The sequence below is a fragment of the Lepidochelys kempii genome, chromosome 23 (genome assembly GCF_965140285.1).
Source record: "Lepidochelys kempii isolate rLepKem1 chromosome 23, rLepKem1.hap1, whole genome shotgun sequence".
NCBI lineage: Eukaryota > Metazoa > Chordata > Testudines > Cheloniidae > Lepidochelys > Lepidochelys kempii.
In genome coordinates this window covers 12,184,147-12,256,235 of record NC_136402.1, presented here as the reverse complement: position 1 = coordinate 12,256,235, position 72,089 = coordinate 12,184,147, and the positions used below count along the sequence as shown (strand labels likewise).

The following is a 72,089-nucleotide window of genomic DNA, read 5'->3' as shown; positions in this document are numbered from 1 at the left end:
CAACATCTTCTCTCAGTAGCACAGACATCGTTCCAAAACCTGTAGGTGTTTCAGAGACTGACCCTTCTTCTATTGGTGAAACAAACACCATTCCAGAACATGAGGACGTGTCAGAGACTGTAACTGATCATCCTACTCCTGGTGGTAAAACAGACATTGTTCTAGAAGGTGTAGATGTGTCAGACTGAACCTGATCATGCTGTAAATAATAGAAGAAAAGATCCTGGTATGTGGGTTGATTTCAGTGCCGATGATGTAGCTTAATGGATAGATCGTGGACCAAATGACTGTGAACACCACACTGGGCCATTTGAGAAATCACATCAGACTTTTACCAATGGCAAACAAGCAAGATATTGTCCACAAAAAATATTTTTCGGCATGAAAGTGAATGGTGAGAAATAAACTCGAGAATGGCTACTGTATTCACCATCAACAGGGCCTGTGTACTGTTTTGTTTGCAAACTTTTTACATATAAACCTTCAACATCCCGGTTCGCTGCAGATGGATTTAGTGACTGGCAGAATACTGTTTTAATTGAACAACAAGAAAATAGCACTACTTACAGAGATTCAATGTTGACATATTTAAATCGAAGACAGGGCTTTGGATTGACACAAAAATTGGAAGAACACATTAAAGGGGAGCATGAATACTGGCAACATGTTTTACAGCGTGTTATAGCTGTTATTCAAACATTAGCTGAACGTGGTCTGCCTTTCTGAGGATCAAATGACACATTTGGATCATTGCAAGAATGGAAATTTCTTGGGATTGTTGGAGCTTGTGGCTCAGTTTGACCCATTTTTAGCAGGCCATATCTCAAAATATGGGAATGCTGGCAAAGGTGTGAATGCAAGACAAGATGTGATGAACTCATTGTTCTAATGAGTGACAAAGTTCGTTCAGCTATTGTGGATGAAATAAGTACTGCCGGGTACTTCAGTTTATCTGTCGACTCTACACCTGATCTTTCACATATTGTTCAATTGAGTACTAAGATATGTGTCTCCCACAGATAGAAAACCAGTTGAACAATTTATAACATTCCTCAATTTGAAAAGCCACACTGGTGAAGAAATTGCAAATCAAGTACTGCATTATCTGTGCCAAGTTTGCAAAATAGATGTCTCCAAGTGCAGAGGTCAATCTTATGACAACACTGCCAACATGTCAGGGCGTTATCAAGGAATGCAGAAGAAGCTTTTAGAACAGAACAAATATGCCATATTCATACCATATTCATTCATGCACACTCTCTCAATCTTGTTGGCCGTAGTGTTGTTGATTGTTGTCTGGTGGCAGTAAGTTTTTTCTCAACAGTCCAGTTACTTTATACATTTTTCTCTACCTCAACACACCGATGGGCAGTTCTTAAAACATATTTGGGCAATGATCGTGTGTTAAAATCTCTTTCTAATACTCGCTGTGAGGCACATGCAATGGCAACAAGTGCAATTCTGGAGTCCTACTCAAAGATTGTGGATGCATTAGAAAGTATAGCTGAAGACCAATCACAAAAGGGAAAAACTATGCGAGAGACAGAAAACATTGCAAACAAGATGCAAGAACTAGAGTTTATATTCATGTTGACCATGTGGAATGAAATTTTACAACACTTTTACCACACACGTCAAGCTCTCCAAGAAAAAGTATTGGATTTGAAAACATGTGCAGACCTCTGTCAATCATTAGCAGACCACTTACACACTTTGAGGAATGATTTCGAAAGATTTGAAGACATATCAAAAGATATCTTGCCTGATACTAACTACAAAGAAGCCCAGTCCCGCAAGCGAATCAGGAAAAAACAAGCAAATGATAGCAGTGCAACAGAAACAGCATTGAATCCTAGAGACAAATTTCTCGTTTCTACTTACTACGCTATAACTGATACACTTGAAGCTCATATGAAGAGGAGAGGTGAAGTGTACAAAGAAGTATCAAGTAGATTTTCTTTTCTAAACAATATGGACTTATCTGACTGTCAAGGTTCCTTCCCCACTCTGAACTCTAGGGTACAGATGTGGGGACCTGCATGAAAACCTCCTAAGCTTACTTTTACCAGCTTAGGTTAAAACTTCCCCAAGATACAAACTATTTTACCTTTTGCCCTTGGACTTTCGCTGCCACCACCAAACGTCTAACTGGTATTATTAGGAAAGAGTCTGTTTGGAAATGTCTTTCCGCCCAAAATCGTCCCAAACGTTACACCCCCTTTTCCTGGGGAAGGCTTGATAAAAATCCTCACCAATTTGCATAGGTGACCACAGACCCAAACCCTTGGATCTTAAGAACAATGAAAAAGCATTCAGTTTCTTAAAAGAAGAATTTAAGAGAAGAAAAGGTAAAAAGAATCACCACTGTAAAATCAGGATGGTAAATACCTTACAGGGTAATTAGATTCAAAACATAGAGAATCCCTCTAGGCAAAACCTTAAGTTACAAAAAGACACAAAAACAGGAATATCCATTCCATTCAGCACAGCTTATTTTACTCAGCCATTTAAAGAAGTCAGAATCTAACGCATATCTAGCTAGATTACTTACTAAGTTCTAAGATTCCATTCCTGTCCTGTCCCTGGGAAAAGCATCACACAGATACAGAGAGAGAGGCTTTGTTTCTTCCTCCTCCCAGCTTTTGAAAGTATCTTGTCTCCTCATTGGTCATTTTGGTCAGGTGCTAGCGAAGTTATCCTAGCTTCTTAACCCTTTACAGGTGAAAGGGTTTTTCCTCTGGCCAGGAGGAATTTTAAAGGTGTTTACCCTTCCCTTTATATTTATGACACTGACGAACAATATTCACAAGGTTCCCAAAAGCTAGTTGACTCATACCCTGTTTACTTGAACATGAATCTCTGTGGAGAAGTACAGCAGTTCCACTGTTATATGCGCGCAAAGTTTAATGAAAGAGGAAAAATGAAATTCAGTCACATTGATCTTCATGACACAATATTGAAAGATGGAATACAATGTGTATTTCCAAATGTAGAGATTGCACTATGTATTTTTCTAACATTGATGATTACTAACTGCTCTGCAAAATGCTCTTTTTCTCAGCTGAAAAGAATAAAAAACCCTCAGAGAACAACAATGTGTCAGGGCAGACTTGATTCACTTTCCCTATTGTGTATGGAAGCGGACATGCTTCGTCAAGTCAGCTTCGATGAACTTATCCAGAATTTTGCAATCAGAAAATCTAGAAAGAAGCTATTTTAATTTCAGCATACATGTAAGTTTTGTGTCATTTCGAAAAATAAATTTTTTTTTACGGTATAGTATTTTTTTTATATTGAATTACATATGAGGGGGGACACCATAATCTTTTCAGTACTTAGGGCCTATAAAGGTCTTAATCCAGCCCTGATCTGACTCATATGGAAATATTCCTAACACCTTATGTTATATCACATCATAAATATATTTACTTTCTTTCATTGTTTCCTTTTCATTTACTGCAAACACAGGGAATCACATTTCAACATTAAGAAAAGGAGTACTTGTGGCACCTTAGAGACTAACAAATTTATTTGAGCATAAGCTTTCATGAGCTACAGCTCACTTCATCAGATGCATTCAGTGGAACATACAGTGGGGAGATTTATATACACAGAGAACATGAAACAAAGGGTGTCACCATACACACTGTAAGGAGAGTTATCAGGTAAGCTGAGCTATTACCAGCAAGGGGGGAGGGGGACTTTTGTAGTGATAATCAAGGTGGGCCATTTCCAGCAGTTGACAAGAACGTCTGAGGAACAGTGGGGGGCGGGGAGGGGACAAGTACGCCTTTTCTTTTTGCGGATACAGACTAACATGGCTGCTACTCTGAAACCTGTCATTTCAACATTAATTGCTCTTATAAGTTTCCCAAAGCCTTATTTCAGCAAAAAAACAGGTTTAAAAATTTGGTCAGATTCTCTCCGTGTAGGATAAACTTGCCTTAGAAGACAGGAAACAGATAGTTTTACTTGCAAATTATCTCCTCATTCATTCTTTCCGCCAATTCTCTGATTATGCAGAGAATCTGACCACATAAAGCAGCAGATGGCCCGTCACCTGTGAAATGTCAGGATGCTTTTGGAGGCCCCTTGCCTCTGCACATCAACCCCACACATATCACCTGACTTAGCAGGACAGCTTCTGAGTGAGTCAGACAAAACCATGAGTGAACAGGAACAGATACTAACTGGCAGAATGATTGGGGTGGGAAAAGAGGGCCATCAAACTGAAGTTTAGGGAGAGCTGACAAATAAAGAAAGGGGTCCAGAACAATTAAGTGTAGATGAACTGAAATAAATGGGACTGATCATGAGACCTAAAATCTGCTGAAGAAGACTGAAGTGAAGCTTTAATTGAGGAAGAAGATTTTTTACCAGAGAAATATTTTGAGTTGCTGAAATTTCTAGGAGGTCCCATGAATACACCCAAGGGAAATGAGTGATCAGAGGACTGAGATTCTCACCCGGCTTATTGAGAAATTCCAGGTCTTGCCCTAGTTCTGAATGAACCTTGTGGACCAAGAGCAAATCCATTATGACCAAACATAATTCCCAAGCAGACAACCAGCAGGAGTCAATTACTCCTGTTTTCTGTGCCTGTGTTATAAAAGGCCTTGCATTTTATCCTTTACCCAGTGCATATTGGGAAATGTAAGTGATTTCTCCATGTACATGAGCAACCCCATTTTAAAACTGTTAATGATTCTGGAACAATGTCAAGGGATGCCCATAGAGTAATGTAGGGCAGAATGCTAGCCTGCATATTATGTATTTTGATGACAAGATCTGTTTATGACAGAAGGAAACAAACTTTTCTGATGAGCCAGCAATAGCAATAGTCACTGTTGGTCAATACCCCAAAATAAATCCTAATTCCCTTTATATCACCTGGATGCCTACTGCAAACTTAAAAGCACACAGCCATAACATAACATAAGCACAGAACAAACTCACCCATCTCCTGTAATTTTTAAGCAGCTTCTCAAATCAGCACAGCAACTGCTATGTTAAACTTTTCTTCCAAAATGATAGAATCATAGAAATGTACGGCTGAAAGGGACTTCGAGAGGTCATCAAGTCCCAGCACCTGCACAGGGGCAGGATCAAGTAATCCTAGACCATCCCTGACAGGGTTTTGTCCAACCTGTTCTAAAAAAACCTCCAGCGATGGGGATTTTCACAGGCTTCCTGGGACTGTGTCAAAATCAAGATATAGAATATGTTCATATAAATTTCCTTTCACTTGCCCAGTCACTTACTCAAGCGAGATGTTGTGTCATTATTATCTGAAAAAAAGTAAAATGCTTTTTGAAAATGAGACACTTTCATCTTAGAATAATTTTGATGGAAACAGTCACTGGCATGAATGCTAAATCTGGAATCCTGAACCATTCATTGGTGTCTGTTTTGGCCTTGAATATATTTAAATGTGAGGAACTTACAAATTCTCTTGTCAGAACAAGGGACCTGTCTGGTAAGCAAATATAATTTACAGACCCTTATATTTCATTTTCTGAATGTGGCCATATTACTACGTACTACGTAAACCTAGACCATCCCTGACAGGGTTTTGTCCAACCTGTTCTAATTTCAGTTTTTGTTTCTTTTTATTATAATTAAAGACTTCCATATCATGTTTTAACATTTTCACCTAAATACATAAAAAGAAAAGGAGTACTTGTGGCACCTTAGAGACTAACCAATTTATTTGAGCATAAGCTTTCGTGAGCTACAGCTCACTTCATCGGATGCATACTGTGGAAACTGCAGAAGACATTATATACACAGAGACCATGAAACAATACCTCCTTCCACCCCACTCTCCTGCTGGTAATAGCTTATCTAAAGTGATCACTCTCCTTACAATGTGTATGATAATCAAGTTGGGCCATTTCCAGGACAAATCCAGGTTTTCTCACCCTCCGCTCCCCCCCCCCCCCCACACAAACTCACTCTCCTGCTGGTAATAGCCCATCCAAAGTGACCACTCTCTTTACAATGTGTATGATAATCAAGTTGGGCCATTTCCAGCACAAATCCAGGTTTTCTCACCTCCCCCCCCCTTGTTTTTTTTCCAAAAAACCACACACACAAACTCACTCTCCTGCTGGTAATAGCTTATCCAAAGTGACCACTCTCCTTACAATGTGTATGAAAATCAAGGTGGGCCATTTCCAGCACAAATCCAGGTTTTCTCACCCCCCCTCCCCAAAAACACACACACACAAACTCACTCTCCTGCTGGTAATAGCTTATCCAAAGTGACCACTCTCCCTACAATGTGCGTGATAATCAAGGTGGGCCATTTCCAGCACAAATCCAGGTTTTCTCACCCCCACCCCCACACAAACTCACTCTCCTGCTGGTAATAGCTCATCCAAACTGACCACTCTCCTTACAATGTGTATGATAATCAAGGTGGGCCAATTTATAAGGTACAGCAGCAAGAAGGGCTATGCTAAGAAATAAAATGACCAGTAAAGCAGCCATCCAAGGGGAGGCAGTCAGGAAGAAAACATCTGAAAAATATGTGAAAATGTCAGTAACGTTCCCCTAATTCTTAAGAAACATCTTGAAAATTATAAGGCCAACCAAATGGAGTTACTCAGGTTAATTTATATGCGTCATTTATATGTATGTACTGACATTAATTAACCCTTTCAACAACCATATGAAGTTGATGGGATAAGTATTATTACCCCCCCCCCCACTTGAGGTATGGAAAATGAGAGAAGTTGAGTAAATTCTCGGAGGTGATAATGGAAGTCAGTAGCAGGGCTTGAACTCAATACAGAATCCCTGTGCTCAACAGATATAAACAGGACAACTCACCTGGGTGAGGACTATAAAGCATGAGTAAGGGCTGTAAAATCTGCCCAATAACCACTAAATAACAAGGAAAAGTTAAAGGAATGTTAATGTTGGAAAATTAAGCACACAAGAATCAGGAAAGGCCAAAATGAAAGTTATATATAGCACCTTAACTCTGCCCTTTTCCCAGAATGCATTAGTGCATTGAATGAGACAGAATTTTCCATATCTTTAGTAAGATTGAAAATGCCATGCAACTTTGTTACATATTCATGTGCAATGAAAGCCATTAGAACCTGGGATCATTGTGCAGAAAGAAAATTCTTAATAATCTACTTGTGCAAATTATGATTTTTTAAAAAGTTTTAACACGGCTTTATCAAAATGGGTTTTGCTGGAAACTGACAGGCAAATATTTAAAAGAAGATAACTACTAGTTCATATAGCAGGCATTTCAATGGTAGATCTCAAAATATTTTACAAAGGAGGTCAGTATCATTATCCCCATTTGTGGGAAAACTGAGGCACAGAACAGGGAATGAATATGTCCAGCGTCACTGAACAGGTGAACAGCACATTGAGGAATAGAACTCAGGCTTCCTAAATCCTCACCTAGTACTCCATCTGCTAGGTCGGACAACATGGGTATTTATTTCTTACCAGAAAGGAGAGAGAAAAACAGGACCCATCTCATTAACCAAGCAGCCTCTTTATTCCTCCTTACAATCACTTACCCCAAATCTGCACTCACCTGAAATCAGGACTCTGGACTCGCTCTCTGTCTTTAGCATGCTGTTGATTATTTTGCAGGAAATTTCATTGTCTGATCCTGGTTCTATGTTAATGGAACTTTCAATAGTGTAGGTTCCAGCAGGTGTCTTTGTGCTTATGGTGGTTGGCTTTTCTGTTCGGTTTTGTCCTTTACTGTCTAGCCAGAGCACTTGGGGCTCAGGGAACCATCCCTCTGACCTGCAGGTGAGGACGATCCCCTGACCCGCATAATCATCCAGGAAAATGGAAGACTCACCACCCCTAGCTACAAAAAAAGAGTTTTTTTTTTAAAAAAAACTTGTCATGCCTTGCGCAAACAGAGCAGAGTCAGGGGAATTCCCCCACAGATGGCACCTTGTGTACAAAAGCCGCTTTTAAGGTCCATCACAATTTGGGAGCTGATCTTTTCATTAGAGGGAAATTCCCAGCCTCTCTTTCCCACTGAGCTTTGGTACGGGTTTCTCCCCTCATGTAAATCTGAAGCACTTTCATCATCATCAAGTTCATACAAAGATGTTGTGCCTCAATGTTCACTGCAGTCAGTAGTATCTTATTTTCCTTGATATCATTTCAGAATCTATAAGAAGAGTGAAATCCTGTGTGGACAAACTCTCTCTCTCTTATTCACTTGTGGCTAAGAGGTTAAGAGAGCCAAGTTGCTAGTGAGTTGGTTCATTCGACCATCTTGCTAATAAGCATTTGAGGCCAAGTCTATAGTTTTTAAGGCTAGAATGGACCATTCTTTTACAATGCAGGACATAGATTTAACCTGATTGTTTCTGGGTTGAGACCAGTGGCTTGTGGTGGTATCTTTTGGAAAGATATCCAATCTTGATGTAAAAGGGATGGAGAATTGACCAAATACTTTTGTAGTCTGTTCCAAAGGTTAATTACCCTTATTTAAAAGAAATTGAACCATATTTCCAATTTGAACTTTGCTGACCTTAAATTTAAGGCACTGGATCTTGTTTTTGCCTTTGTCTGTGTGATGAAAAAGCCTTCTAATATCTGAAATCTCTTCCCCATGAAAGTAATTATAAACTGTAATCAAACCACCTCTTAAACACCTTTTTGTTAAACTAAAAGGATTGAGCTTCTTTAGTCTCTCACCGTGAGGCCGGCTTTCTAGGGCTTCAATATTTTTGTGTCTGTTTTCTGAAACCACAAATCATTCTCACAGCTCTTCTCATTTGTGGTGTAATTCTGGACACGAAAAAAGAGGTGCAGAAAGGCTTAATTGAGCTCCTTCTCTCTTTCTTTCAATAACAAAATATCTGGTAATAAATGATTCAATATTACCTTCACTTACCTGTCATATCCAGTTCAATCACCACCTCATCATACCAGTTCTCAGAAACCACTCAGCACATGTAATTCCCTGTATCAGAAGCCTGGACATTCTTCAGCTTTAGAGACATGTTCCCTGTGTTCATTTCATGTTGAAAGAACTCCATTCAACCCTGGTATCTCTGATCCTGTTTTTCTTCTTTGTTTCCTCTGTTATAAGAACTCACATCTATATTTTCCTGGGGTCAAACAAGTCTCCAGTGGAGAGTGATGTCCCCAGGGATACTCGTGGCTATCACCTGGCAAGGGAGGGTAACGTCTTCTCTGAGGAATCCAATACAGGCGATTCAGGGTGAGTGATTTTATATTCACCTGTAGATAGATACAGATAGACATTTTCTCTGTTTCAGATCATTAATCAGTGAATGAACTTTATGATGTAGAAGCAGCCTCAGATGAAATGAGATAATGATAAAGTTCCTGCACTGAATTTTACAGTTGTATTTTCAGTTTTTAAATGTTGAATGGGATAATGAAATTGGTGCTTCAGGCTGTGATTTTAGGCACTATGTGGACTCTAATTATCCCTGCGAAGTTCACTAAAGTCCCGAGGAGCTTTACACAGTTCAGCTGGATCAGCTACAGTTCTGCCCAGCGCCCATGATCCCATATTCCCATATGCAGGAATGGGCAGGAGTCAGCAATCCTTGCAAAGTGCCCCAGAGACAGTGCCCCAGAAACAGCCTCTTCAGGCACTCCTAGGGTGATGCACATTCCTAGCCATGTGAGTTGCCGACAAGGCCCCTAAAGCACTCCTGTGGCTGAGAGCTTCCTAAGGGCACTGTTAGGAGTGCTGGTGCTAGTGTAGGATCCTGGCCTGTATTTTGGCCTGTATTTTGAGTTTTGCTTGCCTGTTTGGTTTTTTGATACACGGACATTCTTACTAATATGTGTGAACAAAGGACAAAGACACAGTGTATGTTGCTCAGGGACTCCCTTAGTCACTAAGGGAGTCAAGACTGCCTAGCCAGATGGGTTTGTTAGTATAATGGGAACAGATAAGAGAAGTTAAAGTGTTACTGGGCATGGTGGGAGTATGATATATGAGCGCACATTTGAAGACTGCCTCAACTCCTGTCTCAAGGCAAGGTCAAGTAACCGGTCGGGAGGGGTAAGGGGAGATGCAGGGGGAGGGAGAACACTAAAAGGCCAGAGAAATGCCTGCCCCTGATCGTAGCACAACCTCACTCCTTACCCCTCCCATGGGGTACAAAAAAGGTGGGACAAAGACCCCAGGTCCATGACCTCCCCAAATGGAACATGACCATAAGTTGCAAGGGGTGGGACCGTGGGCATGCATTTCAGGTATAATGATGACTGCATAGGAGCGGGGAGTCAGGACACTAGGAAACAAGGCTCTGTGGCATCAGAGTTATGATAAACATGCTTGCTGGAAATTAACACCAATAAACATTGCATTGCCTGCACTTCGGACTGCTGGTCTTCTGCTTTCTGTCTGTGTGGCAGGAACCAGGGGAGAGGGTAAAGGGAAAGCCCTCTAACAGGCACATCTACGCTGCAGTTAGACAACTGTGGCTGGTCTGTACCAGCTGACTCGGGCTTGCAGGGCACAGGCTAAGGGGCGGTTTAATTGCAGTGTAGATGTTTGGGCTCAGCTGCATTTTCTCAGGTACAAAAGCTTTAGAAAGCTGAGTTAATATTAGTACCCCAATTGTACAGCTAAGGAATCCAAGGCAGAGAAAGATGAAGAGACCTGCCCAAAGTCACAAAGGGAGTCAATGGGCAAGTCAAGAATAGAACCCAGGTCTTCTAACACTCAATATTGTGCCCTAACTAATAAACCAGATTAATCAGAAATGGGACTTACAGCCTTCTGAAATAACCTCTGAAATAATTTCTCATTGTTCGGTGAACAGATGTTTCACCACAAAACTCATGTGGACCAGTGTATGATAGATAGAGATGAATCTTACATTTTTATTGGTTTCAGAGTAACAGCCGTGTTAGTCTGTATTCGCAAAAAGGAAAGGAGTACTTGTGGCACCTTAGAGACTAACCAATTTATTTGAGCATAAGCTTTCGTGAGCTACAGCTCACTTCATCTTATGCTCAAATAAGTGAGCTGTAGCTCATGAAAGCTTATGCTCAAATAAATTGGTTAGTCTCTAAGGTGCCACAAGTACTCCTTTTCTTTTTACATTTTTACTGGGCTGCCTGGTGCTTGTCTGATGGCATATAAAATTATTTGCCTCTGAATAGACTTAGGAGTTTCATAGTGTGATGAGGGATTTGAAGCCTCCCATGAATGACGTTCAGTGAATATTCTGTGTCGGTATTGCATATGGCATTAGAGTTAAGCCATTTCTCTGCACATTGGGGTGAACAAAGAAGTGAACTGCATTGCACTGACAAATGAAAATGTTAGACACTATTAAAAATAAGGAAACCTTAGATTGTTGGTGCATATGATTTTTTTCCTCACCCTGGCAATGATTAATTACTTCATTAAAATAAATTCAACAAATAACTTTGTTTACCTCTTATCAAGTAGGGTATCTGTAGAAATGTCAGTATCTGAATAGCTGTTATCCATGGGAATAAGGAATCCATTGCTGGGCAGACATTCAAATTACCAATACATCAACAAACTTCTCAAAAGGCAACATGCTGGGGCAGGTATAATAAGGTACTCCCAGGCCCTTGAAAGGCAAGCACAATACATTTCAGTGTTATTGCTGTACAAGAAAGAGCAATACATTAGCGAGCAATGCTGCAATCCTTATTGCTATTGACTGACTTTTCTGATCGTTGCTCAAAAAACACATCCAAATCAAGTTTGTTACAGAGGTTCAGAGTTCTCCCCAGGTGCTGAACTAAGCAAAAAAATAGTTAAGAAAATGTAGTAATGTTACATGGGTCAGATCCTTAACTTGGATCAATGGGGTTACATCAGTTTACAACAACTGAGGATCTGGCCTCAAATTGTAAAGAAGGTAGAACATCTCTGTCTCATCCTTCAAATCCACTTCCCCAAAAGGATAGAGAGGCTGGATGTTTGAGCATCAAAATCACAATTAAATTATTAAGCCCATTCCATTAAGTGTAAAAGATTATCAAAATCTCCCTTGTCTGAAACAAATTTCTTCTAACCACCCTGCTTAAAGATCTCTAGTAGAGAGGAATGTCTTAAATTCTGTGGCGTGTAAACCTAAAACATTCAAAAATACCTGAAAATGGTAGTCAATTATCCTCCATGTTCTTTCAGATCAAGAATCTGACTGTAATTTCCCAATTAAATTAGGTGGCTAGACTTGCAATTATCTATCTATGATCATTTTTTGCTAAACTGATTGCTTACTTGCATAGCAGGGTCCTATGTACTGCCACATGCTCTACATGAACTGTGGCTTTGAGGAATTTTTCAGTCTTCACGGATATTTTTCCTTACAGTTGAAGTTTGCACTTTCAGTTTACACATTTATGTAGTTATTTATTAACCAAATACAATCGGAAAAACGAAAGCAATTTTCCTTCAGAAAGAAGCAGGCAGCCAAGCTCGAACGTGATCCGAGTGTGTGAGCCCTGACTGCACAAAAAAAAGTTAGTTGCCTAAATCCCTATTTTAGACCTATAGGCCCTGGTATCAGCACCACTGTGATGTACTGTGCCCCTTTCCCTCCCCACCACGACATCATGCAGGTGCCTAAACTCACTCGGCTCTTAAGTTTCAACAGGAAAAGTTCCCTCTACATCTATGTTCCTTCCTCTGGGCATGTGCACTGTAGCTTCCCTCTAGGCCTCCAGGTGCTGATCTCTGGCATAAGCCTGAGAGCGATCACAAACCTGGGGAAGATAGGCAGCTGACCATCTGTGTTGTGTGCAGGGCCCAACTGAGTAGGTGTGCTCAGAGGCTGCCTATTAGATCGGGCCACTCACACGAAATAGGCGCTGTGATAGAAGGAGGACAACCCTCATAACTTTTATCCCAGTGGTTCGGGGACCCAGCTGGGTTATAGGAAACCACTGGTTGAGGACCCCATTCACCTGCAGGGCAGAAGGGATTTGAGCTGGGATCTGCCATCTCTCAAGTAAGTGCTGTACCCAATGTGGTATGAGACAATCTGGTGTAAGACTCCCTCAGTCTCTCCTTTTGAAGCTGTTCCACTGATGCTGAGTAACTATAGAGTAATTGGAGCAGGGAGGCTGGATCCTGCATCTCTCACAGATCACATGAGCTACAGAGTCATTCTTATGTTAAACACCGAGCTACAGAGTCATTCTTATGCTTGCTCTTTGTCTCTCTCTATGGCCCAAAAGGCTCTTTAAGACTGAATGATGGAGAGCGAGAAAAAGAAAGCATGGAAGATTGATAGTAACTCGATAGTCTGCTGGTTAGCTCACGCTGGCAGGATGTAGAGACCCAGGAACCAGCTCTCCTGCTCCAGTGACTCGTTATTTATCTACAGTGGAACAGTTTCAACAGGGGAGCTTGACTATCCTGGAGCCCAATGATTAGAGCACTCCCTGAAAGGTAGTAGAGCACTATTCAAATAATTTCTTTGTCTTAGAAGTAGGGGGACCTAAACCTGGCTCATCAGTTTAACTGAATCTCAGTTTAAGGCTCCTATCACTCTTCATTCAGTGTACAGGAGATTAGGTGCTGAGCTCCAAGTCTGTGTATCACAGTGATTTTCCAGGGTGCCTACAAGTTAGGTGTTGTGATGCTGAACATCACATCACCTAACTCCTTTTGTGCATTCAGGCCTCACTCACTGGATGTTTAAGCAGCAAATACAGAAACTGGGATCCACTTCTTAGTGAAAATGTGGCTCTCAGTGCTAGAGACTGTTCATTATTAGCAGCAATAGGTCCCTTTTTCAACTGCTCTGACTGATTTGTAAAACTCCACTTTTGGAGGCCCCTCCTGACATCCCCTCGGCTTCTTCACTTTTCCCTATGATAACACAGCTCAGGGAGCAGCTCTCCATCTATGCACCTTCCTCCTGAAACTCAGCCACACAGAGAGTCATTCCACTGAGTAGAAAGAGAAAACCTCCTGTTTGTTCACACATCTTGGGAATCTTAAAAACCCTTCTGCAAACCCCAGTATTAAGGGTCGGTGATTTGAGCTGGCTGGGAATTTATGGACAAAATGTTTTTTGTGCTTGTTGAAAAAATGCTATTTTCTGAAAAATGAAACTGTGTATAGGACAGACTGGATTGTGATTAAACTTTTGCTGGGTAGGTTGCTGAAGTCCTGGACGTAATTTCTGTTAAAAACGAATGAATGATAAATACCCATCACAGATTAGGTACTAGCCCCATGTCACGCTCTCTGGAGCGGCTCAAAACTGTGAGTGCCGATCTCAGGGCAGACAGTCAGAAAACAAAGGCACATACTGCAAACTGATGCACATACCCCAAACTGATGGTAGGTTCTATAATTAGTTTTCAACAATCCATTAACAAATGTGAACTCCTGGATCACTGAACCAGTCTTACAAAGGAGACACAGATTGTCCCATTAGCGTCTCCAGTCTATCTTGCCACCCAGACAAACTGAAGTTTGTGATAAAAGAAAAGGAGTACTTGTGGCACCTTACTTGTGCCACAAGTACTCCTTTTCTTTTTGCGAATACAGACTAACACGGCTGCTACTCTGAAATTTGTGATAAAATGTTACTTAAACCTAAAATCACACCACATCAGATTTTGCTCAGTCCCAAGAGACCAATGCCAGACCAACTGGTACTCTGGCTCTTACACCAAGGACAATGCTGGTAGCCAATTCTATAGTAAACTAACTAACATTGTATTAGATAAAAAAAGGAAGTGAGAGTTATTGAGAGGTTAAAGCAGATCAAATATAATAACAGGTGAGTCACAGTCTATAATTCCAGTTCGAAGGAGAGATGTAGTAATCTGACAGTTTCCCAAAAGTCTTTTCACAGTACCCAGATTGTCTCTGTGGATCTCTGCTTTGCATCTGGTACACTTCCCTGTAAGTGTCCAAAGAGTCCAGAGATAAAGGATGTTTCTTTGATTCCATATTTATAGAAGACAAGCTGACAGTCTGTCTACCCACCTGGGTTTTTCCTTTGATAATGTTACGAATTACACCTGATAGGACACGCACACAAGTGCTACGAATTACACCCGGTAGGACACGCACACAAGTGCTACGAATTACACCTGGTAGGACACGCACACAAGTGCTACGAATTACACCTGGTAGGACACACACACAAGTGCTACGAATTACACCTGATGGGACACACACACAAATGCTGCGAATTATACCTGATAGGACACGCACACCAGTGCTGCGAATTATACCTGATAGGTCACGCACAGTTCGAATCTAGGCTGAGGCACAGAAACAAAGTCCACAACTGCAGAGTTCCCAAAAGACACTAAGTTTATTACGCTCGAGCGTGGTGCCCCCTTGCTAGCCAGGAGGGGACCCTGAATGCAAATTATACAAAGGTTATATACCTTTTAGCAAAGCATGTTGCCCTCGTGCATCGGAAACCTTAGCCAATAAACAAACCCTTGTCTTACCTACCACCTATCCCTGCTTGGTGCATTCCTCGTGCTATACCAGTATGTTAATTACACAGCATGGTCCTAAAGCTATGCATCAGTAACTTTTATTATCAGGATGGGAGGCCTCACATCAAGGCCAAGAGACAGGGAGTTAGAGACTGACAAAAACCAGATACTGGGAGTCAAGGCAGGCTGGAGGCAAGGAGGAGGATTTTCACAGGGATTTGATATCTAAGGATTACTCCTCCTGGTGTATGATGTGCTGGCATTTAAACAATGGTGGGCCCCAAACCAAAATGGAGTCACATGTGCTAACTTTTCCTTAACAGTCCTCCCTTTTTTTTTTTACGTCAGTAAGCTATATCGGGGCTGAGTAACCGCACTGCAGGGTTAGCAACTGCCGACAGCACATACTGCAGCATTGTAGGCATACAAAAAATAACGCAAAAACAATAACAATCAAAAAAAGTAAATACAAAATACGCCGTCCCCAAGTCCCAACATCCGGTAGCCATGAGGTGAGCCAGTCCCAGACCTCCCAGTGATGATTTAACTGGGAATTGGTCCTGCTTTGAGCAGGGGGTTGGACTAGATGACCTTCTGGGGTCCCTTCCAACCCTGATATTCTATGATTCTATGATTCTATGATTCTCCTGGAATCCGGCGCTGGTAGTGTTAAGGCTGATGTGGTGGAATAGGGCTGCCTGTTGCTTGAGGATGTGGATGTCAGTTTCCACCCTATGATGCTGATTTACAAATACGCAACAGCTTGAATTGACCAGAGCACAAACCCCACCCTGATTTGCAAGGAGATAATCCAGGGCTAGGCGGTTTTGCAATGTAGTTTGGGATAGCTGGGTGACTTCAATTTGAAGGGCAGAGAGAGCATCTGCAGTAGCATTTGCCATTAGTTCCAAAGCAGCTGAAATGTTAACTATAGCTTTTTCCAGCTCGCTTACTCCCAACCATGGCAAAAACCAACGCACAAAGGAGTGAAAGCCTTTGGGCCGATAAGAAAGGGGGTTTAAAGGAATACTTCGTCGGTCCCTCCATACTAGATTGCGGATCTCTCCCCGGGTCAGGTTCTGGTGTACTGTCACGGCGGGTACTATAGCCCCTAAGGTACATGTACCACACCATCCTGCTGGGAGAACCTTATAGGCTGTGTGATTGCATAACCAATACCAGCCAGACCCCTCGGGGACTGGCCACGGGGTTCTGGAGTAGGTAGAGGGGCCTCCCGCACCAGAGCTGATTTGGGTGGTGTCCTTGCACCCTACAAAATTCCCTACAAAAACTGTATTTTCTATGCCCTTACGTCGTGACACACATAAAGCATAATTACCCTGGGCCACCATATCAATAGACCATATTTGGATTGTAACATTCCAATTAAATGTAGTGTTTGCCCATAGCTTGGTTTGGAGCGTTCGATTAAGGGGGATAGGTACCCCTACCAACGGGACTCCCTGACCTAAATATGTGGGGGTATGAATGCAAATCCAACACTGCGTTCGATTTACACCCTGTTTGATAGCACGGGTTAAATTTAAAAAGCTATTGCCCTCCCATCCTTGTACTGGACTTGGGAATAGGGAGAGGATCCCCCAGGCAAACCATACCAATGTCGACATCCTCCCCTGTACCATACAAAAAACACTACCCCCAATGTAAGTCCAATAAACAGGAACACAAAAAGTCTTGGTGGGCTATGAAGGTCCCAGTAGCTGGAAAGCTCAGTCCATGGGTTGGTTGTAGTGTTCATTCGTGAAGTGGCTCGTCTGCTGGCTCGCCAGGGTCAGGTGGGGGTTCTGTTGCCAACTTGACGTAGCTATGGTGAATCCAGGAACCTTTACCTGCAACTTTTAAAGCAGAATAAGTACATAACAGAACCTGGTACGGCCCCTCCCACCGGGGTTCCAGGGGGTCGGTGCGGGGGATCTTTTTTACCATTACCCAATCCCCTGGCTTAAAGGAATGAACTTGTAACCCTAAGGGTGCGGTTTGAAACAACTGAGCTTCAGACTGGTTGTCAGTCAGCTCCTTTTGCAGTCTAGCAACATATCTGGCCAAAGTTTCATCTCCATCCAAGAGGCTAGCATGTGCAGGAACATAAGTTCCCGGGACCAAAGCTGGTCTCCCAAACAGTACCTCAAATGGGGACAGGCCTAGGGGCATGCGTGGCGTTCGTCTTATATGCCATAAAACTATAGGCAAGGCCTCTGGCCACTTAAGTCCAGTTTCCTTACAAAACTTTGCTACCATTGTCTTTATTGTTCGGTTCATGCGCTCCACCTGACCTGCAGACTGGGGGTGGTACGGGGTGTGTAATTGTCGAATAATCCCCAAGCACCGGTACAGTTCCTCCAAAATCTTTGCAGTAAAGTGTGAGCCCCGATCTGAATCAATGACTTCAGGGACACCAAACCTGGGTACAATGTCTTTCATTAAGAACTTGACCACAGATCTTGCATCTGCCTTTCTGGTTGGTATTGCTTCAGGCCATCCGGAAAGTTGGTCCACTATAACAAGGAGGTGGTGAAACCCTGAGCATTTGGGCATTTCTGCGTAGTCCATCTGCAAGCGCTGAAACGGGAAGTTTGCCCAGGGTCTCCCCCCTTTTGAGTTGGCATCGAGCCGAGTCTTAGCAGAGAAGGCCAGGCAAGTAGGGCAGGAGCCAAGAACTCGCTTTACCGCGGGATAAACATGCGGTGCTGCCCAGAACTTTAGTATGGCAGCCACCGTGCCCTGAATACCAGCGTGACCCAGGGAATGAAAATAATGAGCAGCTGTGAGTAGATAACGACGGGGGAGAATAGGTTTGTTCCCGATCCGCCAAACCTTATCGGAGCCCTTAGATCCCTCCCAGCGTTTCCAGTCATGCAGCTCCTCCAAGGATACGTCAGCATACAGCAGTGTCCAGTCAGCAGGTGGGAAGGACACATCCAGGGGGAGGGAAGCCGAAACCAGAAGGGGCTGTAGAGCTGCAGCCTTTGCGGCTGAATCAGCTAATGCATTGCCCTGAGATACAACACTGTTAGACTGCCTGTGCGCATAACAATGAACCACCGCCACCTGACGAGGGGCCTGAATAGCTTCCAAAAGGGCAGAGATTAGAGGGCCATTAGCGATTTTTGTGCCTGAGGAGGTTAAAAATCCTCGTTGCTTCCAGAGCTGGCCTGTAGCATGACAAACCCCAAAAGCATACTTAGAGTCTGTATAAATGGTAACAGTTTTTCCTGAAGACAATAAGCAAGCCCTGGTAAGCGCGTGTAACTCTGCACCCTGGGCGCTGAAGGAAGGTGGTAGGGGGGCAGCCTCGATAATGTCTGCCTGAGAGGTAACCGAATAGCCCGAGACCCGGTGGCCATTTAAATGGTACGAGGACCCATCTGTGAAAAGAAGTAAATCGGGCTCTACTAAAGGGGAGTCCGCTAAATCCGGGCGGGGCTTACCATTCTGCGCGACGACATCCATGCATACATGGTGAGGGGTACCGTCCTCTGGGAGGGGTAGCATTGTGGCTGGATTGAGGATGTTACAGCGGCGTAAAGTAACGTTGTCAGCGGCCAACAGGATTAGCTCATATTTATGAGCCCGCTGTGGAGACAATGCCTGTGTAGAATGCTGTTTTAAAAGAATTTCAACCTCATGAGGGACCCAGACAGTTAGAGGGTGCCCCAGAACAATAGGTCGTGACCGTTCAACCATGACAGCAGCAGCAGCAACAGACCGTACACAGGAGACAGAGCCCTGAATAACGGGGTCCAGTTGTACTGAATAATAGGCTACGGGGCGTGGGCGACCCCCCAGGTATTGCAAAAGGACGCCGCTAGCCACTCCCTGCTGTTCATGAGTGAAAAGAGAAAATGGTTTACCGTAATCCGGGAATCCCAAGGCGGGCGCAGAGATCAGAGCCTTTTTGACGGATTTAAAAGCATTTTCCATTTCCGGGGTCCAGGAGACAGGATCGAGGGTCAGTGTTGTAGTAGCTTGAACTAACGGTTTTACCAATTCTCCGAAAGCCACAACCCAGGGTCGACAGAACCCTGCAGCCCCCAGGAAAGCCCGTAACTGCTTTTTTGTAGTCGGACGTGGGTCATCCTGGATTGCCCGCACCCTATCAGGGGATAGTAAGCGCTCCCCAGGTCTAATTACAAAACCCAAATAAATTACCTGATCTAGGCACAGCTGCAACTTGGATGGGGAAGCACGATGACCCTTATTAGCTAATGCAGTAAGCAAAACAACAGAGTCAATTAAACATGCGTTATAATCTGAGGCAGCGATTAGCAAATCATCCACATACTGAACCAGGACAGACGAACTAGGCAAAACAATGTCTTTTAAATCCTCGGTGAGAATTCGGGAAAAAATAGTAGGGGATCCTGAGAACCCCTGGGGAAGACGCGTCCATGTTAGCTGCTGACCCTTCCAGGTAAATGCGAATAAATATTGAGAATCAGGGTGCAAAGGAATACTGAAAAATGCTGCACACAAATCTATGACAGTAAAGCAAGTGGCTGACTGAGGAATTAGCGTTAGAATAGTGCTCGGATCAGGGACAACTGGATGGGGGGCTATAACATAACCATTTATAGCCCGAAGATCCTGAACAAATCGATAGACTGGACGCCCATCTGGTCCCGGTTTAGGCTTCCTTACTGGAAGAATGGGAGTATTACAGGGCGAACTGCAAGGGACTAAAACCCCCTGAGTTAAATAACTGTCAATAAGGAGTGAGATGCCTTCTTCCGCCTCCCTCGGCAAGGGGTATTGTTTTACGGACGGAGGCGGTCCGCCCCCTGTTTTCAGACTCACTGGAACTGCTGATTTAAGAAGACCCACATCAGTAGGATTTGTGCTCCACAAAGTGTGGGGAACACTGGACAATTCAGAGGGGACACCAGGAATAGGTGTAACCGATGTCATAAGAGAAGCAACCGCCGAGTCCGGGACGGACATGCGGAGCCCCTCGGGGGCGCAATATATATGTGCCCCCAATTTGCCCAGCACATCCCGCCCGAGGAGGTTTGCGGGGCCCTCCGGCATTACAACAAATCTATGTGATAGCTTTAAAGAACCAAGCTCGATAGGGACAGGGTAGGATAAAGGGGCCGGGCAGGGATTACCTTCTATACCCTGCACCCAAACCTTGGTATCGGACAGAGAGCCCGGAACAAAAGTTAAAGTGGAGAGAGTGGCCCCAGTATCTACTAGAAAAGGCACAAGGTGTTCCCCCACCTTTAAATAAATTTGTGACTGTAATCCCAAGTCCCATTCCAACTCTCCCAAAGTCCCCAAAACCTCCGCCTCTAGTCACTGGGGGTTAACAAGGTTCTGGGGGGCGTTAGGGGGAAAAGAAGGATTAGCCTCTACCTGGCTCTTCCAAGGAGCCCCTCGGGGAAGCAGGGGACACTCCCTCCTCCAGTGCCCTGGTTGTTTACAATAATTACAATTCCCCTCCCTCATTCTATCCCAACCTCCCCCTCCTCCTGTCCCCCGTCCATGCCCCCTTCCCCTCATCTCTTCGCGCCCTCGCCAATGCTGGTTTCCCAAAGGAGCCTGCAAGGCAGCAGCTAACATACTTACTTCCTCCTTCTTCTGTTTACGTTTTTCCCGTGCTTTTTCCTCGTCCCTGCCGTTAAACACAAAGGTGGCCAGGCGGACAACCTCCTGGAGGGGTTTTCCTGGCCAATCGGGCACATGCTCAGAAAAATATTTTTTTATATCTGATGCTGCCTGATCAACATAAAAGGAGACCATCATAGGACGGTTTTCCTCTGCCTCAGGGTTTATACCGCCCCCATATACACGAACTTGCTTGGACAACCGGGCCAAAAAGGCGGGGGGTGCTCAGTAAGCTCTTGCCGACATTCACGAATTTTAGACCAGTTAGCCGTTTTACTACCAGCTTTACGTACAGCTTCTAAAAGGCCGTTTCTACCCGCCTTTAAAAGGCCCATCGGAGTAGGCACGTTAGGATTCCAATTGGGATCAGTCAGGGGCCAAGAAACCCGGGTACTATCCTCCCCTGCCCAGCGCCTATTAGCATCCAGAATGGAATATTTTTCATCAGGGGTAAAAAGTGTGTCCAGGATTACCTGGACATCTCCCCATGTAGGATTAAATGCGGTAAATACAGACCGAATGGTTTGCAGAACCTTCTCTGGATCGTCACGCAGGCGAGGCATCTGCTGTTGCCATGTTACTAAATCGCCTGGGCCAAAAGGGCGGTGAACATAGGGAAAAGCAAACCGTTCACTTCCGTCCGTATTATGAGTAACAAGGGGTTGCTGAATGAGGGGAGCTTGCAGAGTAACCGGTGGGTCAATGGTGGGCCCGCACGGGCAGGGGGGTGGCGAGCAAGGAGATGATAGGCATAAGTCAGAAAGCCGAGGGTAAGCCGGGGGAGGGGCAGAAACAGGCCGGGGAGGAGAAGAAACAGGCATAGCACAGAGCGGGGCTGAAGACCCCTGAGATAGATAGGAAAAGGAGGAGGAAAGAGGACGTCCTTTCGCACGCGCATAAGCCCAGTTGTCCCATACATACCAATAATCCATTTGGGCTGGAGCTTTGTCCTCCAGCCTTCTTCTAAGCGTTGTTAATGTATCCCCAGCAAAGGACCCATCCGGTGGCCATTCAACAGATGTTTGAGTTGTTAGTGCTGGCCACTCAACCTTACATAAAATAACAGCTTTCTTCCTGCCTAACCCATGGGTGCCAGAGATATTTCCCCAATTCTCAAGAATTTCAGCTAAAGGGGTCCCCTTACTTACACTCTGCCCAGAACCCATAATGGGCTACCAAAAGAACACAAAATGTGCCACCTTATCGCCTAAGCGACGGCTCACACCCCCCCCTCCTCGGAGTTCTCAAAGGTGAACTCACCCTGTGCCGGCTGGAGCTGTCCGAGAGGAGGAGTGTAGTCTTGCTTGTTGGGGCGAGCCTAGCGTCCCTTCGTGGTCGCCAAAACTGTTACGAATTACACCTGATAGGACACGCACACAAGTGCTACGAATTACACCCGGTAGGACACGCACACAAATGCTGCGAATTACACCTGGTAGGACACGCACACCAGTGCTGCGAATTATACCTGATAGGTCACGCACAGTTCGAATCTAGGCTGAGGCACAGAAACAAAGTCCACAACTGCAGAGTTCCCAAAAGACACTAAGTTTATTACGCTCGAGCGTGGTGCCCCCTTGCTAGCCAGGAGGGGACCCTGAATGCAAATTATACAAAGGTTATATACCTTTTAGCAAAGCATGTTGCCCTCGTGCATCGGAAACCTTAGCCAATAAACAAACCCTTATCTTATCTACCACCTATCCCTGCTTGGTGCATTCCTCGTGCTATACCAGTATGTTAATTACACAGCATGGTCCTAAAGCTATGCATCAGTAACTTTTATTATCAGGATGGGAGGTCTCACATCAAGGCCAAGAGACAGGGAGTTAGAGACTGACAAAAACCAGATACTGGGAGTCAAGGCAGGCTGGAGGCGAGGAGGAGGATTTTCACAGGGATTTGATATCTAAGGATTACTCCTCCTGGTGTATGATGTGCTGGCATTTAAACAATGGTGGGCCCCAAACCAAAATGGAGTCACATGTGCTAACTTTTCCTGAACAGATAACAATGAGTGAGGAATACACTTAGCCTTTTGACCTCTGACCACCATGCATAATGGCCACTTGCTTTGAAATTAGCATTTTCTGTTAAAGACAGTAACTCATAGAATCATAGAAGATTAGGGTTGGAAGAGACCTCAGGAGGTCATCTAGTCCAATCCCCTGCTCAAAGCAGGACCAATCCCCAACTAAATCATCCCAGCCAGGGCTTTGTCAAGCCGAGCCTTAAAAACCTCTAAGGATGGAAATTCTACCACCTCCCTAGGTAACCCATTCCACTGCTTCACCACCCTCCTAATGAAATAGCTTTTCCTAATATCCAACCGAGACCTCCCACACTGCAACTTGAGACCATTGCTCCTTGTTCTGTCATCTGCCACCACTGAGAACAGCCAAGCTCCATCCTCTTTGGAACTCTCCTTCAGGTAGTTGAAGGCTGCTATCAAATCCCCCCTCACTGTTCGGCAAACTAAATAAGCCCAGTTCCCTCAGCTTCTCCTCATAAGTCATGTGCCCCAACCCCCTAATCGTTTTTGTTGCCCTCTGCTGGACTATCTCCAGTTTGTCCACATCCTTTCTGTAATGGGGGGCTCAAAACTGGATGCAAGTCCTTCTTTAGCATTTCCCAAGATTTCTTTGATGGGTTATTTAGTCAGAGGAGTATACACAATGTAAGTGTTTGCAATTACATTATAACAACAACAGACAAGTAAAAACAATATGGGTAACATTCCACTAATTTTCATGAAGTTTAAACATCTGAATACAATCTTACATTTGCACTCATTTTGATCTATACTAATATACAAGTATATTGACTTGAATACACTCTGACATGACCTTATCTGCCAGCATCCCTGTACCTGGGGAACTACTCGATGATGTGAATGATGCAAGTTCAAATTGCTCCTCTAAATGAGCTAGAGAAGAGGCTTGAACGTGGATTTTGTACAATCCAGGTGAGTGCGCTATTTAGTGGTGGCTGGGTTTCTTCCTCTGATATCTCCCTTTGTCTCTGGCTTTTGGGAAGAAATTGACAGATCTCAATTTCATCCCAATGTGGGTCAGGACATTGTTTTGAAATCTCCAACATTTTGCAGGAAGGGAAGTCTGTTTCCTGCCAAGCTATGGTGGTGCTAGTGATTTCATGAGAGCCCTGACTTGCAGATGATAGGGCTGAGGCTGTGGGAGTGGGTGACCCCTCATATGGACACTAAGAAGATTGACCATCACATTTAGGAGATGACTCCTCAATAAGGGCAGGCCCCAGGAACCCCTCTTAATGATACTGTGCCCCCCTCCCCATCCTGCTCACTCTGCATCCCCCAGGGCATTCAGATATCGCTCTGCTCAGGCTGGGCTTTTGCTCTATCAATGCGTTGCCCTGGCAACTGGCTTCTTAGGCAGCTCCAGGCTCTGCAGGGGCCTGGCTCAGAGGGCGAGCAGCTCCTGCCCAGCATGGGCCACCCAACAATAAGGGTCCCATATCACCCCACTAGTTGCTCAGCCCAGCCAGCTGCTGGCAGCAGGGGCAATAGGCCTGGCCAGAACCCCCAAAAGATGTACCGAAGAGGGGCCTAATAACATTATCTACCCACAAGAGGAACTGCCCTTCCAATCTTTCACCCTGGGGGATTTGTACCCCATAATCTCTCCCCAGGTAGGAATTACACTTCCTAATGTGTTCCTAGTTGAATGTCCCCATAATCGAATTCGTTCCTGACTACAACTGCACCTCAGTAAATCTGCCTCCTCAAAATACCTCTGCCCATTGACCTCCCCATCTGAATACAAGAGCACCAAATATCCTTCAAGATGGATTTTACTTAGGACAGTTGATTTGGATAGACCAAAGAACGGAAGGAATTTGGTATAATTGAAAAGCCAGGGTGCAGGAATCTAAATGATAAGCATATCATACACAATCCACAAATGCAAGAAGCCTGGGAAACAAGCAGGGAGAACTGGAAGTCCTGGCACAGTCAAGGAATTATGATGTGATTGGAATAACAGAGACTTGGTGGGATAACTCACATGACTGGAGTACCGTCATGGATGGATATAAACTGTTCAGGAAGGACAGGCAGGGTAGAAAGGTGGGGGAGTTGCACTGTATGTAAGGGAGCAGTATAACTGCTCAGAGCTCAAGTATGAAACTGCAGAAAAACCTGAGAGTCTCTGGATGAAGTTTAGAAGCATGAGCAACAAGGGTGATGTCATGGTGGGAGTCTGCTAAGAGACCACTGGACCAGGGGGATGAGGTGGATGAGGCTTTCTTCCAGCAACTCACAAAAGTTACTAGATTGCAGGCTCTGGTTCTCATGGGAGACTTCAATCACCCTGATATCGGCTGGGAGAGCAATACAGCAGTGCACAGAAAATCCAGGAAGTTTTTGGAAAGTGTAGGGGACAATTTCCTGGTGCAAGTGCTGGAGGAACCAACTAGGGGCAGAGCTCTTCTTGACTTGCTGCTCACAAACCAGGAAGAATTAGTAGGGGAAACAAAAGTGGAGGGGAACCTGGGAGGCAGTGACCATTAGATGGTTGAGTTCAGGATCCTGACACAGCGAAGAAAGGGGAGCAGCAGAATACGGACCCTGAACTTCAGAAAAGCAGACTTTGACTCCCTCAGGGAACTGATGGGCAGGATCCCCTGGGAGAATAACATGAGGGGGAAAGGAGTCCAGTAGAGCTGGCTGTATTTTAAAGAATCCTTATTGAGGTTACAGGGACAAACCATCCTGATGTGTAGAAAGAATAGTAAATGTGGCAGGCGAGCAGCTTGGCTTAACAGTGAAATCCTTGCTGATCTTAAACACAAAAAAGAAGCTTGCAAGAAGTGGAAGATTGGACAAATGACCAGGGAAGAGTATAAAAATATTGTTCGGGCATGCAGCAGTGAAATCAGGAAGGCGAAATCACACCTGGAGTTGCAGCTAGCAAGAGATGTTAAGAGAAACAAGAAGGGTTTCTTCAGGTATGTTAGCAACAAGAAGAAAGTCAAGGAAAGTGTGAGCCCCTTACTGAATGAGGGAGGCAACCTAGTGACAGAGGATGTGGAAAAAGCTAATGTACTCAATGCTTGTTTTGCCTCTGTCTTCACGAACAAGGTCAGCTCCTTGTCCTTGAACAACTGGGCAGTGCAGCATGGGGAGGAGGTGACCAGCCTTCTGTGGAGAAAGAAGTGGTTCGGGACTATTTAGAAAAGCTGGACGAGCACAAGTCCATGGGGCCGGATGCGTTGCATCCAAGCACGCTAAAGGAGTTGGCGGATGTGATTGCAGAGCCATGGCCATTATCTTTGAAAGCTCATGGTGATCGGGGGAAGTCCCAGACGACTGGAAAAAGGCTAGCAGATCGAGGGACGTGATCGTTCCCCTCTATTCAACACTGGTGAGGCCTCATCTGGAGTACTGTGTCCAGTTTTGGGCCCCAAAGTGCAAGAAGGATGTGGAAAAATTGGAAAGAGTCCAGCGGAGGGCAACAAAAGTGATTAGGGGACTGGAACACATGACTTATGAGGATAGGCTGTGGGAACTGGGATTGTTTAGTCTGTGGAAGAGAAGAATGAGGGGGGATTTGATAGCTGCTTTCAACTACCTGAAAGGTGGTTCCAAAGAGGATGGATCTAGACTCTTCTCAGTGGTGGAAGAGGACAGGACAAGGAGTAATGGTCTCAAGTTGCAGTGGGGGAGGTTTAGGTTGGATATTAGGACAAGCTTTTTCACTAGGAGGGTGGTGAAACACTGGAATGCGTTACCTAGGGAGGTGGTAGAATCTCCTTCCTTAGAGGTTTTTAAGGTCAGGCTTGACAAAGCCCTGGCTGGGATGATTTAATTGGGATTGGTCCTGCTTTGAGCAGGGTGTTGGACTAGATGACCTCCTGAGGTCCCTTCCAACCCTGATATTCTATGATTCTATGATTTACAGCTAGCATGATGCTGTATTATCCAAATGGATTATTTCAGGTTGTATTTGTTCTACAGTTGATGTTCAAAATGATTTTAAAACACCAGGTAATAATTATGCCCAGCTTTTATATAGCACTTTTCATCAGTAGATCTCAAAGTGTTCTACAAAGGAGGTTAGTTTCCTTATCCACATTGTACAGTTGGGGAAACTGAGGCCCAGAGAGACCATGACTGGGCCAAAGTCACCCAGCAGAGCAGCAGAACTAAGAACAGAAACCATGTCTCCTGAACCCCACTCCAGAGATCAATTCACTAGGCAATACTGCCTCCCTCTTGGTATCTGGTTTATATAAAATATATATTGTATCATTATATAATTCCAATTATAAGGAGAAATATTATAATCTGCTCTCTTTTGTCCTCCATCTGTAGATTAGTTTTGTTTTTGTTTATTTGAGATGAACTGGGCAGGTGTTTAGGAGACACAAGCGGGCTTTGCTTCTTGAGAAAGTTCCTAACACTTTGTGATTCATCTTAATTCCTAAACAGTTTGAGCCAGTATGGGAAAAATGGAATATGAAGCCCAGGAGTCATGTATAAAGTAACTACTTCAAGGTTTCAGATGAATATAATGAATTTTGTGTTGCTTAAGCTAAATTTGTGACTCAGCAGTACTGTACCTATGGATTTATATAATATATTAACAAAACTACTATACATACTGGGATCAATAGAGCCAAAGTTAGGGAATTATCCCCATCAGGGAAATACACCCAGAGACAGGTTCAATGTTTACAGAAATATGGACAGTTTAATAAAAAAATACATCATAATGACAACACCACTCTTTGAGGTCTAATCACATAAAAAGGCAGCGGAAAACATCTGAGGACTTCCAAGAGGGCATAAAGTTAGACTCTATTTATAACCTTAATTTTTTCAATTTTCTATATTGCATAATCAAACTCTCTCTTCATATTATTGCTTTAGATATCACAGGGGAGAGCTAATATGCTTTTGGGGATACAGGGTTTGTATTAGAAATTTCATTTTTCTTCATAACCATTCCTGTATGACTCCTAACCAGCAACTGAATCATTTTAAGATTTTATCCTTTTCTCTGTGGGTAGCCATCCATAATGGTGTCTTTTCTAACTATTGCTACATTGCTATATTTGGCAATATCACACTTTCATTTCCCCTCAACACATCCCCCCCCCCCAAGATTTTGTCATTAAAGTAGTTTCCTATTTTTAAAAAATGCAACAGAAAGTTAAATAAAAATATTTCTATGAAGACAAGTCTCATTCCTTTCAGAAAGTATTGATTTCAACTTCTGAGTCAACAAGCATAGGCAAGCGTTTTTGTCTTTTTTTCTTCTGTTTTATGTTTCATTTAATCTTCAGTTTCTACTTTGCTTATTTTACTGTTTCACATGTTTACATTCCCTTCTCCCTTCTGTTTTGAGTTTTACTTCTCCAAAGTAACTTGATCTCATTTTTCCTTTCTCAGAGGCTTTAAAGGAACAGGGACTCTGATGGGGTTGGATTGCTGGTGGTTTCTGCTTTCCTGTTTTGTTCCTGGGACTCAGGAATGTGTAATACAAAAATTTCCTCGGTAAACTCTGCAGGGATAGTTGTGATGAGGTGCATCACCCCTGCACCATAAAATGAGATTTTTTCCCTCTTCCTGATCCAGAAATACACCAATCACTTTTGTCAAAGTTTGACTCAGATTCACAATTTATCAGACCACTCTGTTTTATTAGCAAAGCTGCTCTGCTAATACATTTAGTAGTGAGCCCCCCGAGTGGGGCTTGTGTCTCTTAATTTATACAGTTTTTTGGAGAACAAGTTACAGAGAAGTTACAGACAAAAGAAGAAAAAGATTTTAGTCACCACCCTTCGAGATCCCTGAGACCAGTCACGTATCTTCAATTACCTGCCACCCATAACAATCTCCTTTAACAGCTTCCAGTTAACTTAACTAATTTTCCTTCACACCTTCCATTCTGATGCCTGCTTCTTAGACGTGCTGGCTCTATCTTAATTGCTTCTCCATTCAAAAGCTAACTGTCCCTACGTGTGTTCCCTCAGATACTTTGTAACATGTTTTGGCATGCCCTCTCATATACAATGTATCCAGCATGTCCCCTTATACAACATTATACTTATACAATGTTATACTTCCACACTTTATATGGTATATCCTTCTTTTCAATCTCAGCATTTTTTATGCTTGAAAAAAAGTCTCCCTGGGACCTCTTCAGAGACCAATATTCCTCCTCAGCGAGTTTCTCTGCCTTCTTTTTTTTCACTCTGTCCCTCACCGACTGACTAAGGATCCCCAGCTCCCAGTCCAGTTTCTCCCCCAGCCTTAAACCCCTCCTTCCCCACCACGAGCAGGGCCCCAGAGGCTGCATCCAGCTCAGGAGATGCAGGTCCATGCCAGACTCTTTTCTGATCCTCTGACACTTTGAGTTCTGGGTGTTTGCAATCCTGATCCAGAGTGATGGGAACTGGGGAGAGAAATTGGAATAGTCCCCTGGTTAGTAAGGAGTGAATCAGGTACACTCAGTGTAAGGAGAAGAGACAGGGAATAAACCAGGGGAGCAATGAATTTTAAAATGACAAATTCATATAAACATCAACATAACGGGTACTGTATGACAATACATACTCCGCAGGCAAAGTCCAGCACTGGGGCAGGGACAGGGCATAGGGAGCTTTTCCCGATCTTACACTCCACTACTGAAGTAAGGCAGCAGGGGCGCTGGCTAAGTTCCCTCGTGATTTATCTTTGCTCCAATGGAGCGATATCTGCTGGCTTGGGCCAGCAGGAAGCAATTTCTGGAGGTTAGACACAAGCTGCTCCTTTGTGAGCAGCCGTAAGGAGCAATAAGGAGCATATTGCATACACATCACTCTGACCCACCCTGCCCTGTTGTGGCTGGATGGCTGGTGGACGTGCTACTCAGATGTTCCCACGCCTTTAGTGAAGAGAAGCAGGATTCTTCTTATGTGTTGCTATGGAAAACTTATTATGAAAAGTACTAGGGGTCTGATCCTGAAATGTGCTGAGCTCTCTAGCCCAGCAAAGTGCATCAGAACATGAGTAGTTCAATTGACTGCAACTGCTTCATTGGATGAAGTCAGAGTGCTCAGGATCTTACAGGGCTAAACCTTATCTGCCGTATAACGTGCATGCACACACGCAAACACCTTGAGGCAAAAATCACACAATGCTCTGACGCATTGTAAGGACACCACAACTGACCGGAAGGATGTGAAATTCTAGTGTTATGTTACAAACCACAAGTGCTTTAAAAACTGGACTGAAAGGGTGAATTAATCCTGGAGTGAAGCTCTATTCTGGAATTGCTTTATTTGTCTTTAAATTAGAGGCTTATTTCAGGCTCGATCCTCCAGAGGCACGGTCCATGCCAGAGCTCCCAGCATGAAGGGGAGCGTCAAGCAGCACGGTCACTTAAGATGTTGCAGTCGGGTTCCCTGCTCTGCCTGGAGAGCTCTGGGAATGCTCACATTAGCCCCTGTCTGTCCTGCTGCCAGCTTAAATGCCATATGGCTAACACTGAACTCAGTCTTCTTCCCAAGACCTTCACTCTCCTGCCTTTCTCCACTGCTGGTGACAGCTTTGTCTTCACCCTGGTGCACAGACTCACAACCCTGGTGTTATCTTCAACTTGTCACTTTGCTGACAAACCTTGTCTGTTTGTTTTTTCTTCACAACATCTCAACAATGCACCATGCCCTGCCTATCCCTATGACTAAAATGCTTCTCCAGTCCTTGGTCATCTCATGCTTCCACATCTCCCACAACCTACTCCTCTCTTACTGCCCCAGCTTGAACCTCACTTCCCAATTTCCATTTAAACCACAAGAGGTCAAGTCAGGCTTCTCACCTGCTCTGTGTCTCACTGCCTCACCTGTCAGTCACCTTCTTTAATCCCTCCACTGTCTTTCTCTTACCCTTTGTGACGTTGCACCCCATAATGCTTTATAGAAATATGCTTATGAGTGTAAATATGACATAACTGTAATATGTTTTATGCTAGATATGCCATGTAACATATCTTTGCAAAGGTTATGATTTACTGAATATATTCATCCTATTTGTATGCATGTGTCATTTTTATATTTGAAGTTATGAGCGTTGTATTTAAAGTGTTTGCTGTAGGAAGCATATAAAACAGATTTGGTCAACATAGTGTGAAGGGATTATTCAAGTAATCCACATCTGAGCTTTCCTGGGAAAGTTCAAACTAACATGTAAACAATGGCATCGGACTGCAAAAAACTGAATAGAAATGTGACTTGCACAGGTGGCTGGTTGTTAGAGAGCCTGCATTTGACTGCAGCTGGGAGTGTCCCTAGTTGTGCAAATGCTGGTGAAAGTGCAAACTTGGAGGGCTTTGCAAGTTGTCACAACAGCACAGTGTGACAGGGATTTGGGGAATTTGTCACCTACCTCGACGATGGGGCTATATTCTCAGTTTCATGGGCAGAACACCTGTAACACTCCAAGCTATCTTCCAGTCCATAAGGGAAGCAGGATTAACCATTCAGTCCAAAAAGTGTCAAATAGGCCTGAACAGGGTAACGTACCTTGGACACCAGGTGGGTCAAGGTACTATCAACCCCCTACAGGCTAAGTTAAATGCTATCCAAAATTGGCCTGTCCCTAAGTCAAAGAAGCAGGTCCAATCCTTCTTGGGCTTGGCCGGGTATTACCAACGATTTGTATCACACACAGCCACATTGACACCCCACTGACAGACCTAACCAGGAAAAAACAGCCAAATGCCATTCAGTGGACTAAGAAGTGTCAGAAAGCCTTTAACCAGTTTAAGGCGGCCCTTACATCTGACCCTGCACTGAGGGCCCTGGTCTTCGATCAACTGTTCATCGTAGGAGCAGTTTTAATGGAGAAAGGACCGATCAACAATTCCATCCTGTCATGTTTCTCAGCAAAAAACTTGCTGGGAGGGAAAGCCACTGGTCAGTCTCAGAAAAAGAATGTTACGCCATTGTGTATGCTCTGGAGAAGCTACACCCACACATTTGGGGATGGCGGTTCCACGTGCAGACTGACCATGCTGCACTGAAGTGGCTTCACACAGTCAAAAAGACTAACAGAAAACTTCTTTGGTGGAGTTTAGCTCTTCAAGACTTTGATTTTGAAATACAACACATTTCAGGAGCCTCTAACAAAGTGGCTGATGCACTCTCCAGGGAAGGTTTCCCAGAATCAGCTGGCTGAAAATGTCCCTGCATTCTAAGTCACTGTAGTCCTTGAAATGTAAAAAGTACTGTTTAGTTCTTCCTGTAACTAGTGAAATTAGAGGTGCATATATCTTATTAACTCTGTTCCCTAAACCTCCAGGAAGAAATCCCAGCTGGTGTGGACCCAACCTGAACCAGGTTGGCCAGCACCATCTATGATTTGGGGGCCTGTGATAAATAAAGTGGTGGGATAGCTCCCTTTGATGGACACCCACCCAGCCAGCCAGCCAGTTAGCTGTAAAATCTCTCTTGGTAGCTGTTCTTTACTTGCTTTACCTGTAAAGGCTTAAAAAGTCCCCCAGGTAAAGACAAAAAGGAGTGGGCACCTGACCAGAAGAGCCAATGGGAGGGCTAGAACTTTTTTAAATGGGGGAAAAAAACTTCCCTTTGTTTTGTGTTTTGGATCTCTCCGGGAAAGAGAAGAACAGAGGGCAGCAGGAATGCTGTGTAAGGCTTGAACCAGATATAAAAATTCATCCTCCATACCTAGAAGAAATTATTGGACAGGGCATGTTTGTTTTTTTTTTGCATTTGGGTGGTGGCTGTGTTTACCAAGCCAAGATCAGAAAGAAGCTGTAACCTTGGGAGTGTAATAAAAGCCTGGAGTGGCAAGTATTAATTTTTAGAATCCTTGCAGGCCCCCACCTTCTGCACTCAAAGTGACAGAGTGGGGATTCAGCCTTGACACCCAGTGTCACTCAGTGGGTCAGCAGCACACTGAGGAACAGAGCTCCATCTGCTAGGTCAGACAAACTCTGGGCATTTATTTCTTACCACAACAGGAGTGAAAAAACTCGGATCCCTCTCATTAATCAGACAACCTCTTTACTGATTCTACAGTCACTAACCACAATGTGCACTCATTTGAAATCAGGACTCTAGACTCGCTCGCTGTTTTTAGCATGTTGCCGATTGCTTTGGAGGAGATTTCATTATCTGATCCTGGTTCTATGTTAATGGAACTTTCAATAGTGAAGGTTCCAGCAGGTTTCTTTGTGTTGACGGTGGTTGGCTTTTCTTGTCGGTTTTGTCCCTTACTGTCTCGCCAGAGTACCTGGGGCTCAGAAAACCATCCCTCTGACCTGCATGCCTTGCCTAAACAGCCCGGAGTCTGGGGGAATTGCCCCACTGGCAGCACCTTGTGTACAAAAGTAGCTTATGTGGTCTATCAGAATTTGGGAACTGATCTTTTCATTAGAGGGAAATTCCCAGCCTCTCTTTCCCACTGAGCTTTTGTACGGGTTTCTCCCCTCATGTAAATCTGAGGAGCTTTCATCATCAAGTTCAAACAAAGATGTTGTGCCTCAAAGTGCACTGCAGTCAGTGGTACCTCAAGAAAACTTATTTTTCTTGATATCATTTCACAATCTATAAGAGAAGTGAAATCCTGTGTGGACACTCTCCCTCTCACTCACTTGTGGCTAAGAGGTTAAGAGAGCCAAATTGCTGAGTGAGTTGGTTCACTAGACAATCTTGCTAATAAGCATGTGAGGCTAAATCTATAGTTTTTAAGGCCAGAAGGGATTATTATGTCTGACCTCCTGTATAATGTAGGACATAGAATCATAGAATATCAGAGTTGGAAGGGACCTCAGGAGGTCATCTAGTCCAACCCTCTGCTCAAAGCAGGACCAATCCCCAGTTAAATCATCCCAGCCAGGGCTTTGTCAAGCCTGACCTTAAAAACTTATAAGGAAGGTGTCATAAATATAAAGGGAAGGGTAAAACCCTTTAAAATCCCTCCTGGCCAGAGGAAAAATCCTCTCACCTGTAAAGGGTTAAGAAGCTAAAGGTAACCTCGCTGGCACCTGACCAAAATGACCAATGAGGAGACAAGATACTTTCAAAAGCTGGCAGGAGGGAGAAAAACTAAGGGTCTGTGTCTGTCTGTGTGATGCTTTTGCTGGGGACAGAACAGGAATGGAGTCTTAGAACTTAGTAAGTAATCTAGCTAGGTATGTGTTACATTATGATTTCTTGAAATGGCTGAGAAAATAGCTGTGCTGAATAGAATGAATATTCCTATCTGTGTGTCTTTTTTGTAACTGAAGGTTTTGCTTAGAGGGATTCTCTGTGTTTTGAATCTAATTACCCTGTAATTAGGGTAATCCTGATTTTACTTCTATTAAAAGTCTTCTTGTAAGGAAACTGAATGTTTTTTCATTGTTCTAAGATCCAAGGGTTTGGGTCTGTGGTCACCTATGCAAATTGGTGAGGATTTTTACCAAACCTTCCCCAGGAAGTGGGGTGCAAGGGTTGGGAGGATTTTGGGGGGAAAGATGTTTCCAAACTACGTTTTTTCAGGAACCCCGATAAAGTTTGGTGGTGGCAGTGGAAGTCCAAGGGCAAAGGGTAAAATAGTTTGTACCTTGGGGAAGTTTTAACCTAAGCTGGTAAAAGTAAGCTTAGGAGGTTTTCATGCAGGTCCCCACATCTGTACCCTAGAGTTCAGAGTGGGGAAGGAATCTTGACAGAAGGAGATTCCACCACCTCCCTAGGTAACACATTCCAGTGTTTCACCACCCTCCTAGTGAAAAAGTTTTTCCTAATATCCAACCAAAACCTCCCCCACTGCAACTTGAGACTCCTTGTTCTGTCATCTGCTACCACTGAGAACAGTCTAGGTCCATCCTCTTTGGAACCACCTTTGGAACCACCTTTCAGGTAGTTGAAAGCAGCTATCAAATCCCCCCTCATTCTTCTCTTCCGCAGACTAAACAATCCCAGTTCCCTCAGCTTCTCCTCATAAGTCATGTGTTCCAGTCCCCTAATCATTTTTGTTGCCCTCTGCTGGACTCTGCACTTGTCCTTGTTGAACCTCATCAGATTTCTTTTGGCCCAATCCTCCAATCTGTCTAGATCCCTCTGTATCCTATCCCTACCCTTCAGTGTATCTACCTCTCCTCCCAGTTTAGTGTCATCTGCAAACTTGCTGAGGGTGCAATCCACACCATCCTCCAGATCATTTATGAAGATATTGAACAAAACCGGCACCAGAACTGACCCTTGGGGTACTCCACTTGATACCAGCTGCCAACTAGACATGGAGCCATTGATCACTACCCATTGAGCCAGACAATCTAGCCAACTTTCTACCCACCTTATAGTCCATTCATCCAGCCCATACTTCTTTAACTTGCTGGCAAGAATACTGTGGGAGACCGTGTCAAAGCTTTGCTAAAGTCAAGGAACAACACGTCCATTGCTTTCCCTTCATCCACAGAACCAGTTATCTCATCATAGAAGGCAATTAGATTAGTCAGGCATGATTTGCCCTTGGCAAATCCATGCTCACTGTTCCTGATCACTTTGCTCTCCTCTAAGTGCTTCAGAATTGATTCCTTGAGGACCTGCTCCATGATTTTTCCAGGGACTGAGGTGAGGCTGACTGGCCTGTAGTTCCCAGGATCCTCCTTCTTCCCTTTTTTAAAGATGGGCACTACATTAGCCTTTTTCCAGTTGTCTGGGACTTCCCCCGATCATCATGAGCTTTCAAAGATAATGGCCATGGCTCTGCAATCACATCCGCCAACTCCTTTTGCACTCTCGGATGCAACGCATCCGGCCCCATGGACTTGTGCACGTCCAGCTTTTCTTAATAGTCCCGAACCACTTCTTTCTCCACAGAGGGCTGGTCACCTCCTCCCCATGCTGTGCTGCCTAGTGCAATAGTCTTGGAGCTGACCTTGTTCGTGAAGACAGAGGCAAAAAAAGCACTGAGTACATTAGCTTTTTCCATGTCCTCTGTCACTAGGTTGCCTCCCTCATTCAGTAAGGGGCTCACACTTTCCTTGACTTTCTTCTTGTTGCTAACATACCTGAAGAAACCCTTCTTGTTACTCTTAACATCTCTTGCTAGCTGCAACTCCAGGTGTGATTTCGCCTTCCTGATTTCACTCCTATATGCCCGAACAATATTTTTATACTCTTCCCTGGTCATTTGTCCAATCTTCCACTTCTTGTAAGCTTCTTTTTTGTGCTTAAGATCAGCAAGGATTTCACTGTTAAGCCAAGCTGGTCACCTGCCATATTTACTATTCTTTCTACATATCGGGGTGGTTTGTCCCTGTAACCTCAATAAGGATTCTTTAAAATACAGCCAGCTCTCTTGGACTCCTTTCCCCCTCATGTTATTCTTCCAGGGGATCCTGCCCATCAGTTCCCTGAGGGAGTCAAAGTCTGCTTTTCTGAAGTCCAGGGTCCGTATTTTGCTGCTTTCCTTTCTTCCTTGTGTCAAGATCCTGAACTCGACCATCTCATGGTCACTGCCTCCCAGGTTCCCATCCACTTTTGCTTCCCCTACTAATTCTTCCTGGTTTGTGAGCAGCAAGTCAAGAAGAGCTCTTCCTTGTAGATAAATTGGAGAGAGTCCAGCGAAGGGCAACAAAAATGATTAGGGGACTGGAACACATGAGTTATGAGGAGAGGCTGAGGGAGCTGGGATTGTTTAGCCTGCAGAAGAGAAGAATGAGGGGGGATTTGATAGCTGCTTTCAACTACCTGAAAGGGGGTTCCAAAGAGGATGGCTCTAGACTGTTCTCAATGGTAGCAGATGACAGAACGAGGAGTAATGGTCTCAAGTTGCAGTGGGGGAGGTTTAGATTGGATATTAGGAAAAACTTTTTCACTAAGAGGGTGGTGAAACACTGGAATGCATTACCTAGGGAGGTGGTAGAATCTCCTTCCTTAGAGGTTTTTAAGGTCAGGCTTGACAAAGCCCTGGCTGGGATGATTTAACTGGGAAATGGTCCTGCTTCGAGCAGGGGGTTGGACTAGATGACCTCCTGAGGTCCCTTCCAACCCTGATATTCTATGATTCTATTCTATGATTCTTCCCCTAGTTGGTTCCTCCAGCACTTGCAGCAGGAAATTGTCCCCTACATTTTCCAAAAATTTTCTGGATTGTCTGTGCACCGCTGTGTTGCTCTCCCAGCAGATATCAGGGTCTCCCATGAGACTTCCATCTATGCACCTTCCTCCTGAAACTCAACCACACAGAGTCATTCCACTGAGCAGCCGGCCCACCGGCCTCACTTGCCCTGCCCCTCTCCCAATATTACCTTAGTTCCTCACCCTCCTTCCCTATATCCCTTCTGTTTCCCTTCTCCTCACAGTATTCTCTCGCCTCTTGACAGATCAACAACTGGCCATCTCCTTTGACAACTGACTGGCTTCATCTTAACAGCAAACTATGGGAGGTGGAGGCCATCTTTGTCAAAGGCAGCCTCATCAGCACTTGCAAAGGCTGTCAGGAAGTTGTTTTATACAAGCCAGGTGAGTGAACTATTTAGGGGCGGCTGGGTTTCTTCCTCTGATATCTCTGTCTCTGGCTTTTGGGAAAAAATTGACAGATCTCATTTCATCGCAGTGTGGGTCAGGACATTGTTTTGAAATCGCCAACATTTTTGCAGGAATGGAAGTCTGTTTCCTGCCAAGCTATGGTGGTGCTACTGATTTCATGAGAGCCCTAACACGTAGGTGATGGGGCTGAGGCTGTGGGAGGGGGTGACCCCTCATATGGACCCTGGGGAGATTGATCCTCACTTTTAGAGGACGAATCCACAATAAGGACAGGCCCCAGAAACCCATCTTAATAATACTGTGCGCCCCTCCCCTTCCTGCCCTCTCTGCATCCCACAGGGCATTCAGATGTCACGCTGCTCAGGCAGGGCTTTTGCTCTGTCAGTGCATTGCCCTGGCAACTGGGTCCTGAGGCAGCTCCAGGTTCTGCAGGGGCCTGGCTCAGACGGGGTGCAGCTTCTGCCCAACTTGGACCACCCAATAATAAGGGCCCTGTATCTCCCCACTGGTGGCCCTACCCATCCAGCCACTGATAGCAGGGTGTATAAGCCTGGCCAGAACCCCCAAAAGATGAACCAGAGAAGAGGGGCCAAATAACATTATTTACCCCCAAGATGAACTGCCCCGCCCCAATCTTTCACCCTGGTGGACTTCTATCCTATAACCTCTGCGCCAGGGGGAATTAAACTTCATAATGTGTTTCTGGTTTAAATGTTCCACTAATCTACTCAGCAGAGGAATTGCACCCCGTAATATGCTCATACGGAATTAGCCCTCCAAATTTGCCCTTCTAGGGCACTTACATGCCATAATTTGATCCTGACACAACTGCACCTCAGTAAATCTGCCTCCTCAAAATTACTCTGCCCATTGACCCACCCAGCCTGTGTACAAGAGCACCAAATCTTCAAGGTGGATTTTACTCAGGACAGTTTATTTGGATACACTAAAGAATGGAAGGAAGTTGGTATAATGGAAAAGCCAGTGTTCAGGAATCTAAATGGTAAATATATACAGATAGGAGGATGCTGTATTAACCAAATGGATTATTTCAGGTTGTATTTGTTGGACAGGTGATGTTCAAATTGATTTTAAAGTACCAGATATTTTTGAATTGTAGTTGTGTTGAAATAAGCAGCTTTAGATTCCCTATAGAGGAAGAATAATGTTTGAAAATAAAACTAAAATAAGTAGAATAAAAAAGGAAAAGAACATATATTTGGTGTTTCGAGTAATAATAACATCCAACTTTTACACAGCACTTTCCATCATTAGATCTCACAAAGGAGGTCAGTTTCCTTATCCCCAGCAGAACTGAGAACAGAAACCAGGTCTAATGAACCTCACGCCAGAGATCTATTCATAGAATCATAGAATCATAGAATATCAGGGTTGGAAGGGACCTCAGGAGGTCATCTAGTCCAACCCCCTGCTCAAAAGCAGGACTCATCCCCAATTAAATCATCCCAGCCAGGGCTTTGTCAAGCCTGACCTTAAAAACTTCTAAGGAAGGAGATTCCACCACCTCCCTAGGCAACGCATTCCAGTGTTTCACCACCCTCCTAGTGAAAAAGTTTTTCCTAATATCCAACCTAAACCTCCCCCACTGCAACTTGAGACCATTACTCCTTGTCCTGTCCTCTTCCACCACTGAGAATAGTCTAGAACCATCCTCTCTGGAACTACCTCTCAGGTAGTTGAAAGCAGCTATCAAATCCCCCCTCATTCTTCTCTTCCGCAGACTAAACAATCCCAGTTCCCTCAGCCTCTCCTCATAAGTCATGTGTTCCAGACCCCTAATCATTTTTGTTGCCCTCCGCTGGACTCTTTCCAATTTTTCCACATCCTTCTTGTAGTGTGGGGCCCAAAACTGGACACAGTACTCCAGATGAGGCCTCACCAATGTCGAATAGAGGGGGACGATCACGTCCCTCGATCTGCTCGCTATGCCCCTACTTATACATCCCAAAATGCCATTGGCCTTCTTGGCAACAAGGGCACACTGCTGACTCATATCCAGCTTCTCGTCCACTGTCATCCCTAGGTCCTTTTTCCGCAGAACTGCTGCCTAGCCATTCGGTCCCTAGTCTGTAGCTGTGCATTGGGTTCTTCCGTCCTAAGTGCAGGACCCTGCAATTATCCTTATTGAACCTCATCAGATTTCTTTGGCCCAATCCTCCAATTCGTCTAGGTCCCTCTGTATCCTATCCCTGCCCTCCAGCGTATCTACCACTCCTCCCAGTTTAGTATCATCCGCAAATTTGCTGAGAGTGCAATCCACACCATCCTCCAGATCATTTATGAAGATATTGAACAAAACCGGCCCCAAGACCAGCCCCTGGGGCACTCCACTTGACACCAGCTGCCAACTAGACATGGAGCCATTGATCACTACCCGTTGAGCCCGACAATCTAGCCAACTTTCTACACACCTTATAGTGCATTCATCCAGCCCATACTTCTTTAACTTGCTGACAAGAATACTGTGGGAGACCGTGTCAAAAGCTTTGCTAAAGTCAAGATACAATACATCCACTGCTTTCCCTTCATCCACAGAACCAGTAATCTCATCATAGAAGGCGATTAGATTAGTCAGGCATGACCTTCCCTTGGTGAATCCATGCTGACTGTTCCTGATCACTTTCCTCTCATGTAAGTGCCTCAGGATTGATTCTTTGAGGACCTGCTCCATGATTTTTCCGGGGACTGAAGTGAGGCTGACTGGCCTGTCATTCCCAGGATCCTCCTTCTTCCCTTTTTTAAAGATTGGCACTACATTAGCCTTTTTCCAGTCATCCGGGACTTCCCCCGTTCGCCACGAGTTTTCAAAGATAATGGCCAATGGCTCTGCAATCACAGCCGCCAGTTCCTTTAGCACTCTCGGATGCAACTCGTCCGGCCCCATGGACTTGTGCACGTCCAGCTTTTCTAAATAGTCCCTAACCACCTCTTTCTCCACAGAGGGCTGGCCATCTATTCCCCATGTTGTGATGCCCAGCGCAGCAGTCTGGGAGCTGACCTTGTTCGTGAAGACAGAGGCAAAAAAAGCATTGAGTACATTAGCTTTTTTCACATCCTCTGTCACTAGGTTGCCTCCCTCATTCATTAAGCCACTTTCCTTGGCTTTCTTCTTGTTGCCAACATACCTGAAGAAACCCTTGTTATTACTCTTGACATCTCTCGCTAGCTGCAGCTCCAGGTGCGATTTGGCCCTCCTAATTTCATTTCTCCATGCCCGAGCAATATTTTTATACTCTTCCCTGGTCATATGTCCAATCTTCCACTTCTTGTAAGCTTCTTTTTTATGCTTAAGATCCACTAGGATTTCACCGTTAAGCCAAGCTGGTCGCCTGCCATATTTACTATTCTTTCGAGACATCGGGATGGTTTGTCCCTGTAACCTCAACAGGGATTCCTTGAAATACAGCCAGCTCTCCTGGACTCCTTTCTCCTTCATGTTAGTCCCCCAGGGGATCCTACCCATCCGTTCCCTGAGGGAGTCGACTCAGCAACACTGCCTCCCTCTCGGTATCTGGTAAGGACAAGTATTATAATCTACTCTCTTTTGTCCTCCATCTGCAGAAAAGCTTTTTTTTTTTTAATAATATTTGAGATGAACTGGGCAGGTGTTTTGGAGACACAAAGGGGCTTTGCTTCTTGAGAAAGTTTCTAACACTTTGTGACTTATCTTAATTCCTAAATAGCTTGAGCTAGGAAATGTAGAATATGAAGCCCAGGGGGTCAGTATTAACTAACTACTTCAAGATTTCTGATGAATATAATGAATTTTCTGTTGCTTAAGCTAAATTAGAAACTCAGGAGTACCTACAGATTTATATAATGTATTAACAAAGCTACTATATGTACTGAGATCAATAGAACCAAAGTAAGGAAATTGTCCCCATCAGAGAAATACATCCAGAGGCAGGTTCAAGGTTTCCTGAAATATTGGACAGTTTAATAAAAAATACATCAAAATGACAAAACCATTCCTTGTGGTCTAACCACATTAAAATGTCAGTAAAAACATCCCAGAACTTCCAAGAGGGCATAAAGTTAGACTCTATTCTTAACCTTAATTTTTAAATATATTGCATAATCAAACTCTCTCTGAATAGTATTGCTTTAGATGTCACAGGGAAGAACTAATATGCTTTTTGGGGTACAGGGTTTGTATTAGAAATTTCATTTTTCTTCATAACCATTCCTGTATGACTCTTAACCAGCAACTGAATAACTGCAAGATTTTATCCTCTTCTCTGTGGGTAGCCATCCATAGTGGTGTCTTTTCTGACTATTGCTACATTGATTTGCAATATCACACTTTCATTTCCCCTTCATCTCAACACAACCCTGCAAGATTTTGTCATAAAGTATTTTTTAAAAAATGCAACAGAAAGTTAAATAAAAATATTTCTATGAAGACAAGTCTCATTCCTTTCAGAATGTATTGAGTTCAACTTCTGAATCACCCAGCCTATGACAAGCGTTTTTGTCTTTTTCTTCTGTTTTATGTTTTATTTAATCTTCAATTTCTACTTTGCTTATTTTACTGTTTCTGATGGTTCATGTTTACATTCCTTTCTCCCCTCTGTTTTGAGTTTTACTTCTCCAAAGTAACTAGATCTCATCTTTCCTTTCTCAGAGGCTTTAAAGGAATAGGGACTCTGATGGGGTGGATGGCTAGTGGTTTCTGCTCTCCTCTGTTGTTCCTTGGACTGAGGAATGGGTAATACAAAAGTTTCTCAGTAAACTTGACAGGGATAGTTGTGATGAGGAACATCACCCCTGCCTCATAAAATGAGATTTTTCCCTCTTCCTGATCCAGAAATACGCCAATCACTTTATATGGTATATCCTTCTTTTCAATCTCAGCATTTTTTATGCTTGAAAAAAAGTCTCCCTGGGACCTCTTCAGAGACCAATATTCCTCCTCAGGGAGTTTCTCTGCCTTCTCTTTTTTCACTCTGTCCCTCACCGACTGACTAAGGACCCCCAGCTCCCAGTCCAGTTTCTCCCCCACCTCCACCTCCCAGTACTGCCTCCCAGCCACAAACCCCTCCTTCCCCACCACGAGCAGGGCCCCAGAGGCTGCATCCAGCTCAGGAGATGCAGGTTCTTGCCAGACTCTTTTCTGATCCTCTGACACTTTGAGTTCTGGGTGTTTGCAATCCGGATCCAGAGTGATGGGAACTGGGGAGAGAAACCGGAATAGTCCCCTGGTTAGTAAGGAGTGCATCAGGGACACTCAGTGTAAGGAGAAGAGACAGGGAATAAACCAGGGGAGCAATGAATTTTAAAATGACAAATTCATATAAACATCAACATAACGGGTACTGTATGACAATACACACTCTGCAGGCAAAGTCCAGCACTGGGGCAGGGACGGGGCATGGGGAGCTTTCCCTGATCTTACACTTCAGTACTGAAGTAAGGCAGCAGAAACGCTGGCTAAGTTCCCTCGTGATTTATCTTTGCTCCAATGGAGCGATATCTGCTGGCTTGGGCCAGAAGGAAGCAATTTCTGGAGGTTAGACACAAGCTGCTCCTTTGTGAGCAGCCGTAAGGAGCAATAAGGAGCATATTGCATACACATCACTCTGACCCACCCTGCCCTGTTGTGGCTGGATGGCTGGTGGACGTGCTACTCAGATGTTCCCACGCCTTTAGTGAACATCTTCAAACCTCTACACAGGGCACCTGCCTCTCCACCTTCATCTCTTACTATTCCCTCTTTCACTCCACCAGACTCTCACCCCAACATTCCCTGTTTATTCTTCTCCCCCTCATCTTTATGCCTTTTTCCATGCTTCCTCTTTTTCCTGGTGACCCCTCTTCTCTTAGTATGCAAGGCACACATCCTCTCTTCACTGAAGTTTCTTCTTAGGTAAAACATTACTAGTATTAACCCACGACAGCAACATGCTGTTGCAGAAACACACATACACACAAAATCATTTTATAAGACATAAGTCCCATTTAGCTTTTATCCATAACATGTAGTGTGTGAATATTTTTCTCTATTGATTAGGTAACCAATAATGTAAAGTCAGGCCCTGCTGCTATAAAGCAAAGTTAGCAAAAGTGAGGCTATCAGCTAAAGTCAGTCCCTGTTACAAAGCAGATGCCTGCTTGCAGGTTCACTATCTGATACATAGAATCACAGAATATCAGGGTTGGAAGGGACCTCAGGAGGTCATCTAGTCCGACCCCCTGCTCAAAGCAGGACTGATCCCCAATTAAATCATCCCAGCCAGGGCTTTGTCAAGCCTGACCTTAAAAACTTCTAAGGAAGGAGATTCCACCAGCTCCCTAGGTAACGCATTCCAGGGCTTCACCACCCACCTAGTGAAAAAGTTTTTCCTAATATCCAACCTAAATCTCCCCCACTGCAACTTGAGACCATTACTCCTTGTTCTGTCATCTGCTACCACTGAGAATAGTCTAGATCCATCCTCTTTGGAACCACCTTTCAGGTAGTTGAAAGCAGCTATCAAATCCCCCTCATTTTTCTCTTCAGTAGATTAAACAATCCCAGTTCCCTCAGCCTCTCCTCATAACTCATGTGTTCCAGTCCCCTAATCATTTTTGTTGCCCTCCGCTGGACTCTCTCCAATTTTTCCACATCCTTCTTCTAGTGTGGGGCCCAAAACTGGACACAGTACTCCAGATGAGGCCTCACCAGTGTCGAATAGAGGGGAACGATCAGGTCCCTCGATCTGCTGGCAATGCCCCTACTTATACATCCCAAAATGCCGTTGGCCTTCTTGGCAACAAGGGCACACTGTTGACTCATATCCAGCAACATGTACTTGGCAAGGAAAAACACTGGCATTGCAAAAACACAAGCACTCCTAAACACAAAGTATTCAGGTAAACACATTCCAGATGGGAAGTACCAGAACACCCAGATACAAGGTTTCAGTGTAAATAAACTCCCCAAAGATAGTACCAGGACACACTGACCCCTCCTAAAGATAAGGTCAGGATGACAGTGTGATGGATAGAGATGTTTTGAGTGAACCAACAGGTACGAGGTAAAGGGTGGTAACTAACCATTTCAGAGGAGCGACACGTTACGTTTTTGTATCAGTGTATAAAGGAGCGGTCACAGAGGGGGTGTCTGTCTGTCTGCACTAGGGGGGAGCGGAGAGTCCTGCTGCTCACTGAACTGAGTCCATTGTAACAGGCATACATGTCTTAATATCCCCGTAGAGTCTGCCAGCTGCTATTACCATGCTTCATTGACAATAAACCTGGCCAGGAGGTTTGGGGGGGAGGGATAGCTCAGTGGTTTGAGCATTGGCTTGCTAAACCCAGGGTTGTGAGTTCAATCCTTGAGGAGGCCATTTAGGGATCTGGGGCAAAAATTGGGGATTGGTCCTGCTTTGAGCAGGGGTTGGACTAGATGACCTCCTGAGGTCCCTTCCAACCCTGATATTCTATGATTCACTACTGAACCATGTCTGTGGTCTTACTGAGCATTTCGATCGAGATTTGCTGTGTCAGCTGTCTGCGCAGAGACGGCATAGCACACAGGGAGAATGCACACATAGCCCACAACTGACAACAGGGCTATTCATATGTTTCGGGTTATGCTTGTGTTTAAACACTGTGCTGGACTGGGGTCTTCAACTGTAAACTGTTCTTGACAGGGACCAGACCTTCCCTGTGTTTCTACAGCACTGAGCTTGTAGTTAGTGCTTAACAAATAATTATTGCTGTGGAAACCAGGTAAATACAATAGAATTTAAGGTACAGATGGATTGGGAGATATAACATATGTTTATATCATCTGTAAATATGTCCAGTTAATGCACAAGGGATGATTTTCAATTCAAATGTTAATCTGTGAAAGAAAATATCTCAGAATTTGTAGATAACAAGTTTACTGTATGCACTGTGGCTTACCTGCATAGCTCTGAGCTCTTCTGAAATCTACACAGGGAAAAAGCAATTACTGCCTTGACAATCTATGGCATAGTGAAATACAATGGAGTTTAAAATATCTTCTGTCTGCTTACTGTGTGTTTATAGCACACTCATCTCCATGCTGTTTTAATCTAGTTAATACTTGAGTGATAAGTATAATTTTCATTTAAAGAATAAGTGGATAATTTAAAACAACTCAACTTACCCAGCTCTCCTGAGAGTCGATCTGAAATGAAAGGATACTCCAGTCAGTGACCCTAACTTGTTCTTTTCTGATACTGTTTTTAAAATTCTGAGAACTCTGTACAAACAATGCTCAGACAATGGGGCTCAGTCATGCAATTCTTATTTGTGCTCGTAGTTCTTTCACTACACTAACAGTCCCATTACAGTTCATGGAACTACTTACCTAAGTAAGAACTGCGCTCTTAGTTTCAGCGCTTGTTTACAGGAAGAGTGGGAATAACATGGCCACTGAGGCTGAGATTTCTGAGAGGTGGGCAACTTTTTCCTTAAGCTCCCTTGAAAATCCTAGGCACAAATGTTATCGGCAATGCTATATTACAGTCTCTGTGCTGTGACTATCAAAGACACAAAGCAGAGAGCAATATCAGTTCATTCCATTATATAAATGCTTCCCCAACATCTTTATATTCAATGGTCTGCAGTGCAGTCCCACATTAACTCAGCCATTCAAAGTGCCTCTAGCCAAAGGTGACTACCAGGGTCTGTTTTTCTGGTTCTAGCTTCATAAATCTTACATACATTATTGTACCTGTATCATACAAACAGGCACCAGAAATCAATGTTTTCAGTTCTTATCTGAAATATCATCATTTGCCAGTGCTATTGTCTAGCAGTGTTGAGTCCTGCCTCACAATTTTTGTGTGATACTGAAGTACAGTGCAGAATGTGTTAGCTTATATGATTGTTGTCTCCCTCCTAGCACTGTTGCAAAAACTAAATGAGCCAAATTCATTCCCGTTGCAGTTCCAATGACTGCCGCAGAATTAAAACAAAGATAATTTCTTTTAAAAAAAATTAAAAAACCTCACAAGCACTAATGTTGGTAATCTCAGCACTATGGTTAGTGCACATACAATCATTATATATCTGAATCTGTGTAAGTATAAAGATCGCATTACCCTTAGCACCTAGGCTATAATCCTAAGGAAGACAGAGACAGAATATTTTAATGATTTTGCAAGTGTGTGTATCACCAGTGCCTTCTGCTGGATGGAATCGGAACTATTCAACTGCATTTCACAAGCCCTATACATTTTACAGCTATTGAAGATATTTGTTTAGCTGAAGCAACAGGGGCCTGTGTTATAGAAATAGGAGAGATCTGGGTACCATCTGTGTTCTTGTCACGAAGGTCCAAGTGGCCATGATGTGTAGAATAGTAACATGTGTAGTGCTACTTGGATTGTAATCCCCTTGAGGCAAGGGCTGTCTTTTTGTTCTGTGTTTGTGCAACACCTAGCCCAATGGGGTCCTGCTCTATGACTGGGGTTCATAGGCACTACCATAATACACCTAATAAGTAATGTGCAGCACCTAACATTATGGGGTCTTAGGTTATTCCTGTGGATACTAGGTGCTACTGTAACTCAACTAACAAATAATACATGCCACCTGGAAGTGCTATGACTGGGATCCTAGATACTACTGTAAATCATGCAATACATGTTGTACAGCTCCTAGCACAGTGGAGTATGGCTAGGTGTTATGGTAATAATAATAATAATTAATAATAAAGTAATTAATTAATTTGAGCCCACAGTTTTGTTACAATGTATTAAGCAAGATAGACTCATGATCAAAGGAGAATGTTTCTCAATCCCAAAAGAGTGGGCATAATGGGCCACATGCTTTGTTTTCAAAATACAAAAAGCAGGGGTCACCCCGTGAAATTAATAGGCAGGTTAACTACAACAAAGAGGAAGTACTGTTTTCACCCAACACCCTGTAAAGGGAAGGGTAAACACCTTTAAAATCCGTCCTGGCCAGAGGAAAAATCCTTTCACCTGTAAAGGGTTAAGAAGCTAGGATAACCTCGCTGGCACCTGACCAAAATGACCAATGTGGAGACAAGATACTTTCAAAAGTTGGGAAGAGGGAGAACATCAAAGGGTCTGTGTCTGTTTGTGTGATGCTTTTGCCGGGGACAGAACAGGAATGGAGTCTTAGAATTTAGTAAGTAATCTAGCTAGATATGCATTAGATTATGATTTCTTTAAATGGCTGAGAAAATAAGTTGTGCTGAATAGAATGAATATTCCTGTCTGTGTGTCCTTTTTGTAACCTAAGGTTTTGTCTAGAGGGATTCTCTATGTTTTGAATCTAATTACCCTGTAAGGTATTTACCATCCTGATCTTACAGAGGTGGTCCTGTTCTTTTTACTGTTTCTTCTATTGAAATGTTTCTTTTCAAGAACTGAATGCTTTTTTAATTGTTCTAAGATCCAAGGGCTTGGGTCTGTGGTCACCTATGCAAATTGGTGAGGATTTTTACCAAACCTTCCCCAGGAAGTGGGGTGCAAGTGTTGGGAGGATTTTTTTGGGGAAAAGACATTTCCAAACAACATTTTCCCAGTAATCCAGATTAACATTTGGTGGTGGCAGTGGAAGTCCAAGGGTAAAGGGTAAAATAGTTTGTACCTTGGGAAAGTTTTAACCTAAGCTGGTAAAAGTAAGCTTAGGAGGTTTTCATGCAGGTCCCCACATCTGTACCCTAGAGTTCAAAGTGGGGAAGGAACCTTGACACCCTGTTAACCTGGTATGTTTTGATGGCTAATTGTAAAATGGGTTCAAAAAAGGACTAGATATATTTATGGAGGATAGGTCTATCAACAGCTATTAGCCAAGATGATCGGGGGTTCAACCTCATGCTGTAGGTGGCCCTAAATCTCTGATAGCCAGAAGCCAGGAGGGGAAGGTTTGGATGGATCTCCTCAGAATTGGTTGCTCTGTACACTCCCCCTGAAGCTCTGGTACTGGCCACTGTAGGAGACAGGATAGTGGGCTAGATGGACCTTTGCTGTGACCCAGAATGGCAGATCTTACATTCCTGAAGTAGAAGCAGAGTCTCACTGGCTGGTATTTGACCACATTTATTGAGCTTCACCTTCAAGATGCCATAGATAGACTCACCAGAACACTCATCTCTTTTACTCTAAGCCAAGTAACAAAATAGAGAAGTTTCCTTACCAATATTTTCTTGTATGTCTTGAATTGCTGCAAAATAGTAATTTAAATTAGTGCACTGAACAGCAGAGAGAGAGAGAGAGAGAGAGAGAATAAGAACTGAGAGAGCGAGCAAAGAGATAGTGATCCATGGAGAACATTGTAAAAACTATTCATAGAGAATTCTGCTATTACACATTCATGGCATGGAACCTGCTAAATTCTCACTCCATATTTAATAGCCATCTGTTTTTACGACTCAGTATGGGACCCATTTATTTCGAACAATAGAGTGCAAACACTTGAAGAGTCTTTGAGTTATCTCTCATTATTTTTATTATTTGTAGCATGCCAACAGCATGCTACGTGCTTTAAGACATTGAACTCAATGAGGCTCCTGCCACTAAGAGCAGGCAATATACACTGACAATTTCCTGTAGAGATGAAGGATGCTGTGCAAAAAGAGTGATTGACAGAGATGTTTAGCAGCTTCCTCTTAATGAGTTCCACAATTATTCTTTAAATGCTGGTATGTTTTCTTAATATTTATTTTATCTCATTATATGATGGAGCAGATCAGTTTTTGTTTGTTTGTTTCAGAACTGTGAAGAAATACATGGAAAAAGGGGAGAATTGAAAAAAATGTTTGTGAAAATTGTTTCAATTTTTTCAAGCAGCTCTACTTTCTGGAGCTTGGTTTATAGGCATTAGAAGTGAAATGTGTTTTAATAAGCGACTTGCAACTAGATGGAGTGGAGGCACTTTGGATCATTGGCCTGTGAGGTGTTTGAAGCACAGGGGACACGTGGGAAGGAGTCATGGATGAAAAATGGACATGAAAGTTGCAGTTGCAGGTAGAACAAAGAAGGTGCTGGAGGAGAGGAGAGAAACTATATTGGAGAGGTCAGACAGAAGAAGAAAGTTAGGACAACAATCTCAACTTTGTTGTAGATTGCAAGGGAAAGCCAGTGAAAGAATATGGAGAGAAGGGTGGACTTAGATGAGGGGAGAAATTAGGTGACTTGTCAAGCAGAATGTGGGTCAATGGAAAGTGGGAGGGGATGTGGTGAGGGTCTAGCAGGTTGTGAAGGTGGATGTTGCGGTGGTCAAGCTGAAAGCTGGACAAGACTTTTCGTGATGGAAATGGAGTAGAATGAGCCAATGTCATTGTGGAAGAACACAAAATATTCAAATCCTGCCCACTCCATCAACCTATGGGAAAATGGAGAGAGAGGAGAGGGAAATGATAACAAAGCTGCATTCCATAGAGAAGGTAATAGAGAAGGGAGGGAGCAGGGATTTGGAGGAAAATAAATTCATTTTTCAGTTGCTAGTGGCAAGACAGCTTGGTTGTGGCATCTGAAAGAGAGTCAGAGACGTGTGACTGAATGGAGGGAAAAGATAAGAGGTGAAGAAGATAATCTATGAGTCTTTGTTTTAGAAGAGCTAGTGGAAGATGTATGTCCAAATGATGTCCCACAGGGAGAGAGCATACGAGAGGGTCAAAGGCATAGGGACAACAGTGGAGATCTCTATCCAGTCCCTAGTATGGGAGCAATGTTTATGATGTCGGTAAGTAGGCAGCTATATATGATCACCTTTTCTAATTTTCAGCCACATTTATTAATAATTTCAGACAGTGATTGAAAATAAAATACATATAATAGTCATTCAAATAAAAAATATGCTGCTGTTCATTTTTATACAGCAGCTTTTTTCATGTATGGCAAAGCTCTGTCTGTCTACACTGAGCATTTTAATAAAATGAGACTTACCTGTTTTACCTGTCCTTTTGTCTGACTCTAAAAGAGTAAATGAATGGAAAAACAAGAACAAATGCATATTACTGGGGTAGTGATTGATTGGCTTTAATTGAGAGAGTTCCTTGATTCCAAGGGAAGAAAGGGCCATTGTGATAATCTAGCCTGACCTCCTTTATAACAGGCCAGAAAACTGCCCCAAAATAATTCCTGGGGTCCTGGGTGAAAAGCTGTGAGATGGGCTGTGACACTTTATTTCATGTTATTCCATTGTTAAACCAGCTTCAAGTCTTTGCAAAATGGATATGAAAACAATTTCTAAAATAATAAATAACCCATAAAATTAAAAAAAACAAAAAGAAAATGACTCCACACACATCCAAGAAAGAGCATTCCATTTGGAAATGAACTGCATTCAATTTTCCAAATTTAATCTTGAAAATCTAAACTCATATAAGAACTTGATTGGGCCTGTCAACCAGACAAAAATACTTGGGGATGGTGGCCTTCCTTCTATACATGCACATGAACACACGCACAATAGAAATGACAAATCATAAGAGCATTTGTATTCTCACCTAGTATGCTGAGCAGACATTCTTTTTCTGAAAGAAATTATTTTTAAATATCATTGTAAGATAGAAGGCAAATGTTGTTTAGTATATTTTATGGCATTTATGAAATATGCATTACACTTTACACCTATATCTATAATTTATTTTAAAATACAATCATTCATATTGTATGGGTCAAATTCTGCTCTCAGTTACACTGGTGCAAACCCAGTGTAAAATCATTGATTCAATCCATGAGCATACCACAATGTTTTTTACTTTATTTGAATATTTGTGTAGTTCACTACATTTTTTAGGAGTAATTGAAAATGGGCCTTGTTTGTAGTCCTTGTCAGAAAATATTTTTCATTCCCCATGGAAAATTTTGATTGTCAAAAAGTTAAAATTTTAACGTATTCAGGCAAAAAACAAAAGTTTTTATTTTAGAAACGCTCAGTGTTTGTATGAATACTGTAGGGTTTCCACAGAACATAAACACTTTCTGAAAAAAAATAGTGAAACCCTCCCCAAATTTTGACCAGGCCAACCTTTGGCCCTTGTTGAAAAATGCGGTATTCCCGTGATTTGATATGTCACTCACATACAGCCTTAGACATTAGAATATATTTCATTGACAGAGGAGTACTGCCTTGGACAAAAGTTTTATCTCGGCCAACATAATATATTTATTTTAAGTCAATCTGGACAGCTTCCAGGAACAGGAAGAGTCTATGATGAATGCCCTATCTACCTATCTATATCTATGTAACCAACTAGTATAAAACAGATCCTCATCATTCATGAATCAAAATCTATTAGTACTTTTTTGAAGTAAATTACATAATAAATTTTCATGCTTACATTGTACTTACACATGACGGTTTTCTGGTGTTATACGACAGCCTAAAGATTAGTCTTGTTTAATCTATCATATACAGTTATTCAATCGTTATAAAAACTAGGAGTACTTGTGGCACCTTAGAGACTAACAAATTTATTTGGGCATAAGCTTTCGTGGGCTAAAACCCACTTCATTGGATGAATGCAGTGGAAAATACAGTAGGAAGATATATATACACAGAGAACATGAAAAAATGGATGTTGCTATACCAACTGTAATGAGACCAATTAATTAAGGTGGGCTAGTATCAGCAGGAGAAAAAAAAACCTTTTGTAGTGATATTGGATGAAGTGGGTTTTAGCCCGTGAAAGTTTATGCCCAAATAAATGTGTTAGTCTCTAAGGTGCCACAAGTACTCCTCGTTTTTATAACGATTGAATAACTCCTCATTTTTTTTGCTGATACAGACTAACATGGCTACCACTCTGAAACCTGTCAGTAATTATATAAATTGTACTGTGAGTGATTTACTTTGTTGGTTCATTTCTTTCTTATTTTTTGTAGTGGATTAAGATTCACTTTTGAAGTTTTTTGTAGTAGTTCATATCCACTTTTGATCAATTTTACTTTGATTGTTTGGGTGACATACAGAAGCTGATGTTCGTTTTGATTTGATAGGAGATTAGCACCTGAGTTTAGAGTTCAGTGAGACTACTTGTGTGTTTAAAATTGAGTAAATGCTTAAGTATTATGTTGGATTTCAGCCTAGGCTTGTTTCACTTAAATGTATCAGTGATCTAATTAATGTTCCTGTAGTTTGAAGTTTCTTTTGAGAGTACCTGGGGGACTGAAATAGGGAAGCTCATGAGAATGGGAAACGACTTTACTGTAATTTCTTCTTTTCTTTTCTTTCCTTTCTTTCCCCCCGCCCCCAATATGAAATTTTATTTTAAATTTTCTTACCTTCTGAAAGATAGGGCATCAGCAGGTCTAGGTTTAGTCATAATTACCCACACTTACTGGCTTTCTAATTATTATGTGTGCTACTTTCCCTATGGAGAGAACTTGGCATGCTTGATAGCAAAGCTCACTCATAGCAAAATTCCCAGGGGTGCAGAGTAAATATCTTAATTCCTATTTAAGACCTCAGACTAAGATTTAAGAGAGACGTAACTCGTGCACAAGATTAGTGTTGGCTCTATCAGGCTATGGCTACACTAGATAGCTTACAGAGGTGCAGCTGGATCGGTGCAGCTGTGCCACTGTAAGTTCTCTAGTGTAGCCATTCTAAGATGACAGGAGAGAGAGCTCTCCAGTTGATTTAATTCATCCTCATACAACAAGTGGCTGTAACTTTGTCAGCAGGAGAAGTTCTCCCACTGGCATAGTGCTGTCCACACTGGCACTTAAGTCGGTGTAACTTACGTTACTGGGGGGGGTGCTTATTCAAACCCCTGAGTGACATAACTTGTTGATTTAGTTAGGGTTGGTCCTGCTTTGAGCAGGGGGTTGGACTTGTTGATTTAGTTGGGGTTGGTCCTGCTTTGAGCAGGGGGTTGGACTAGATGACCTCCTGAGGTCTCTTCCAACCCTAATCTTCTATGATTCAATGATTCTGTGATAACTTACTGATGTAAACTGTAGTGTGTACATAGGCTAAATCTCACTTAAGCCTTATTTTGAGGGCGTAAGTGGGTCTTTAGTGGTGAATAGCCCTGGTGTAATCCCTTAGTGACAGATAGATTCAGAGATTCTTATATTAACAAAGGTCCCAGTCCTCAGTGATTTCTTTACCTAGGTAAGGACTGATACCTCTGTGGTTAATGTCTTGGGAAATTTCAGCATGCTATGTAATACTGTTTTCATGAATCTGACTCATGGAAATACTCCTAACACATTATGTTATATCACATCAAAATATATTTACCTTCTTCCATTGTTTTCTTCTGATTTACTGTAAATACATGGAATCACATTGCAATGTTAATTACTCTTATAAGTTTTCCAAAGTCTTATTTCAACCAAAAAACAGCTTTAAAATACTGGACTAGATTCTCTCCATGTAGAAAAATCCTGCTTTAGGAGACAGAAAAAGGATTTGCAAAAAGAAAAGGCTACAGCTCACTTCATTGGATGCATTCCCTTAGAGACTACGAAAGCTTATGCTCAAATAAATTGGTTAGTCGCTAACGTGCCACAAGTACTCCTTTTCTTTTTGTGAATACAGACTAACACGGCTGCTACTCTGAAACCTGCCCACAGAAAGCAGAGGATGGCCCATCATCTGTGAAAATGTCAGGATGCTTGTAGAAGCCCCTTGCCTCAGCATATCTACCCAACCCACATCACCTGACCTGGCAGGACAGCTTCTGAGTGAGCCAGACAAAACCGCCAGTGAACAGGATCAGATACCAACTGGTACAATGATTGGGGGTAGGAAAAGAGGGGCATCAGATTGAAGTTTTGGAAGAGCTGAAAAATAAAGGAAGGAGTCCAAAACAATTAAGTATAGGTGAAGTGAAATAAATGGGACCGATCATGAGTCCTACAATCTGCTGAAGAAGACTAAAGTGAAACTTTAATTGAGGAAGAAGAATTTTTTACCAGAGAAATATTATGGGATGCTGAAATTTCTAGGCGACCCCATGAACACCCACAAGGGAAATGAGTGATCAGAGGAGCTAGATTCTCACCCAGCTTGTTAAAAAAGTCCAGGTCTTGCCCTAGTCCTGAATGAATCTTGTGGACCAAGAGAAAATCCACTATAGCCAAACATAATTCCCAGAGAGATAACCAGCAGGAGGCAATCACTCCTGTTTCCAGTGCCTATGTTATAAAAGGCCTCGAACTTTATACTTTACCCAGTCTATATTGGAGGATATAAGTGATTTCTTCATGTACATAAGCCAGCCCTTTCTACAACTGTTAATGATTCTGGAACGATGTCAAGGGATGCCCATATAGGAATGAATGGCACAAGGTTAGCCTGAATGTGATCTATTTTAATGACAAGATCTGTTTATAACAGAAGGAAACAAACTTTCCTGATGAGCTACCAATGGCAATAGTTGCTGTTGCTCAATGCCTGAATATAGACCCTGTCTCCTATGAAATCATTGAAAAAACACACAGCTGTTGACCACAATTAAGATAGAATAAACCCACCCATCTCCTGTAATTTATAAACAGCTTCTCAGGTCAGAACAGAAATGTAGGGGTTGAAAGGGACCTTGAGAAATCATCCAGTCCCACCCTCTGTGCTGAGGCAGGACTAAGTAAACCTAGATTATCTCTGACAAGCGTTTGTTGAACCTGTTCTAAAAACTCTCCAGTGATGGGGATTCCACAGGCTCCCTGGGACTGTGTCAAAATCAAGATATAAAATATGTTAATATTAATTTTGTATTCACCTGGCTAATTACTTACCTGAATGAGATGTTGTGTCATTATTATCTGAAAAAAATGAAAATGTCTTTTGAAAATGAGACATTTTTCATAGCATCCTACAATAGTTTTGATGGAAACAATCACTGGCATGAATGCTAAATCTGTAATCCCTAACCATCCATTGGTTGTCTATTCAGGCCTTGAATATATTTATAAGTGAGGAATTTAAAAATTGTCTTGTCAGAACAAGGTACTTATCTGGTAAGGAATTATAATTTACAGACCCTTATATTTCATTTTCTCAATCTGCCCCTAGAAAACTCATTTCAGTTTTTGTTTGGTTTTAGTATAAATTCCATATAATCTATTTAAACATTTTCACATATTTATTGAAAAAAAAACATACAAAGAAATACTTACTTTTCAGTTTATACCCTACAGCAGCAATAAGGGCTATGCTAAGAAATAAAATGACCAGGAAAGCAGCCATCCAAGGGGAGGTGGCTGGGAAGAAAACATCTGAAAAAATATGTGAAAATGTCAGTTACATTCCAATAATTCTTAAGAAACATCATGAAAATTATAAGGCTAATTAAATGGAGTCTGTCTGCAGACCTGGTGAAATCAGATTGCACTTGAATTTAAAGACTTCTGTTTCTTTCTGGCAGAACAAAGTCTAGATGAATTTAGATCAAAAGATTCTACACATCTTCAAAGATATCATGGAGAACAGAGCTATGGGCTCCTCCAATGTGTTCTGGAAAAGCACACACCTGCAGCCACACCCAGCTCACCTTACCCATGCAGGTAGAAACACCTCAGACACTGGCATGTGTCTCACATGAGTAAGTTTCGCAGGATTTACCTCAAATACCCTTTCAACACTTGTAGTAATGCAGAAATTGTATGCATATTTAAGAAAAGGTTTTAATCTGCACATATATAAATTATAACTCATCAGTCCATGAAATGGTGAAAGTCATACCCGAGCTACCTCATGGGCACAACCCCTGCTGCTTACTGGGGGAAATGCAAGATGCATCTCTTTGCCAGAGCACTCCCACCAGAAATAGTATAAAATAAAAAGAAAGGAAGAAAGATTCTCTACTGAGGAAGGGAGGTAGAGAACCTAAAAGTAGTATCTTTGGTGGAGTTTCTCAGTTTAATGATATAAACCATTTTTCTGCATGCACTAACATTAATTAACCCTGTTAACAGCCATGTGCAGTAAGTGGGATAAATACCATTACCTCCCTATTGAGATGGGGAAAGTAAGAGAAGTTAAGCAACTTCTCTGAGGCCATAAAGCAAGTCAGTGGCAAGGTTTGAATGCAATACAGAATCTCTGTATTCAACAGATATAAACAGGACAACTCACCTGGGTGAGTACTTCAAAGGTACTTCAAAGGTGAGTAAGGGCGATGGAATCTGCCCAATAACCATTAAATAATAGTGAAAACTTAAAGTAACGTTAATGTTGAAAAATTAAGCACACAAGAATCAGGAGAGGCCAAAATGAAGGTCATACACACCACCTTAACTTTATCCTCTTTTTCAATGATGCACCAGTACGTTGAATGAAAGTTTTCCGTATCTTTTAGTAATACTGAAAATGCCATGCAACTTTGTTACATATTCATGTGCAATAAAATCTATTAGAACATTGTATCATTATGTAGAAAGAAAACACTTAATAATGTACTTGTGCAAATTATGATTTTTAAACTTTTTAACTCAGCCTAATCAAAATGTTTTTTTTTCTGGAAACTGACAGGCAAGTATTTAAAAGAAGATAAATCCTAGCTCTTACAGTGGGCATTTCAACAGTAGATCTCAAAACAATTTACTAAGGAGGTCAGTATTATTATCCACAGTTTTGGGCAAACTGAGGCACAGTGTCACTCATCAGGTCAGCAGCATATACAGGAAGAGCACTCAGGCCTCCTAAATCCTAACCCAGTGCTCCATCTGCTTGACCAGACAAACTCTGGGCATCTATTTCTTACAACAAAGGGGGAGATAAAAATGGGACCCATCTCATTAACCAAGCAGCCTCGTTATTGATCCTTACAGTCATTGATCTCAAAGTGCACTCACCTGAAATTAGGACTCTGGACTCGCTTGCTGTCTTTAATATATTGTTGATTATTTTGCAGGAAACTTCATTGTCCGAGCCTGGTTCTATGTTAATGGCACTTTCAATATTGTAGATTCCAGTAGGTGTCTTTGTGTTGATGGTGGTCGGCTTTTCTGTTCGTTTTTGTCCTTTACTGTCTAACCAGAGCACCTGGGGCTCAGGGAACCATCCCTCTGACCTGCAGGTGAGGCCGATCCCCTGGTCTGTATAGTCCTCCAGGAAAATGGAAGACTCACCACCTCTAGCTACAAAGAAAGAACAAAAGTTGTTATTACCTTCTCCTCCCCAAACAGTGCAGAGTTTGGGGGATTTCACACTGCCTTGTACACATGCTGCCTGAGAATTCTGACAGAATTTGTGACTCCTTTCATATGAAATTACAGGGCAAGAACTCTTCCCATGTTAAGTTAAAATAGTGACATTGTATCTTAAGAAACCTATACATTGGAGCTGTTTCTCTTTGCCCATAGCAAATCAGAATCTGTCAAAAAGCCTCTATGGACATACTCCTATTAATTCAGATATCTTGGTGTGCAGATGTAGTGAAAACTCAGTTCAAATGGTAAGCTGTCACTTTAAATTTCAGGGTTTTTTCTGGTCCCTTTTGCTGCGCTCTGTAGAGAAGTGTGAATCTGGGTTTAGCAGCAGTCAGTCTGCAAAGAGGAAGCCTAGAGCAATGTGGGGCGAATTGGGCCTCTCTGGTATAAGGAGCCTGCTTTGTGTCTCTCTCTGTTTTTTGGTTATTTTGTGTTAGGGTTTTCGATTCTAAGAAATTAGGTAATGTTATATTGCAACCTCCCTGAAAGAGCATTTTATGGCTTTTGTCTAACTTCTGTGTTTGTATGCCATGAACACAATATTTGGGAGTTAAGTGGACTGCACCATGTATGACCTAGATGTGTCAGGTAACATTTTACATAGGGGCTTAGTGCTGTAGGGAAATCTTCTAACATAAACACCTGCCCTCCCTATATAAAACTCATCCTCCATAGAATTTAATTGAGTTCAACAGAATTACATTAAGTCCTGTGAAGGGATACCCTCTTACCCTGGTATGAGGGAAACTAAAGAGCTCCTCTTGGCCTGTTCCATGCTGACAAGAAATACCTGCAAGGTTTGCTCAGCCTGGACTTGGTGTGGTAACTCACATGACTGGAGCACTGTCGTCATGGATGGGTATAAACTGTTCAAGGACAGGCAGGGGAGAAGAAGTGGAGGAGTTGCATTGTATATAAGGGAGCAGTATGATTGCTCAGAGCTACAATATGAAACTGGAGAAAAGCCCGATGACAGTTGTGACAAAGTTCCTCCTCTACCTTGGTGGGTCCTGCGCTTATTGGTGGATTTGCTCACCTCAGAAGTAGGGCAAGTAGAAGTCGGTGGAAACCTGGGCAGCAGTGACCATGAGATGGTCTAGTTCAGAACCCGACAATAGGAAAAAAGGAGAGCAGCAGAACACGGACCTTGGACTTCAGAAAAGCAAACTTTGACTCCCTCAGGGATCTGATGAAGGGTCCTCTGGCAGGCTAATATGGGAAAAGGAGTCCAGAAGAGCTGACTGTATTTCAAAGAAGCCTTCCTGAGGGTGCAGGATCAAACCATCCTGATGTGCAGAAAGAATAACAAATATGTCAGGTGACTAACTTGGCTTAACAGAGAAATCTTCAGTGAGCTTAAACACAAAAAGGAAGCTTACAAGAAGTGGAAACTTGGACAGATGACTAGGGAGGAGTATAAAAAATATTGCTCGAGGGTGTAATCAGGAAGGCCAAAGTACAATTGGAGTTGCAGCTACCAAGGGATGTGAAGGGTAACTAGAAGGGTTACTACCAGTATGTTAGCAAGAAGAAGAAGGTCAGGGAAAGTGTGGGAGCCTTAATGAATGGGGGAGGCAACCTAGTGACAGAGGATGTGGAAAAAGCTGAAGTATTTAATGCTTGTTTTGCCTCAGTCTTCACAGGTCAGCTCCCAGACTACTGCACTGAGCAGCACAGTATGAGGAGGAAGTGAGCAGCCCTCAGTGGTGAAAGAACAAGTTAAGGACTATTTAGAAAAGCTGGACATGCACAACCCCATGAGACCAGATCTAATGTATCTGAGGGAGTTGGTGGGACCTGTCATACCTGACCAACCTGATTGCCTTCTATGGTGAGATAACTGGCTCTGGGGATATGGGAAAAGTGGTGGACTTGACTTTATCAAAGCTTTTGGTATGATCTCCCATAGTATGGACTGGATGAATGGACTATAAGGTGGATAGAAAGCTGGTTAGATAGTTGGACTCAACGGGTAGTGATCAATGGCTTGATGTCTAGTTGGCAGCCGGTATCAAGTGGAGTGCCCCAGGGGTCTGTCCTGGGGCCAGTTTTGTTCAAAATCTTTATTAATGATCTGGATGATGAGATGGATTGCACCCTCAGCAAGTTTGTGGATGACACTAAGCTTCAGGGAGAAGTACATAGATATGCTGGAGGGTAGGGATAGGGTCCAGAGTGACCTAGACAAATGGCAGGATTGGTCCAAAAGAAATCTGATGAGGTTCAACAAGGACAAGTGCAGAGTCCTGCACTTAGGATGGAAGAATCCCATGCACTGCTACAGGCTGGGGACCAACTGGCTAAGCAGCAGTTCTGCAGAAAAGGACCTGGGAATTACAGTGGACAAGAAGCTGGATATGAGTCAACAGTGTGCCCTTATTGCCAAGAAGGCTAACAGCATATTGGGCTGCATTAGTAGGAGCATTGCCAGCAGATCGAGGGAAGTGATTATTCCCCTCTATTTGGCACTGGTGAGGTCACATCTGCAGTATTCAGAGTAGCAGCCGTGTTAGTCTGTATTCGCAAAAAGAAAAGGAGTACTTGTGGCACCTTAGAGACTAACCAATTTATTTGAGCATAAGCTTTCGTGCATCCGATGAAGTGAGCTGTAGCTCATGAAAGCTTATGCTCAAATAAATTGGTTAGTCTCTAAGGTGCCACAAGTATTCCTTTTCTGTCTGGAGTATTGCATCCCGTTTGGGGCCCCCCACTTCAGAAAGGATGTGGATGAATTGGAGAGAGTCCAGCAAAGGCCAACGAAAATGATTAGGGGGCTCAGGCACATGACTTATGAGGAGAAGCTGAGGGAACTGGGCTTATTTAGTCTGCAGAAGAGAAGAGTGAGGGAGGAGTTGATAGCAGCCTTCAACTACCTGAAGGTGGGTTCCAAAGAGGATGGAGCTTGGCTATTCTCAGTGGTGGCAGATGACAGAACAAGGAGCAATGGTCTCAAATTGCAGTTGGGGAGGTCTAGGTTGGATATTAGGAAAAACTATTTCACTAGCAGGTTGGTGAAGCAGTGGAATGGGTTACCTCAGGAGGTGGTGGAATCTCCATCTTTAGAGGTTTTTAAGGCCCGGCTTGACAAAGCCCTGGCTCAGATGATTTAGTTGGGGTTGGTCCTGCTTTGAGCAGGAGGTTGGACTAGATGACCTCCTGATGTCTCTTCCAACCCTAATGTTCTATGGAGGGGAAGGAGCTTAAAAGTGCAAGCTTACCACAGGAAGGGGCAGTGAACAGGAAGAAGGTTGCTCCAGCCAGGGACTACTGGCAGCAGAGGGAATCCAGCCAAGGAGGATACAGCTACAGGACACACTGCCCCAAAACCACCCTGATCGAGGGCAAATCAATACACCCCAGGAAGAGGGGTGGAAAGTAAACCACATAAAGGGGCAACAGTCTCTGTGAGACTGAGCCCTTAGAGATGATCCTCTTAGGGGCTGCCTGAGAGACTGGTCCTTGTTCCAGCCAAATCTTCCCCCTTTTGTAAAGGGGAGGGAGGAACAAGGGATCAAACCCTGGCCTGCGAGCAGTAGCTGACAGATTCCCCTGAACACTGTTCTCTAGGTGAGAAGAAGGGGTAAAGGAAGGACATTGGACCTGGAACCCCTGAAGCTCCCTCCCCCATGTCCCTTCACTCTTTGTTTGCCCACCTGGATAGATACTATATTACCTTAGACTGAAGACAGAGAGCCATTCCACTCACCTGTCACATCCAATTCAACCACGACCTCATCGTACCAGGCCTCCAAAGAGACGCTGCAGGTGTATTTCCCTTTGTCGGAGACAACGACATCCTTCAGGTTTAGAGACACGTTTCCTGCTTGAAATTCAGTTTGGAAGAACTGCGTTCTGCTCCGGTATCTCTCATCCTGTGTCTCCTCTTTTGTTACTCCATCATAGGAGCTCACATCTACTTTTGCCGAGTGTCTAGAAAGTATCCACTGGACAGTAATTGTTTTAGGATTATTCTGACCTGTAAGCTGGCAAGGCAGGACAACCGCTTCTCCAATGATAGCAATGACAGGATTCTGAGGAGGGATGATTTTAAACTGACCTGTGTGTGGACGGAAACAGAGGTTGTATCCATTGCAGATGCCCTCGTTTGTAGATTCTATAGGAAACTATGTGAGGCCAGAGTGTGGCTCTGCCTCAAGCCCTGTGGATGAAGCTGTGTGTAGCTGTGTTGCCCTCGGAACATCACAGAGAGGAAGCACAATTCCACACTTGCTTCCTGGTTGGTCTGGAGCAGAGGGGGTAGCCACTTGCCGATATGTTATACTAGCAGCAAATTAAAATACCTGTGCTGATTCAGCTGTGCTGATGGATGTATAGGGGGAGGAGCTAAGGCCCCGTCACTCCTGATCCAGCTGCTCTGGGAGTTGGCTACAGGAGCATAGCTCCTGCTTATGCCATTATGCCAGGTCCCAAGGTCTGGGTGGCCTGCACAGAGGTATAAGTGGGTTGTCACTTCCCCTTACTCTCCTGCAGAGGCACACAACCGATTTCAGAATCTGGCCCAGGATGATCAGTTTCCACTTCCACTTAGGAGACAGATATGAAATTTAAATCAGAAGGTGCAAAAATGGCTCCAGTTAATTTCCCACCGTTTGAGGAAGGGCCTGCTCTTCACATATCACACTGAATGCAATAGAGATTCCCCCACCCTCCCAAAGGGGGCAAAGGGACTTTGATCTCTCATTTAACAGTATTGAACAGGGACAGAAATTCACAGGCTACCAATGTTTTTCCCACCATATATTATCTGGTAAATGGAATTACTGTTTACAGTGATCACTGCAGGCAGAGAGGAAAAGCTTGCTTGATTTCATAAAAGCTTCTACAGCTCTTGATGTTTCACAGAGCTGGGAAAATAACAAATTTTCTGGTTTAGTAGCAATTTGGAAAAATTGAAGAAAGAATTTGATTTGGGTCAAAGTGAATCTAAAGTTGTTTGAATTTTTGGTGACTCAGTAAAGTCACTTTGGGCTTTGTTCCAGAGAGGTCATTCAAACCTGGATCCTTCATATCCCCGGGGAGAGCCCTAACCAGGAGGATAAATGTTGTAAGAAGAAAGGAGCTATGTTATAAGAAGAAAAGGGCTACGGCAGTACCACCACCACATTCTCCTGCTGTTTTGTCGATCACCAAAACTATTAGTCAAATTGGTAAATAGTTTTGGGTCAAGTGAAACTGCAATTTTCATTGAATAAACTATTTGGCTGAAATATTTCAGCCCACTCTAGCTGCACTTTTATACAGGAAAAAATGGAACTGGTAATGAATAGCCAAAGCAACAAAGCCTCCTACATGGGAAAAAACACCAGCTGGGATGGAAATTGCACAACAATGCATGGGCACACTTATGCACATACATAGATCCATAAATTCTGAGGCCAGAAGGGACCATTGTGGTCATCCAGCCTGACCTGTATCACACAGACCAAAGAAGTTCCCTAAAATAATTCCTAGATCAGATCTTTTAGAAAAAACCTCCAATCTTAATTTAGAAATTATCAGTGATAGAGAATTCACCATGGCCCTTGGAAAATTGATTAGTTACTCTCACCATTAAACATTTATATCTGAACAGTCTGAAATACTATCACGCATTTGGTATTTTAGTCACAGATGCCATATTCTGCAGTCCTTTTTCACAATGACTAACCCTGTGACTTGTAGCACTGACTTCAAGTGGGGCTATCACTGGAAATAGGTACTACCTAACATCAGTAAGTATCTCACTTTGCATATCGAAAGGTGTGCCCACTGGATTTTGTCCTTATATGTTTTGCATGGCTCTTCTATAACTGGGGGCTTCAATGATGTGGGCCCATATGATCTGCTCTGTGAATTTTAGTGATCATGTAAGGAACCTGAAGAACAGTCCTGGAAATTTATATGAGAACCCCTATATTAACTCTATGTGAGGGATTGAGTATGACTTAAGTGGTGCAGAGAAGTGAATTGCTCTCCCAAAGGGAATACATTTGTCTGTATGGATAAGCTGTATTAGAATAGTACATAATGTGATTGTTTGGCTTTCTTTTGAGTCAGGTCTCCGCATGTCTGCGGACTACGTGGCTCTGGGAAGAAAGATAAAGGAGTTTGAGGCGCAAGTGGTGTTCTCATCCATCCTCCCCGTGGAAGGAAAAGGCCTGGGTAGAGACCGTCAAATCGTGGAAGTCAATGAATGGCTACGCAGTGGTGTCGGAGAGAAGGCTTTGGATTCTTTGACCATGGAATGGTGTTCCAAGAAGGAGTGCTAGGCAGAGATGGGCTCCTCCTAACGAAGAGAGGGAAGAGCATCTTCGCAAGCAGGCTGGCTAACCTAGTGAGGAGGGCTTTAAACCCTGAGCCCACTGGGGGAAGGAGACCAAAGCCCTGAGGTAAGTGGGGAAGTGGGATACCAGGAGGAAGCACAAGCAGGATTGCGTGAGAGGGGAGGGCTCCTGCCTCATACTGAGAAAGAGGGGCAATCAGCAGGTTACCTCAAGTGCCTATACACAAATGCACGCAGCGTGGGAAACAAGCAGGGAGAACTGGAAGTCCTGGCAAAGTCAAGGCATTATGATGTGATTGGAATAACAGAGACTTGGTGGGATAACTCACATGACTGGAGTACTGTCATGGATGGATATAAACTGTTCAGGAAGGACAAAAAAGGTGGGTGAGTTGCACTATATGCAAGAGATCAGTATGACTGCTCAGAGCTCAAGTATGAAACTGCAGAAAAACCTGAGAGTCTATGGATTAAGTTTAGAAGTGTGAGCAACAAGGGTGATGTTTTGGTGGGAGTCCACTATAGACCACCAGACCAGGGGGATGAGGTGGACAAGGCTTTATTCCGGCAACTCGCAGAAGTTACTAGATCGCAGGCCCTGGTTCTCATGGGAGACTTCAATCACCCTGATATCTGCTGTGAGAGCAACACAGCGGTGCACAGACAATCCAGGAAGTTTTTGGAAAATGTAGGGGACAATTTCCTGGTGCAAGTGCGGAGGAACCAACTAGGGGCAGAGCTCTTCTTGAATTGCTGCTTACAAACCGGGAAGAATTAGTAGGGGAAGCAAAAGTGATTGGGAACCTGGGAGGCAGTGACCATGAAATGGTCGAATTCAGGATCCTAACACAAGGAAGAAAGGAGAGCAGCAGAATACAGACCCTGAACTTCAGAAAAGCAGACTTTGACTCCCTCAGGGAACTGATGGGCAAGATCCCCTGGGAAAATAACATGAGGGAGAAAGGAGTCCAGGAGAGCTGGCTGTATTTTAAAGAATCCTTATTGAGGTTACAGGGACAAACCATCCCGATATGTAGAAAGAATAGTAAATATGGCAGGCGACCAGCTTGGCTCAACAGTGAAGTCTTTGCTGCTCTTAAATACAAAAAAGAAGCTTACAAGAAGTGGAAGATTGGACAAATGACCAGGGATGAGTATAAAAATATTGCTCGGGCTTGCAGGAGTGAAATCAGGAAGGCCAAATAACACCTGGAGTTGCAGCTAGCAAGAGATGTTAAGAATAACAAGAAGGGTTTCTTCAGGTATGTTAGCAACAAGAAGAAAGTCAAGGAAAGTGTGGGCCCCTTACTGAATGAGGGAGGCAACCTAGTGACAGAGGATGTGGAAAAAGCTAATACACTCAATGTTTTTTTTGCCTCTGTCTTCACGAACAAGGTCAGCTCCCAGACAACTGCACTAGGCAGCACAGCATGGGGAGGAGGTGACCAGCCCTCTGTGGAGAAAGAAGTCTTTCGGGACTATTTAGAAAAGCTGGACGTGCACAAGTGCATGGGGCCGGATGCGTTGCATCCGAGAGTGCAAAAGGAGTTGGCGGATGTGATTGCAGAGCCATTGGACATTATCTTTGAAAACTCATGGCGATCGGGGGAAGTCCCCGACGACTGGAAAAAGGCTAATGTAGTGCCCATCTTTAAAAAAGGGAAGAAAGAGGATCCTGGGAACTACAGGCCAGTCAGCCTCACCTCAGTCCCTGGAAAAACTGTGGAGCAGGTCCTCAAGGAATCAATTCTGAAGCACTTAGAGGAGAGCAAAGTGATCAGGAAGAGTCAGCATGGATTCACCAAGGGAAGGTCATGCCTGACTAATCTAATTGCCTTCTATGACGAGATAACTGGCTCTGTGGATGAAGGGAAAGCAGTGGACGTGTTGTTCCTTGACTTTAGCAAAGCTTTTGACACCGTCTCCCACAGTATTATTGCCAACAAGTTAAAGAAGCATGGGCTGGATGAATGGACTATAAGGTGGATAGAAAGCTGGCTAGATTGTCGGGCTGAATGGATAGTGATCAATGGCTCCATGTCTAGTTGGCAGCCGGTATCAAGTGGAGTGCCCCAGGGGTTGGTCCTGGGCTCGGTTTTGTTCAATATCTTCATAAATGATCTGGAGGATGGTGTGGATTGCACCCTCAGCAAGTTTGCAGATGACACTAAACTGGGAGGAGAGGTAGATACACTGGAGGGTAGGGATAGGATACAGAGGGACCTAGACAAATTGGAGGATTGGGCCAAAAGAAATCTGATGAAGTTCAACAAGGACAAGTGCAGAGTCCTGCACTTAGGACGGAAGAATCCAATGCACCGCTATAGACTAGGGACCGAATGGCTAGGCAGCAGTTCTGCAGAAAAGGACCTAGGGGTTACAGTGGACGATAAGTTGGATATGAGTAAACAGTGTGCCCTTGTTGCCAAGAAGGCCAATGGCATTTTGGGATGTATAAGTAGGGGCATGGCCAGCAGATCGAGGGACGTGATCGTTCCCCTCTATTCGACACTGGTGAGGCCTCATCTGGAGTACTGTGTCCAGTTTTGGACCCCACACTACAAGAAGAATGTGGAAAAATTGGAAAGAGTCCAGCGGAGGGCAAGAAAAATTATTAGGGGACTGGAACACATGACTTATGAGGATAGGCTGAGGGAACTGGGGATGTTTAGTCTTCAGAAGAGAAGAATGAGGGGGGATTTGATATCTGCTTTCAACTACCTGAAAGGGGGTTCCAAAGAGGATGGATCTAGACTCTTCTCAGTGGTAGCAGATGATAGAAGAAGGAGTAATGGTTTCAAGTTGCAGTGGGGGAGATTTAGGTTGGATATTAGGAAAAACTTTTTCACGACGAGGGTGGTGAAACTCTGGAATGTGTTACCTAGGGAGGAGGTGGAATCTCCTTCCCTAGAAGTTTTTAAGGTCAGGCTTGACAAAGCCCTGGCTGGGATGCTTTAGTTGGGTATCGGTCCTGCTTTGAGCAGGGGGTTGGACTAGATGACCTCCTGAGGTCCCTTCCAACCCTGATATTCTATGATTCTACGTGAGGGTGAACAGGACAGAGGGGACTGGTTTTATGGGAATGTACCTGAAAAATAAAAATATTAGACAGGTTTTTTTTAATGAAACCTTATACATTTTAAAGTAAAGGATGACACATGAATACATCATTTTTGGAATCTATGGTTTTCCATAGTAATGGAAATGATTAATTGTTTCTTTGCATATGTTTAACACAGAACTCTATTTACCTGTAATCACATGTGGCATCTGTAGAAAAGACAGTATGTGAACAGCTGTCACCCAGTGAAATATGGACCCCATCGCTGTGCAGGCTTTCAAGACATCAATAGGACAGTGATGAAACATCCAAGGGAAATCCTTATGAGTCTTCCAGTCTCTTCAGATGCAGAACACAAAATGACAGCAGTGAGGGTAGAAATATCTCAATATTGTAGGAAAAATGAAAAGAAACTTATAGACAAGGGACCTGATCCTGCTATTAATTGGAGCAGGACTGGGACCAATGTTGCTATGTACGCTGAGCTGTGCTGAAGTAATATTCTCCTTACAGACCCTACTTAGCCTTTCTAATGTGTGCAGAACTATCTTTATTGATAATTTTCGCACAGGAAGGAAGGAATAGGTAGTGCTGACCAGGGCCCTTGGGAAGTGCCCCGGGGGTTAAAAAAAGGGATTTTGTCAGATACATATATATATATATATATATATATATATATATATATATAATTAAAAACCTATATGCAAGTTCTTAGCACTAAAAGATTATTGTGGAACAACTCCCATCTTGACTGACACTGGGAACTAAAGTGAGGATTTACAGAACTGAAATCATAAACTGTTACTGCTTGAGCTAACTAGACAGGTACTTAACATGAGAAAAGTAACATCTGTATACCACCTATGAAGTGATCACAACACACACACAGACACACATACACAGGTTGGAATGGGACTGGATTCTCTTTGGAGTCCAGCAATGCTCCTGGATAGACAAAAGGGCACCCTGCAAAGCACGCTAGGCACTGAGTCATAGAATCATAGAAGGCTAGGGTTGGAAGGGACCTCAGGAGGTCATCTAGTCCAACCCCCTGCTTGAAGCAGGACCAATCCCCAATTTTTGCCCCAGATCCCTAAATGGCCCCCTCAAGGATTGAACTCACAACCCTGGGTTTAGCAGGCCAATGCTCAAACCACTGAGCTATCCCTCCCCTCGAGTCCTCTGTAAGTGTGAGTATATGCACTCCAGAGTTCTCCCAACAAAGGAAAATGAAAGATCAGAGCTCAAATGGAGGCCAGCTCTCCTGCAGAACAAAATGGAACTACATATCCACTCCCATTACTGGTTTCAGAGTAACAGCTGTGTTAGTCTGTATTCGCAAAAAGAAAAGGAGTACTTGTGGCACCTTAGAGACTAACCAATTTATTTGAGCATAAGCTTTCGTGAGCTACAGCTCACTTCATAGGATGCATACTGTGGAAAATACAGAAGATGTTTGTTTTTATACACACAAATCATGAAAAAATGGGCGTTTATCACTACTGGATTTGTGCTGGAAATGGCCCACCTTGATTATCATACACATGGTAAGGAGAGTGATCACTTTACGTAAGCTATTACCAGCAGGAGAGTGGGGTGGGGGGAGAGAAAACCTTTTGTAGTGATAAACACCCATTTTTTAATGATTTGTATGTATAAAAACAAACATCTTCTGTATTTTCCACAGTATGCATCCGATGAAGTGAGCTGTAGCTCACGAAAACTTATGCTCAAATAAATTGGTTAGTCTCTAAGGTGCCACAAGTACTTCTTTTCTTTTTACTCCCATTACTGTACTTCTCAATCCTATCGATGCATCTTTCTGTCGATCAGTCTATACACTCTCTAGGCACAGAGAAGTTAAGATCAGAGTGTGCTTTTCACTAGATTTGGAAGGAAGTAAAGGGAAAAAAAGATTTAAAAGAGGGGGAGGGAATAGATAGGCCTGATTCTCTGTTCATATAATCCATAGTTACTCCAGATTTACACCTGTGTGAAAGCAGAATCCGATATAAAAAAGGGTCAAATGTTTCTGGCTTAACTTTCAAAATATTTTATTCCCTTTTAAAAAAGAAATCAGAAACTAACACTATCTCCAGGTACCCTTTGCCACATAAACCAGAAAGGGGATTACTCACACACAGACAAAATGCTAAAAAATAAAGGCTTATTAACTTTCAATGGCATTTGAGTGTCAAGCACCCATAGACCTTATTTAAAATTGCATCCACAGACTGATACAGATACATATACAAAAAGGCTGAACATCCATAATTTTATGTATGAACTGCCTGGAAAACACTGGACATATTTAATTTTTCAATACAAAAGGACAGCATTTATAGACAATCTTTTTGTGTGAGCTTGTGGCAAAACCAATGCATTGCAGGGGAGAACACAATCTTCTTTGTCTTGGCTGATTTGACAACACAGCTCTTTTAAGCATCGTTACTGGTTTATAAAAAAAGCACAATGCTCACACCCCGCTATTAATATAAGGAGCTGTGAGAAAACTCTCCAATACAGAAACAACCTCAAATTCCTCATCTTTCTTCATGTCTGTTGGCTAGTTCACTTTATTCCTGAGATTAATGCCTGAAATAAGGTGAAACATACTATTCTGAGCAAATTCCTTCTTACCTGCAAATGGCAGTAATGTTTCTCTGTCATGCAGTTTCAGACCTGGAAGAATCTAATTTTAATTCTCAAATTCAATCAGCTAGTGAGACTTGTTTTTACCAGATCACTAGGCCAACATTCATCTGAATATCCCTGTAAACATAATGAGTTTTATTTCTGTTTTAGCTAAAATGTCATTTCTTACCTCAATAGCAGAATCCGGGACAGCCATTACAAACTGTACAGGGATTAGGGCTGAGACGAAGCTTTCTCCTGTTACAGATACCTTTTATGGCTATTGAACTTTATTCGTTACTCTTCTGTATTTATCTAGTGTGAGTTTGTGGTTTAACAATCTGCTCAGTGGAATCAGCGTATGGAAGAAATCGTGACAAAGGAGCAACACTATCCCTGCCCCACTTCCTCCAGGGATTAATTGTAGTGTGTTGAAAACTGTGTTTAAATTACAAGCTATCACTTTCAGTTTGCAACGGGTTTGCTGGTCCTGATTGTATGCTAGGTGGCTCTGCAGATAGCTGTGCAATCTGTGTCTTTCAGCAGGCAGTCTACAGAGAGCCAGCCTAGAGCAAGGTGGGGTGAGTTCTGCCTCTCTCTTTTACAGAGCAGCCTGCTCTGTCTCTCTCTGTTTTGCGGTTCTTGTCTGGTAGTGTTCTGGATTCTGAGCAATAAACAGTGTTATGTTGCAACTTTCCAACAATAATATTTTATGTTTTTATCTACTTTCTCTGTGTGTGTGCTATGAACATAACACTAATAACTGGTGATTGGTCTTTTACCAATAGCAAAGTATTACCCTAATCTTGTTACTGGCTCAGATGCTCTTGTCAGTGCCAAAGGTCGGCCCACTCCCCCTCAGACAGGAATAGCAGGTGTACAGCAGCAGCTTAAACCTGCACACCCAGATCCAAAGTGCAGGAGGGTTTGCAGGAGCATATGCGGAAGGGGAGGCTTATAAACCTTAAGCCCTTGGGCACCTTTGCAGAGCGATTCATCATCCAGCCTATAGTTATTCATCAACCAAATATTGCAATAAAACTGAAAACTATTTTCTATGAGATAGAATCAGACAGAACAGAGAGATTTGCTTGGGTCTGTTACACTCACGGATATTCTATAAGGCCAATAGGCAGACTGAAATTCCAGACAAATGTGAGTCTGAATATTAGCGATACTCTTCGTATTATTAATCTGTTTCTGCTCTATTTGAGACTAGCAGGAGCTGTTACGATGTATTATCAGTAGCAGCTTCCTCTCAGTTTTCCTGTTGTTTGTCTAGTTTCTGTCTGTCCTGTTCAGAGGCACACTCAGTGCATCTGAAGCACTATTGTCTTGGCCTGCAGTTTTGGAATTATAGATGGTCACTGATAAGGGGATGTTCCAGAGTCTTTCAGTATTTGGTACTTGAGATTATAATATACTATAATTAATATATTAGTGTCTTGACTCATGATTTTTGCATCACAGTGTTCCTGCCGAGTAACAGGACAAGTTGAATCTTTTTGATCAAAGCAAAATTTAAACAACAAAATAGTTTCAACTAAATCAATATTTCCATGAAAAATATTATTTTGAAAAAAAAATCTTTGGTTATTCCTATGTTCTTAAGTTGGTTTCTGCCACATTTCTCCTTGCTGGTACCTACAGCATGTTAATGGAATCACGGTTATTTGTAGGGCAATAGGCTTTAGCGTGAGAAAGCTCTCCCTCTGTTCAATGACAGCATCACAGAGATAGATCTTGCCCTCCCACTTGGTGTTGCTCTGTGTTCTGACATGTTGCCCTTAAATTTAAGAGGAAAAGTTAATATTTATAGATTGAGCTGCTCTGGAAATAGCAGAAACTCTAGCGCTCCCAGAGTCTAGGCTCCCAACTCTGCAGCAGGGAGCCTGGAAATACAGGGGGCTCTCAAGTTTTCCAGGTTCATTGCTGCAAGTCTGGGAGTCTCGAGGTCCTGGGATAGGCTCCCAGGGTCTGCAACTCTGGGACAGCCAGCCATGCGGGCTGACCTGAGGCTAGAGACCCAGGACTTCTGGGTGAGCTGGAGGTGCAGCCCTTGGGAGTCCCAGAAGCTGCAGAGTGAAACTGAATGAACCAGAAATCCTGAGTTTTGGCCACCTCTGCCTAACACAGTGGAACCCAACAAGTGCTTCTGCAGGGACCAGTTTCCATTCCCAAAGGAGATCAGACAGGTTTTGTCTGTGAGGGACCACTGCCATGCCTGGATGATTTGTCACTTATCCTGTGGACACTGGCTTTTTAGTTCCACCTGCACTGTGCTCTTATCATCCAGAAATGCTGTGTGGCAGGGTTTAATGTTTAACTACGGAATCATCCTGTTTTGCATCCAGGATTTTTCAAATGAGGCTAAGGGAGTTGGGCACCCATGTTCCACCGATTT

At 43.2% G+C, this 72,089-nt stretch overlaps 1 protein-coding gene and 1 pseudogene across 1 annotated transcript; both read right to left on the bottom strand.

The window, feature by feature from the left end:
• Positions 1–3,403: 3,403 nt before the first annotated feature.
• LOC140901847 (butyrophilin subfamily 3 member A3-like) lies at positions 3,404–11,502 on the bottom strand (annotated as a pseudogene).
• Positions 11,503–42,217: 30,715 nt separating this feature from the next.
• Positions 42,218–67,359, bottom strand: LOC140901953 (butyrophilin subfamily 3 member A1). Its single transcript, XM_073321453.1, has 12 exons — positions 67,242–67,359; positions 61,414–61,764; positions 57,351–57,635; positions 55,674–55,772; positions 55,293–55,319; positions 53,794–53,820; positions 51,050–51,076; positions 50,487–50,513; positions 48,736–48,762; positions 45,728–45,748; positions 45,502–45,528; positions 42,218–42,783 (listed from the first exon to the last, which is right to left on the bottom strand). The coding sequence occupies exons 1-12, from the start codon at positions 67,357–67,359 to the stop codon at positions 42,218–42,220; spliced, it is 1,602 nt and encodes a 533-aa protein (XP_073177554.1).
• Between the last annotated feature and the right edge of the window lie 4,730 nt (positions 67,360–72,089).

Coding starts and splice junctions, on each gene's coding strand:
- LOC140901953 (XM_073321453.1), bottom strand. CDS start 67,359: ATGTTTCATCACTGTCCTATTGATGTCTTGAAAGCCTGCACAGCGATG. Junction 57,636..61,413: donor GGTTGAATTGGATGTGACAG/GTGAGTGGAATG, acceptor CTTTCTTTGTAG/CTAGAGGTGGTGAGTCTTCC. Junction 53,821..55,292: donor TGACACAACATCTCATTCAG/GTAAGTAATTAG, acceptor ATGTATTTACAG/TAAATCAGAAGAAAACAATG.